This window comes from Cyprinus carpio, chromosome A7, assembly GCF_018340385.1.
Source record: "Cyprinus carpio isolate SPL01 chromosome A7, ASM1834038v1, whole genome shotgun sequence".
In the NCBI taxonomy this organism is placed as follows: domain Eukaryota; kingdom Metazoa; phylum Chordata; class Actinopteri; order Cypriniformes; family Cyprinidae; genus Cyprinus; species Cyprinus carpio.
In genome coordinates this window covers 2,908,153-2,980,241 of record NC_056578.1, presented here as the reverse complement: position 1 = coordinate 2,980,241, position 72,089 = coordinate 2,908,153, and the positions used below count along the sequence as shown (strand labels likewise).

General features: G+C 37.6%; 1 protein-coding gene across 1 annotated transcript; it reads right to left on the bottom strand.

Annotated features, from left to right (window-relative positions):
- Positions 1-43,538: 43,538 nt before the first annotated feature.
- LOC122145510 (pentraxin fusion protein-like) lies at positions 43,539-59,174 on the bottom strand. Its single transcript, XM_042759264.1, has 7 exons — positions 58,979-59,174; positions 58,814-58,896; positions 55,853-55,874; positions 55,270-55,537; positions 55,037-55,176; positions 45,750-45,832; positions 43,539-43,680 (listed from the first exon to the last, which is right to left on the bottom strand). Exons 1-7 carry the CDS (start codon positions 59,172-59,174, stop codon positions 43,558-43,560), a joined length of 915 nt encoding a protein of 304 aa, XP_042615198.1. The 3' UTR covers positions 43,539-43,557.
- Between the last annotated feature and the right edge of the window lie 12,915 nt (positions 59,175-72,089).

Genomic DNA, 72,089 nt, shown 5'->3' with positions numbered 1-72,089 from the left:
CCACCCACTACTTCTACTTACACCTGCTCTTTCTCTCTCTCTCTCTCTCTCTCTCTCTCTCTTTCTCTCTCTCTCTCTCTCTACTCTCTCTCTCTCTCTCTATCTTTCTCTCTCTCCTCTACATCTCTCTCTCTCTCTCTCACTTGCAGATCAAGTAACTAGCTTGTTTACCGACTTGCTTTTGACATATCGACTGAACTACAAACACTGTATGTCTGTGAGAAAGGTTGTTTTGCAGCTTCTTTCAGAAAGAGATACATCTCAAACCTCTACATTCTTGATAAATCACTCACACATGTGATTTAAATGTTACTCTAAGTTTGACTAAATGTCTATGGGTCTTTCCCGGTAGGATGACAATAATTATTAGGTTTTTGCTCACCACGGGTGCTGTGTGTTAGAGGCTAGTGCTCAGTTTTTTCCATAGATAAATTTACCGCTTTCATTTGCATTCAAGCACTCTGACTTTGACTTTAGAGTTTTACTCTCTGTCAGCGATCTGTACCATTTCAGTTCGAAGCTGTGTGGATTGCGTGCACCTGTGTGGAGTGGCGAGCTGAAAACTCTAAGTAAGGCGCACAACCATTGTTGCAAACTCTCCACCAGAGACAAATAAGCAACTGCAGCTTTAAAAACAAGCTAATATATTTTTGATGATTTGTTATAAATATTCAACCTCAATTGTATGACCAATAAATGAGCCTGCAACATATTAAGCTGAAACTGCTGCACGTACTGAAAGCGAAATAGAAGCATTTTACAAAAATCAGCAAAAACTGCAAAAAGTGGAATAAAACTCATCTCCAATCACCTGTGAGCAGAATAGGATTGGAGAGATGGAAAGAGAGAAAAAAAAACACAAAAACTAAAGGGGAGCGCTTTTATAATAACCACATATTTATAGCCTACTAAATAAAGACTTCCAATAAAACAGTACTTCACCCGAAAATTGTGTAACTTGCGTACGAGCTGTGGAAAATGAGTAATACATACAAAAACATTGTAAAAAAATAAAGAATTTAGCTAAAAGTTATTCCACTCCTATGTCTGCTTCTGTCATCACATGGATGGACTGCACTGCCTGCGTATTTCCTCTGAGAATCTCGGTTGTAGCGAGAGTGATGGGAAGTTCGGATCATTTACAGACTCGAGATAACGGTCACTGAACAGCAAAACAGGGCGGTATAACTTTGCGGAATTCGACGTTCATTTGCATCGAGAAATGCAATTAGGCTGACGCGTGGGCGAAAGCACTAATTACTGACACCGCGCTGGCGGGTAGATCACTTACGACAATACAAAACTATAATGCTATAAGAAACAGAAAGATGAAACTATTTGTTTACCTAGGTCTTCAGTCTATGATTAGCTCATCTACCTCTTATCTGACAAATCTTGGTTTGGTGGCTTGCGATAAGTCCTGGGGCAGGAAACTAGAATACGGGACAGGTTCTCTCTTAGGTCTTTTCGGGGTTTTAGTCGTTCCTTAATCCATTGACCGACCCATAAAGAAAGCTTTGAGCATGAACTGGAGGTTACTACAGCAACAAATCGCGTGTATATTATTACTATTATTTTTGTCTTTTCGAACGAGTGTACTGCCCTTAATGTTTTTAATGATTGTATTGTTTAATAATAATAATAATAATAAATAAACAATAATAATAATAATAATAAAAAGACTGTATAAAGTCTTTAAGCTTTGGTACGCTTTCTTTTGTGATAAGAACGACGGGATGAAATTAATTTACATGCTTGCTTTGAGCCCGGTTATAGTCATTATTATTATCATCATCATTGCAGTCGACTATTATAGTATTGCAACTACTTTCTTGCGGTTTGCGCATTTCTGGTCTTAAATTGTAACTTTTTACTTCTTACAGTTTATAAATGTATGAATTTGCCATCATGATGGTTATTTTCTACGCTTTGAATGTTGCGCGTAAAGGGTAACTAAAGAACATTTGTTGACTGTGAACTTACATACTTGCGGTGCGGGTGCGGTTTTCAGCAGGTTTCTTCTTTGCTGAACAACACTTTCAAAAAATTAGTGGATTAGACGTTTTCCGTATTCCAGAAGCTTCCAATCTGGAATTTTATACGACCACACTGCTTTTTAAAATTAGGTAGTCTTAAGCACCACTGGCCCGTCTGCGGTACTGTATTGCTAGAATCCGCCTGATTTATCTAGAATTTCATAAACAGGCATTGCCATGGTCGTTAATTTTCCCTCAGCGGTTCTTTATTTGGAACAATCAAGACATTTTATATAAGAGAATCTTTGTTTTTTAATAACTGGTTTGAAATTTTTTTGGTTTGTTTCCCCGACCCATTTGCGCTTCGGAGAGATCTTATTTTAAGTTACAAAGAATTCTTATGTAAATGTAATTTTCAGTAACTCCCAAAGAATTCTCCATTGTCATCGGGCCTTTATTTCTAAAGAACTGTTATGATTTTAGGGACTCTGTGGATTATCCAGCACTTTATCTTTATCTTTGGAGCCAAACACAGAAACCAGGAGAAAACTTGTGCCTTTTTGTCACATCCTTCTGCAGTAACTATAAGATAAGATAATGTGAGGAATGTAAACAGCTCAGTATGCGGTTGTCTTGACTTGAGGAACTGTGGATGGGATCTATTGGAAGATGGAAAAAAGTATGGACTCTGTTTTGGTGCATAATGACTAACTAAGGATGGAAAATCTCATTCAAGGTATTTGCAGAAGGTTTTAATCAGACATAAATTTGAGCTGTTATTTTTGTGGATCTTTTGCGGGTTATTCTCATACACAGCTATTTTGGACTGAATTCTCTAATGATATCCAACTGCGGTATTGCTCTCCAGAGGTTTCCCTCTGCTTTTTTAAGGGTTGTACTGTTTGGCTTCTTTAATGGTCAAAAGGCAAGAATTAATGAATATTTTTTATTGGCCGGCTTCCTATTATGACTTCTTGCAAAATTTCATATTCACCACAGTAAAATCATAATGAAGCCTTGATATATTGTTTTTTTAAAAAAGGGTTCAACAGTATATCAAACTTGACGCCATCTTGAAATCCTTTAGGAAGCTGGGCTAAAGAGCTTTCGTTTTAAATCTTTTTTTGAGCTGTTTAATCTTTTAATTTATTTTGTTAAAGCTTTAGTTTAGTATTATTTATTTTTAGGTTTACATACATTTGTAAATGGTGCTTTTGCATGTAATGCCACTTCTTTGTATGTTCAGGCATTCTCTGTGCTTTTATCTTTGGTACCTTGGCATTAATAAAATAAAAAATGTGCTTTTATATTTCAACTCAGGAGGCTCGGGCATTGAAGGCAGCAGCGTATGGGTCTGTCCGTGGTCCCCCAGGGAACAACTCAAACCTGAAAGACTTCGTGAGATGAACTATTCAATTCTATTCCGACTCATACTGCGTGCAGGCTGGGGTGGGAGCGACGATTCCGATACAGGGAACCTATAAGATTTTGCCCATGAACAACTGAGCGAATCACTCCCGAGGCGACTCGTTCTTCGAGTCACAGTAAAAGTTAGGTTCAAAATGAATGAATGGTTCAGAACGACCCATCACTACTCGGTTATGCGCTAGCTTCCACTTCAGCGTTCTCGATAGCAAACTGTGGTAATAGCATGGTCTTTCTGTAAAATTTTGCGATTAACTTAGGGCACTGATAATTATATATTTTATTAACTTCTATCAAAAATAACATTTGAGTAGCATTACGACAAATATAACATTTATTAATGGGTTCGAGAAGCTTTAAGTGATTTAAGGCGTGAAGGTTACCCAGAAAATCTATGTATTGCTGTGTCCTATTATGGAGACACATCCTCAAAGGTGTAATTTAACTGGTTGGTTTCCATGGGACAGAAGGAGCATTCAAAAGGCTGGGTTGCACACTTTATGTCCGGCGTTGTCTGACACTAGAGCAAAGGAATGAGAAATGAGAGTTCTTTCTGTAATATGCAGTCTTTAATAATCAAATCACAAAGTTTGTGGGCTGGGAACTGCATGGGAAGACATTCAGAACCAACAAACACAAACTGAAAAGGACTGGGGATTTTAAACACAAGGATGATGGAGAAAGAGGAACTATAGACACACCTGGAATCAGAGTTGACAATCGAAACGGAGCCAGAAACTGGGTCTGAGAACAACAACACAAGAAAATGGCCTAATGGTTAGTAGTTTGGATTCAGACTTTGAGGGTAGTAAAAAGGCCGCACAGGCTCAGCCAAGAGGTGGACCTCAGACAACAGTATAAATAAAAAAAAAGCCGAGCGAACTTCCCGGGGTGCTGAAAGTGTTTTAATAATAAGGCTGGTGCTTTTGCTTCGTGCTTTTAGCCAAGGCTAAATTTTGTGAGAAAATTTGAAGTGCATTTTTGATCACTACGAGGCCTTTATCAATTCTTAAGGCTAATGTAACGGATTAAACTACAGTGCTAAAACATTTTTTTTAGCTCATATTTAGGTGTACATATCTATCAATTAAATGAATAAATACAAAATGAATATATGTGACTGGCGCGAAGTACCATAGAAGTGTTAATTCTAATGTAATAATCTAATAACGACAATTTAAGTCATGCTGGCAGGAACTGGAATTGCATTAAATAAAATTTAACTTCAAAGAAGAACAAACAGAAGATTTGTTTGGGTGCATTCCACTGGAAGACTTTCCGGTTCGAGTGCTACATGTCAGTATGGCGTCCTTATCTCTCAGCGTCTGATTTAGCAGCTTACAGAAACAGCCTTCAGTTACTCAGTGGATAAATCCCACGCAGACAAGTTGAAATTTCAGCTCAAAAATGAACATCTGCCGCTTTTGAATATGTACACAGAAGATCAGAAATTAGTCAAAACTCCAAACACAAAGCATTGTGTTTTGTCTTTATAAAGACTGACTAGGGGTTGGGTTTGTTCGCACTGGTGGAGAATAGATCATTTTCTTAAATCTTATTTTTAGACTGATGTCTAAACTGACCTGATGACTTTACTGTTTGCTCTATGTTTGGCACCAATGGAGTTTTACAGAACAGACTGATGTACTTAAAATCCACCTTGTTTAAGGCAGTCTTGAGTTCAAACTTCATCCACATTCTCGCTTAGCTTTCACCTGCACTTTCAGGATGCTGCTTTATGCAAGCATTGGGAGAAACATATCATATATGTTACTCAGTTTTTACTATATCTTACTTTATGAACATTTAAATCAAGGGATTCATAAACTTTTTGTCAGCCAACCCCTTTGTTGACCAAAATCAAAAACATTTACTTGTATCTCCCCCCTGAGATTTTAATTTGAGGTATGGTGCCAGAACACTGGCTTTTTTGTTGGTTGCCATGTTTAATATTTTTCCAGTTAACCAAGGTTTTAATTAAATTTAATTTAACCAATAAAAATGGAATTCTGAAAAAATGTAAATGGAGGCTGTTTAAGATTTGTTATAAATAACAATTCTGATTACAGAGAGAACATTTTGAGACTGGCTTCAAACTGATTTTATAGGGCCTACAGCTAGTGTTGAGTGCCTAACTTTGACTACTTTTTACCTTCCAAGTTTTCTGAACTGCCCTGAATGGAAAAGACACCTGTGACAAAAACAAAATATTTCCATTGCTTTCTGGGTCCATCTAGTTTATGTTGCATTTGATTCTTTAAAAATGTTCATAAAGATTAGCTAAATTTTACATCTATAATTTTACATCATTTGATTGATGCGTGTCATTTTTACTCACCCAAAAGTAAGAACAGATAAGAAAGTCCCTCCATCTTGTTTTTTAAAGACCATTAACCAGATACCTGTGATGGTCAGATATGACAAGGGCATCCATCCCTCCTTTTATTTGTGTTTCTCTTAGCAGCTCGTTTCTCCACCCTTAGGAAATTCTGACTGACAGCTTGCTGAATATATTTCACACATCATAGGACCTCCAGAACTGCTTTTCTCAGAACTCCTCTCAGATCAAGTCTGATTTACTAAACAAATCTGGCAAAATGCAAATGATTTTTTTTTTTTTTTTTTTTTTTCTGGCACCTAAATAAATAAAAATAAATGACTGGTACTAAAGCTTCAATTTTCATACAGTTTTTCTTAATCTAAATAACTAATATACAAGAAAACATAATAATGCTTGGAAAGTTTCACCTCTCCATGAGTTTCATTATTAGTCTTAGTTCAAAATAAGATCAGCTCCTAAAAGGAATCATCTAAAATAAGTTGAATCAACATAACCATATTGTGTTGTCCTATGTGAGGATTTTTTTCCTCTTGAGCATCTTTTATCATTCAAGTAGTTTATTCTGAATGAGAGAGAGGGAAAAAAAGTAAAGTATCATAAAATCAATATGTGGGACATCTGAATGAAAGCAATGGTATAAATAGACAAGAAAATCATGCGCAATAAAGAAGACATTCAAAATAAGGATGCATGTTTAAAAAAAATATTTGAATTTTATTTATCATTGGCAGCTTCACATTGACAGTAAATTATGCAATGTGGAGGGAAATTATTTTTGAAGAAGTATTCCCACAACGTCAAACATTTCAGGCTTTACAATTCTTGTAGGATTTTTTTTTTTTTTTTTTTTTTAGTAATTCCGTAAAAAGCGAATTTGTTGTAGCTTTAACTTGTAATTTAGTGTGATGATTAAAATACTCTGATAAATCATCAATGAACAGAAATTTTCAGCTGATTACAACATTTCTTAAATTCTGTGATGTTTACAGATTTATTCTGTCTTGAATGTTTGTTTATCAGACACTAGATCATCAACAACAACATATGGACAAATGACAATGTGATCAACATTTGTTTACACTAATCAATTATTCTCCTTTCATGTTTTGTCCATTTTAAATCCCCTTTTTATTGCTTTGTCAGGTTGCGTCCAGGAGATTGTGTTTTGGTCTCTGGTGGAAAATTGCTCAATCACTGAAGATACACTAAAAAAAGAGGGATTTCTGAGGTAAACTCAAGATTTTCACTGATCTCGTATAGAATAGGTAAAACTCAATAGAAATGCATTACAGTATGGAAGGGCCAATGGAAATTCTCATAACTACGCAAATCACCAGGAACATAGTGAGAAAGTACAGCTGTACAAAGTTGCTTTTGTTCTTCATCCATGCAGAAATCTGGACAAATGCTTTAAATCTCTACATGTATGGTAATTATAGCTGCTCCAGATAAACCCACAGTCCTTTGGTTAATCTCTCCTGATTTCCACTCCATCAGTCTGATCGCTGATCATTTCCATGTTGTTTTGTGTGTATTTGAATGATCTCAAGCAGGATGTAAATCTGGAGCTCCACAGGAGTCCATCATCAAAGCTTAAATAAAGAGCCATCACTTCATACAGATCTCAGACTGTATACATTTGTGGCTGTTTTGCCTCAAACACAGACATAAGCACCACTGTAAGCTATTATTGTTCAGAAAAACACTTTTTTTGTGACATGGATTAGCTGAAATGTTTTCGTTCAACAATATTTTCCTTCACATAGCTGACATCTTCTTTTGTGAGGTCAATCACCCAACATTCAAAATATGTTTAGGCTTAAACTTAAAATGTATGTATACAGATTTAACAAACAAACTAATAAACATAAAAATTATTAGTTTGTTCTTGTAGTTTTTTTTTTTTTTTTTAAAGGGGACATCAGATGCCCATTTTCCACAAGTTTGTATGATTCTTTAGAGTCTTCATGAAATGTCTGCAACATACTTTGGTTAAAATGCTTTAATGGCTGTTTAAATACTTTTTACCTTGTCAAAAACAGCTCTGTTCACAGAGTTCAAATGTATGAGACTGAAATAAAATATTTATCAAAGTTAGTACTATTAAAGAAATTTGATTTGTTCAGTGGTGGAGCCAGCATGTTTTCATAGGGGTTGCCAGAGAGGGGCCAGCAACCAGCCCTGAGGTGGCACTGGCACAGAAATCTGCATTATTTCAATATAAAAATGTGTTTGATTATAATGTACTGGACTGTACACAACTGAGTACAATTAATTTCTATTTAACTGTACTTCTATTTTGAAATAAATTTTGTGAAATAGATCAAGTAAAACTGAGTGAATATGACAATTTTTGTATTATTCCTTCCTTCTCAAAACTCCCAAATGCTTGCTTTCCAACATTGCATACTCATGGATGAGACGTGCAGATGTTGATAAAAATGTGAAAAAGGCCAGAAGTCAACAGTAGACATAAATGCCAGAATATAAAATTTGTCATTTTATGCATTTAAATGGTTTCAAGTTTTGCATATTTTCTAGTATAATGGCACTGTATTTGTGCATTAAATTGCAAATAAAAAATACATATCAGCTTGTGTCTTATGTTGTGAGCTTGCATTGCAGAATATATTTTAGTACATGCATTTGAGAGACGTTCTTATGTACTGCGTATACATGCACAATTTACAGCTTTAATCAACTTTTTGGACATCTGCTCCACTCACCGGTCTCGAGTCCCACGGAAGAGATTAGGAGGATACAAAAAAGGAGCGATGACAGTGAAGGACGAGAGAGGACCAGGCCTGGGTTTTATTTTGTGGTTTGGTTTTTGTTTGTGCGTGGCAGTCACCCTTGAGGGGCTGTCGCGCTGTTTTGGGTTTATTTTATTATTAAAGTTTTATTTGAGTGTTTGCCGGTTCCCGCCTCCTTCTTCCCGTGATTGTGAAGTTTTATATTGTTACAATTACCAAGGGGTAACATGTATATTGAAAATGGCAGAGGACCTAGGACAGATCCTTGTGGCACTCCATACTTTACTGGTGATAATTAAGATGACTCTCCGTTTAAATAAACAAAGTGGTAGCAATCAAACAGGTAGGATCTAAACCATCTTAAAGCCTGCCCCTTTATACATGTACAGTTTTGTAATCGATCTATAAGTATGTCATGATCTATAGTGTTGAACGCAGCACTAAGATCAAGTAAAACTAGCAATGAGATGCAGCCTTGGTCTGAGGCAAGAAGCAAGTCATTTGTAATTTCAACAAGTGCAGTTTCTGTGCTATGGTGGGGCCTGAAACCCGAGTGAAATTCTTCATAGAGATAATTTTTTGCAAGAAGCAGCACAGTTGTGCAGAGACAACTTATTCTAAAATTTTTTGACATAACCGGAAGATTTGAAATGGGTCTGTAATTTGCCAGTTCATTATGATCTAGCTGTGGTTTCTTAATAAGAGGCTTAATAACCACCAGCTTGAATGGTTTTAGGACGTGACTTAAAGATAACGATGAGTTAATAATATTGAGAAGCAGTTCTTCTGCTACAGGTAACAACTCCTACAGTAATTTTGTGGGTATAGGATCTAATAGGCATGTTGTTTGTTTAGATGCAGTGATAAGTTTAATTAGATCTTCCTGTCCTATATTTGTAAAGCACTGCCTATAGCCTATAGAAACTATAAAATATATTTCCTGCCTTATTCTGTGATAAAAATGGGGAAAAGGTTTCCCTTTATAAACTGATCATAAAATTGTCTTTAAGAACTAGGGCTGCCCTCGACTAAGGATTTTTTTTTTGGTCGACTAGTAGTCAATCATGTGATGCATTAGTCGACTATCGCACTTTAATTAATAAACCATTTAAATCATTTTATTAAGCCTCTAATTGCACACATAGCCTAATAAATGCTCAAGCACAAGCATAAAGCTTGCCACAGCGCACTGGCAAAACAAATTATTGTTAATGTGTCAGGAAAGGAGGCTGCACTAACATTTTAATAATTTGATAAACTAGTGCTTCCTTTGTTTTTGGTAGTCGGTGACACTGACTCCGCAGTATAGTGGATGTGCCTGTATACATGTTTTATACATAATCTGAGAAATCTGTTTTCCATTTGAATTGTTTCATTTGAAAGTACACATTTCACTCTCTATAGATATATATTTTATTGTCTGTAAGGCAAAGATTTATGCAGAGATTTGCATTGTAGTTCACAGACCGAGGCGGCAGAAAGTGTATCATGTTTGCTTTCATTATTTTACAAAAGCGTGGTATTGTGAGTGCACACAAATAAACCTAGAATCTTTACAGATTTGAAAGATGTATTACTCTTATCTGTATGACCAAAACTGAGAGATTATTTTAAGAGCAAGTCAAATCAAGTCAAGTCTGCTTTATTGTCAATTCTTCCACATGTACAGTACATACATACAGAGAATTTAAATTGTGTTACCCTTGGTGCATACAGATAACACTAAAAGTAGAACATTAAAAACAGATAAAATATAAAGTACAACTATAAAAATATACAAATAGGTCATGTAAAAAGAAATATAAGTAAAGCAGAACAAGGCACATGGAAGATAGATTGCAAACCAGTGAAGTAAACAAACAGTGCAGAAATAATGATTGTAGTGCAAGTATCTGCACCAGCGCCTTCATCTGTCCTGCAGTGAGCTACTGCTCAACTTCCAAACTCCGCACAGACACTTGAATTGCGGACATTTCTCTAGGTTAACATTAGATTGAGAGGCCATGTAAAGTTGCTAATACTTACATATTTTAGATGGTACACCATATTTGAGAGGTCAATGAATAATAGTCAAGTGCTGATATACCAGCCATTATTAAAAAAACAAAAACAAACACATCATGAGAGTTTTTCAGTGCCGGATGAAGTTTATCAGATTACAATATAATTGTCACAGTCTTAAAGGGAAAAAAGATCCAAAAGCAGAGGTTCACAGGCTTTAACAGTCTTTAATGAATAAGGAAAACAAGGCTGTCCGCTGATGAAGCACACAGGGCTGGAGAAAAACAAAAAAACGTCAAAACCTTCTGCCACGAAGGAGACTTAGATCTGATCACCCTTAGAGATTGAAGACCCCGATAGTTGGTATCTCAGCCGGGGAACACAGAGGTACTCATGCAGCAGGGGCAGGGCTCCGAGAACACCTAGGTGCAGGCTGTACTGGACAGACAAGACAGGTAGACAAGACAGTACCGGACAGACAGGACAGGGTGAGTTCTTCCAAATCTCTTATCGACAAAAAGAGAGCGATAGCTGAGGCACATGACATGAAACAAAAATCCAACAAATGACTGCTTGAACCAACACTAGATAAAGAGTGAGCATTAAGGAGAAAGTGGGAACAGGTGTCATCGCAAAGCAGCGCGAGCGCTGATTGCGATGACTAACAGGTGCGGGTGTGTTAGTGTGTGTGTGTGTGTGTGGAAGGATAGTGAGAGAGGGAGAAGATAGCCTGACTCATGACAGTACCCCCCCACTCAAGGAGCACCACCAGGCGCTCCTGAGGGAGGAGCCTGGTGAGACCGGTAGAAGTCATCAATCAACGAGCGATCCAGGATGTCCCGGGCCGGAATCCACTGCCTCTTCTCAGGACCGTACCCCTCCCAGTCCACAAAAACTGGTGGCTGCGCCCCCGAGGATGGACGTCGAGGAGCTTGCGGACTCTGTAAATAGAGGCCTCCTCGTCAATAGGAGGAGGAAGGGAGGGACGGGTGGGCATACGAATAACAGGTTTAATGCAGGATACATGAAAAACCGGATGGACACGGCGCATCTGTCGGGACAGTTTAAGTCTTACGGCGGCTGGACTGATAACCTTTACGATGGAAAAAGGCCCGATAAAACGAGGCACAAGTTTGCGTTACATCTCTTGAATAGGCTAATTGCAGGGGGATTGCCACACCTTCTGTCCGAAGACATATCTGGGAGATCTAATTCGGTGGCGATTGGCGGCTCACCGTGTACGCGCTATGGACTGACATAAAGCAGATCTTACTCTCCTCCAGGTATGCTTACACCTCTGAATGAAAGCTTTGATGGATGGAACAGAGGTCTGCGACTCCTATGCAGAAAATACGGGAGGTTGGTAACTAAGACAAGCCTCAAACGGAGATAACCCAGTAGCAGACGATGGAAGAGAATTGTGGGCATATTCGGCCCAGGGGAGCTGATCGCACCATGACGCGGGGTTCTGTGAGGTAAGACTGCGCAACATGCGGCCAAGAATTTGGTTGGTCCTCTCGGCTTGCCCATTGGTTTCGAACCGGGTCTAAACGAAATAGAGAAATCACAACGATCGAAAAACAAAGTCCAGTGGGCCTGACGGGCGTTGAGATGTTTCACAGAGCGGATATATTCTAAATTGCGATGATCCGTCCAGACAATGAATGGTACACTGGCCCCCTCAAGTCCAAATGCCAGATGGATAGCCAAAAGTTCTCGGTTACCAACGTCATAATTTCGTTCTGCAGGTGAAATGCGATGGGAGTAGAACGCGCATGGATGAACCTTGTCATCCTGGGCAGAGCGTTGTGACAAGATTGCTCCTACCCCGATTTCAGAGGGATCGACCTCAACGATGAACTGACGCGCAGGATCAGGAGTAATAAGTATGGGCGCGGAGGTAAAAAGTCTCTTGAGTCAGTCAAAAGCGCCTTGAGCAGCCTCCGTCCAAACGTATCTAACCTTGGAAGAGGTGTGGGCGGTGAGAGGGGCGGCAACCTGGATAAAGTTTCGAATAAAGCGTCAATAAAAACTTGCAAACCCAAAAACCGTTGAAGAGCGACTCGAGAATCTGGGACCGGCCAATCAAGAACAGCTCGAACCTTGTCAGGGTCCATGCTGATCCCCTCCACAGAAACTACCGAACTGAGAAACGTAACTGACTGAGCATGAAAGACGCACTTCTCAGCCTTAACGAATAGACGATTCTCTAGCAAACGCTGCAGGACACGGCGAACGTGTTGAATGCGTACCTGGAGGGATGGTGAAAAAATTTAAATGTCATCCAAGTATACTACATAGAGGGTATGTGGCTTATTTAAGCATTTAAAATGTCAAGATATGGTTTTACAGGTCAATTTTCAACCCTAGAAATTGGCCCTAGAATGAAATGGTCTGTTTTTACCTTTTTTGGAAGGGTCATGACTAGTAATGAGGAGTTTTGCTCTGATTGGCTGTTTCACTGCGGGCTCATTACAGTAGCTCAGAGTGACAGCAAACAGGTCCCTGATGTCCAGCGTGACAATGGAAATTAGGCGTTCAACCGTACATGTTTGAGCCTGTTTCAGATGAAGATGCCGATTTTGAGGAACAACCAGTTGTTTTAAGATTGGAAATGGATGCTTCTGAGTGGTAAGTTTATTTTTTATTTTCAGTAAGAACTTAACTGTCACGTCAATTCTAGAATTTCAACCTAAATGTTAACTAGCATATAGCATTAACTTTACACGTTAACTCATAACGTCAGCAGTCACAATTTTATTTTTAGCATGGTAAAAATATGTAAATTATTATAATGTCACCGTATAATTTTACAATGATAGGTTTTTCACGTTGAATCAAGAACAAAAAACAGCTAACTGTGTAGTGCATGAATGTGTTGTTTGGAAAGTATTTACAGTAAGTTAGCCTATTGAAGTTAGCCTATTAAAGTCGATTTATTTAGCCAACAAAAGTACAGTATAGAAGCCACTCAATATAGTCAATGTCATGTTTACTACTTCGCTGCTTTATTGTGATTAGGACTTAGCCTAATAATAACAAAAACTTACATCAAGGTCTATCTTTTTTTTTACCGTTGTACTTGTGGAAATTGTGCACGCATGGCCCTCAAGAGAGAAAATATATGTTGCAGGGAAATACCACAGGTATTTCACAAGTACACTGGATAGAAATGTATTCAACCTATGTGTGTACTTTTTGCTACTTCCAAAGTATGAAAGATTACTGTAAATAACAGTGCCGTTATGATTTTTTTCTTTTGCAGGTCACAAGAAGAATGAGACAAGTGTCTTATACAATATCATGCATGACAGACCATCCTGGCCTTGAACCTGTGTGCCTCAATATATATTCTTTGCAAAATGCAATGAATGTATATAGAGCTGACCATGGGCGTGTTAGAGTCAGAGAGATGGAAAGGCCAGTTTCACACACTTGTTACATTTTGTGTAAATATAATTGGGCTCTGTTACATCCATATTACATAATAAGTTTAATGCATTGCACAGCCATACCGTATGATGTATGTAAGAAAAGAAGAAACATGCAATAATGACAGATACTTATTTATGTGACACTTTTATTGTGTCTCAGAAGCATATATACATGACCCATAATGACCTGAGAACAAAATAAATACTAAAACACAATATGTTTTTCTCTCTCCTTCTATCTCTGCAGGCAGTGTAGACACTTGTCCTACAGGTGGTTTGTCAACTGGTGCTGGGGTTTCCTTGGTCATGTCATCCCTTCATGTGTGGTGCTGCGCATAAGAAGGGAGTTTCCTGATGCTGCTGGGCAATATGTTGGATTCAGACCCCCCCTTGACTGAAACGTGACACTGGGTGTTTTGTGTTGCTTCTGGGTATTGTGGTGGATTACGGACAACCTCTTCAAAAACAGTATTCATCAAGTTGATGACATAGCCTGTAAAGTATAATAAGTTATTTTTTTATTTATTTGAATATTCATTTTATTTGCACATTTGTAAGTATTGTTTAAAATAAATATTTTTTGGAAAAGCTTACAAAATGTTGGCTCGGTTTTTACAGGTTTGACAGTGTGTCCTCCCTTTTAGGCATTTGGAAAGAGAAGCTTGTACACAAGTTTCCCTTTAGATGTTGTCAATTGTGGCCGGACAGCATTCTCATTGAAGTGCATCACTGCAAGGTACAACCTAAAGGATAAGACAAACAAACACAAAAATTGTTCATATTGTCATAGTGAATTTTTTTTTTAATTTTTATTTATCATTAAAATTAGGAAAATATTAAAAATAGCACATATATACTAATACAATAAGTCTATACCATTCTGTAAACTGTAACCTAACTGAAAGGCACTACACTGCATTTTGGTTGTGAAAACAGTTTGCCTAGACAGAAAACAATAGTATGCCCCCTTTCAAACCTAACATGCTTTTTACTCTTTACTTGGCAAATAACACACTAAGGTAACACACCTTGATGAAACCACTTGCTATGGTCCTTAGACACCCTTTGTTCATGTTGACACAGAGGGAACGCTGGGTCAGAATGTGTGTGAATGTCTTGAATGTGGTTCATGATAGAGGTCCATTTGGCTACCTTCACAGGTCCTGAATCAGAGCTGCTGGCAGACCAGTACAGGTGGCATTTAAAAAAAATGTCTAACGTTAGATGCCTTGCCAAACAAATATAGCTTCAACTTATGTGGTGGAGAATGTGAATGTTCATTAGCTAGAAGGATCGAGTGAGCTAAGATTATCTGTGAGCAACTAAACTAACGTAGTTAGCCCCTGACGTGTTGTTGATGAAATAGACGAAAGTAAAATTATTTGACAAAAGGGAATTTACATATGTATCTACAGTACTATTTTGAAGATTTATATGACAACACAGGCAAGAAATATTAAACTCAGCGTAAATACTTTGTCATACTATTTAGTCATGTATGCTAGTTACTTGGAGTTTGCTATTTCTTACTGTACTTGGATCTTGCGCTGGATCAAGATAACACAGTGTAAATTATCGTTAATAAAATCACTACTTACCGCTTGCGGGAATATAGTTGGAATTGCCCCCTTCTTCAGTATGAGACGCTGAGAAAAGCCTGCTTGATATTGTCCCAGGTTAGAAAAACAGTCCGTGGTGAAATGGGCAGAGCAAACTAACAACTTCGAATTAAACTATTGCGGTATCCGATTATAGATAAACATCAACCACGCCTGTTGACATTTCTTTTCCATGGGAAGGGTATGAAAAGTCCTTACATCTCCTGCACAGCCTGGAACATAACATTTATTTCCATGATCTGCCATTTTCCCTATGATCCTCGCTTGTTTCTTCACCTGCAGCACTTCCGATGATTCGGCTGCGCAGTTCCGCCTGGCCTTGAACATGGGCTGGCATATGCAAATTTTTGGAGGCGTACATAATAATGATCCCGACTGTCACAGTCGGTGTTATGTGGAGATTCGCCTTTTTTTTCAGGGGTGTTTTTCCAAAACGAGATTTAAATAAGGAGAAAACAATGGTGTTTGAGACCCACTGTATGTCATGTCCATGTACTGAACTCTTGTTATTTAACTATACCAAGATAAATTCAATTTCAAATTCTAGGGCACCTTTAAGCATGTCTCTCAAGACATCATTAACTAAGGCCTGAAAAACAGCAGGAGCGTTGACCAGACCGAAAGGTAAAACCCGGTATTCAAAGTGGCCAACGGGAGTATTGAACGCGGTCTTCCACTCGTCCCCCTCCTTGATACGCACCAAATGGTAGGCATTGCGCAAGTCTAACTTAGTAAATATCTTTGCGCCCTGCAGGATCTCAAAGGCTGACGACATAAGAGGCAAGGGATAACGGTTCTTGACTGTTATGTCATTCAGCCCTGGATAGTCGATACAGGGACGCAAAGAGCCATCTCTCTTCTTTACAAAGAAAAAACCCGTGCCAGCGGGAGACGAGGATGGAACAATAATTCCTGCGTTGAGTGATTCCATAAGATACTTCTCCAGAGCCTCACGCTCGGGCGCCGATAGGGAATACAATCTACAGCAAGAAGGTATAGTGCCAGGGAGAAGTTCAATACTACAGTCGTACGGCCGGTGAGGCGGTAAGAAAACAGCCCGAGACCGGCTGAAAACCACTCGCAGATCATGGTACTCCTCCGGGACTCCAGACAAATCATCAGGTTCCTCCTGAAACACAGAAACAGAAGACACGCCAGGGAGAGCAGATACCAGACAATTAACATGACAAGATAAGTTCCATGTATGAATAGACCCCTTGACCCAGTCAATCTGAGGATTATGTTGAATAAGCCAGGGATGCCCTAAAACAATGGGTGTACCGGGGGACTGAAAAAAAAAGGAAAAAAAATAAATAGTCTCTTGGTGGTTGCCGGAGACAGTGAGACTCACCGGACTGGTGACGTGGCGAACAGAAGAGAGTTCTCTGCCATCCAGGGCAAAGACGGGGATAGTTCTAGTTAAGTTGACCAAGGGAATCTTGTGTTCACAAGCCCAACTCTCATCAATAAAATTGCCCTCTGCACCCGAGTCGATAAGAGCAGGACCAGTAGCTGAGGAGCCCGCCCAATGAAGAACAGCAGAGATCATAGTGCGAGGTCTGGGTGATGAGGAAATGACAGACACACTCACCAGTACTCCTCCATCTACTGGCGAGCTCTGGCTTTTAACATGCAGGAGGAGACAAAGTGACCAGCGGCACTGCAGTAAAGACAAATGCTGTTGTCGTTCCTCTGAGGAGATGTGAATGCTTCCCACCTGCATGGGCTCGGCATCAGGCTGGTTGTGAACGGGAGCTGTGGCGGATGAGAGGGTATCGCACGGCCTGGGATAGGAAGTACGAACACGTCGCCTCTGCTCGAAACACTTATCCAAGCGAATGGCCAGTTCGATGAGTCGGTGACCCCCACGCATAAATCTCCTCCTTAACGTCTAAGTTCAGCCCCTCCAGAAAGCAAGCGATAAGTGCAGGCTCATTCCACTCATTTGAAGTCGCCAATGTCTGGAACTCTATTGCGAAATCGGCCACCGATCTTCTGCCTTGACGTAGAACTGCAAGAAAACGTGAAGCCTCACAGCTGAAGACTAATCTATCAAAGACCTTTATCATCTCGTCCTTAAAGAGCCCGAAAGAGCGACAGCATTCCGAACGAGCCTCCCAAACAGAAGTTCCCCACTCGCGTGCACGTCCCGTGAGAAGTGACAGAACATATGTAATGCGAGCCCGATCCTCCGCATATGTCTGGGGCTGGAGAGAAAAGACAACCTCACATTGAATGAGAAAAGCTCTGCACTCAGCGGGCTAACCGGCATAACAGGGTGGATTGTTGATTCACGGCTCTGGAGGCAGTGGTCGGGTGAGAGACCTGGATGGGTACTGGCAAAGGTGAAGTAGACGGGCAGATAAATCTGAAACCTGATCAGTCAGGCTCCTAACAGCCTGATGAGCGGCGGCCAGCTCCTTTGTGTGTCTGCTGAGCATCGCTCCCTGGATCTCGACTGCCGAACGGACGGGCATTTCCTCTGCTGGATCCATAGTGGTCGGATTATTCTGTCACAGTCTTAAGCGGAAAAAAGATCCAAAAGCAGAGGTTCACAGGCTTTAACAGTCTTTAATGAATAAGGAAAACAAGGCTGTCCGCTGTTGAAGCACACAGGGCTGGAGAAAAACAAAAAAAAAAAGTCAAAACCTTCTGCCACGAAGGAGACTTAGATCTGATCACCCATAGAAATTGAAGACCCCGATAGTTGGTATCTCAGCCGGGGAACGCAGAGGTACTAATGCAGCAGGGGCAGGGCTCCGAGAACACCTAGGTGCAGGCTGTACTGGACAGACAAGACAGGTAGACACCGACAGTACCGGACAGACAGGACAGGGTGAGTTCTTCCAAATCTCTTATCGACAAAAAGAGAGCGATAGCTGAGGCACATGACATGAAACAATAATCTGACAAATGATGGCTTGAACCAACACTAAATAATGATTGAGCATTAAGGAGAAAGTGGGAACAGGTGTCATCGCAAAGCAGCGCGAGTGCTGATTGTGTAACTAACAGGTGCGGGTGTGTTAGTGTGTGTGTAAGTGTGTGTGCGTGCATATGTGTGTGGAAGGATAGAGAGAGAGGGAGAAGATAACCTGACTCATGACAATAATTTAATATATGACAGCAAAAATTACCTGTAAGAAATTTTATTTTAATATCTATGTCATGATAGTTAAGTAATGTCTAACTAAAACAAGAGTGTTGCTTTCCTGAATGTCAGCGCGATCGCAAATGAATTGATTTTATACAGCAGCTCAACAAACAAGATGCTAGTATTAAGTGTGTTATATTTGTCACAATGCTGTGTGTTTATCTCTGTATTGGCAAGAAAAAGTTTTTAACAAAGCCGAAGTAAGACTAATTGTGCGTCTCAGAGCAACACTGTGTATTTTGTTACTGAATGAATCTGTGTTTTTGAACAAACCATTTGAGTCAATGATTCAGTGGCCCATTCATAAAGACAGGAGTCAATGGATCACTCATTAAGACAGAGACTTGCTGCCACCTACTGGTGGCTTTAGTGTCATATTTATTTATCCATGACAGGCTTAAACCAACCAAGGTGCTATCTCAAAAACTCTGCAAAAATATAGTAATTACTCACTCACTCACTCTCTCTCGCTCTCTCTACAGTCGTGGCCAAAAGTTTTGAGAATTACATAAATATTAGTTTTCAAAAAGTTTGGTGCTAAACTGCTTTTAGATCTTTGTTTCAGTTGTTTCTGTGATGTACTGAAATATAATTACAAGCACTTCATACGTTTCAAAGGCTTTTATCGACAATTACAATGACATTTATGCAAAGAGTCAGTATTTGTAGTGTTGGCCCTTCTTTTTCATGACCTCTGCAATTCAACTGGGCATGCTCTCAATCAACTTCTGGGCCAAATCCTGACTGATAGCAACCCATTCTTTCATAATAACTTCTTGGAGTTTGTCAGAATTAGTGGGTTTTTGTTTGTCCACCCGCCTCTTGAGGATTGACCACAAGTTCTCAATGGGATTAAGATCTGGGGAGTTTCCAGGCCATGGACCCAAAATTTCAACATTCTGGTCCCCGAGCCACTTAGTTATCACTTAGATTCCTGAGTTCGAGTCTCGGGCCGGCAGGAATTGTGGGTGGGGGGAGTGCATGTACAGTTCTCTCTCCACCTTCAATACCATGACTTAGGTGCACCTTGAGCAAGGCATCGAACCCCCAACTGCTCCCCGGGCGCCGCAGCATAAAAATGGCTGCCCACTGCTCCGGGTGTGTGTTCACAGTGTGTGTGTGTGTTCACTGCTCTGTGTGTGTGCACTTCGGATGGGTTAAATGCAGAGCACGAATTCTGAGTATGGGTCACCATACTTGGCTGAATGTCACGTCACTTTCACTTTCACTTTCACTTTCACTTTTTGATTATGGGTCGGTGTACTTGGCTGAATGTCACGTCACTTTTATTTTCAATTCTGTTGTTGGATTGTTGGAAGAAGTTGCTGTTGGAGGGTGTTTTGGTACCATTCTTTATTCATGGCTGTGTTTTTGGGCAGAATTGTGAGTGAGCCCACTCCCTTGGATGAGAAACAACCCCACACATGAATGGTGTCAGGATGCTTTACTGTTGGCATGACACAGGACTGATGGTAGCGCTCACCTTTTTCTTCTCCAGACAAGCCTTTTTCCAGATGCCCCAAACAATCGGAAAGGGGCTTCATCGGAGAATATGACTTTGCCCCAGTCCTCAGCAGTCCATTTCACTATACTTTCTGCAGAAGATCAATCTGTCCCTGATGTTTTTTTTTGGAGAGAAGTGGCTTCTTTGCTGCCCTTCTTGACACCAGACCATCTTCCAAAAGTCTTCGCGCCTCACTGTGCGTGCAGATGCGCTCACACCTGCCTGCTGCCATTCCTGAGCAAGCTCTGCACTGGTGGCACTCCGATCCCGCAGCTGAATCCTCTTTAGGAGACGATCCTGGCGCTTGCTGTACTTTCTTGGATGCCCTGAAGCCTTCTTTACAAGAATTGAACCTCTTTCCTTGAAGTTCTTGATGAACCTATAAATTGTTGATTTAGGTGTAATCTTAGTAGCCACAATATCCTTGCCTGTGAAGCCATTTTTATGCAACGCAATGATGGCTGCACGCGTTTCTTTGCAGGTCACCATGGTTAACAATGGAAGAACAATGATTTCAAGCATCACCCTCCTTTTAACATGTCAAGTCTGCCATTCTAACCCAATCAGCCTGACATAATGATCTCCAGCCTTGTGCTCGTCAACATTCTCACCTGAGTTAAGATGATTACTGAAATGATCTCAGCAGGTCCTTTAATGACAGCAATGAAATGCTGTGGAAAGGTCTTTTTGGGATTAAGTTAATTTTCATGGCAAAGAAGGACTATGCAATTTATCTGATCACTCTTCATAACATTCTGGAGTATATGCAAATTGCTATTATAAAAACTTAAGCAGCAACTTTTCCAATTTCCAATATTTATGTAATTCTCAAAACTTTTGGCCACGACTGTATATATATATCATTTGTAAGTCGCTTTGGATAAAAGCGTCTGCTCAATGATTAAATGTAAATGTAAATATATATATATATATATATAAAGACATTTTGTGCCAATATTGCACACCCCTTAAAGAACCTAGCATCATCTTTAAAAGTTTTTCCTAGATTTTTTTTTGTAAATTATATTGTAGTTTGTATTGTTAATATTAATGTAATTGTGAGCAAACTAAGGTTTAACAAAAGGTAATTTGGCCCGCAAAAGTGGGCATTTTCTCCGATCCGGCCCTCAACCTTAAATGAGTTTGACACCCCTTTTGTAGATTATAATTGACGATATGGTTAATACAGAGTGCACACACAAACACATTAGGGCAGCGGTTCTTAATTCCAGTCCTCGCGCCCCCCTGCTCTGCACATTATGTATGTCTCTCTTTGTTAACACACCTGATTCAGATTCAGAGCTAGAAGTGAGCTCTGTGCATGCACTGTGTTTTCCGATTGACATGGTCTCTATGTAGTGTTCATTGCTCCCTACTCCCTGAGCAGGAGAAATCTATTGAAGTTTACTTCACTTTGGAACATTCATTCACAGATTCGCGCTGCGCAACGTCTGCACACACGGACAAGTGTGACATCATATACCTCTGTAAATAAATACAATTTAAATTCACATCTCGCACACTTCAATGCAGTTTAAATGGAACATATACATTCGATTTGAACTGGAATCATGGCGGAATATCCTGTGATGTCCACTTTGCAGGGCACTTATGATTGAACAGAACAAACGTCTGAAGCAATAAGAGAAACATACAAAATGTGCAGAGCAGGGGGGCGTGAGGACTGGAATTGAGAACCGCTGCATTAGGGAAATCCTGAGATGATGGAAGACTGGTGTACAACTTGAGGTACTTGCTACCAATGTTACACCTGATACAGAGGCTTTGAAGTGTTTGTTGAGAACATCAGGTACTTCCAGCCGGAGCTCCATATCCAGGCTTGTATTGTTTTAGTGAAGTGAGAGACTCGTTTAAATGCAGTGCTTGAAGAAGGGGTTCACTTTTGGCAGAATTGATATTGTTTTTGAACTTCCACTGCTCTCTGTCCAGTCCATTTTAATCACTATCACCCATTTTTATCAATTTTCATTACCCTCTGTTCAACAAAAGCACCCCCCAGTTACAAAGTAATCTTAAACATGAATCAATACTGAGCTTGAAAACTTAAAGGACCTGTTTGTTTGTTTGTTTAATGTGGGTTTATGTGTGTCACATAACCTGACAAGACTTGAAAAGAATGAGAAGTGGACAAGGAGTTCCCATCAAAGATGAGAACGGCGAGGTACTGCTGACAACAGAAGACCACGTGAGAAGGTGGGTTGAACACTTCAAGGACATGCTCAACCAACCAATGCCAGCAGAGCTTTTCACCTTCAACCCACCCACTCCTGACAAGGATCTGGCCGTGAATCTGGATGCCATCACAACAACAGAGACAGCAACATCGATCCGCCTGCTAAAGAATAACAAAGTGCCAGGATTAGACATGATATCGGCAGAAATACTAAAACATCGTGGCCACCCCATCGTCGAAAATCGGACTCTCCTAAATACATGCTGTGCAACAGCTCAAGTCCCAGAGGACTGGCGAAGAGAAGTCATCATCAAACTCCCAAAGAAAGGAAATCTCGCTGATTGCAACAACTGGAGAGGGATCACGCTCCTATTCGTTCCTGGAAAGGTATTCTGCATCGTCCTTCTATGGCGCCTAAGAAAAACAGTTGACAAGAAGCTTTGAGAAGAACAAGCTAAATTCCATTGTGGTCGATCCTGCAATGATCAAATCTTTACTCTACGGAAAATCTTCAAACAGAGTTTGGAATTTCAGCCACAACTATCCATCAATTTTATCGACTTTGTCTAGGCGTTTGACAGCATGCACCAAGAATTGCTGTGGTACAATGCTCGTGACTTCTGCTGCGTGCAATCTGAAACAGGAAACACTGATTTCTTTACCATCGAGACTGGTGTATGACAGGGGTGCATTCTGTCCCCCCTCCTGCTCCTCATGGTGGTTGACTTTGTCAAGCAAAAAGCTATGGATTACCCTGCATTTGGAATTCCATGGCGAGGATCCGATTGGCTGATGGATCTTGATTTTGCTGACGACATCACCCTACTTGGAACATCAAGGAAGAACATACAAGAAATGACAAAAAGACTGGAACAAGAGGCGGCCAAGATAGGGCTTCGCATAAGTTCAACTAAAGCCAAGGTTATGCAAGTTGGATATCCCACCAACACCACCAAATATCCCCTTTTGAGTATTAGACAACAACAAACTGTGGAAGTGGACAAGTTCACCTTTTTAGGCAGTTTTTTGACAAGTAATGGAGATGCTGAGCATGACGTCACATGCCGGATTGGCAAAGCTTCAGCAGTTTTCTAAAGACTCAAGCCCATTTAGACAGCCACAACAATTTCAATCAAGACCAAGGTGCATTTATTTAGCAGTATCATCACACCAACAGCAATCTATGCGGCACAAACTTGGAAGATGTCTGCGAGAATTGCCCAGATGCTTAATGTATTCCAGCAGTGATGTCTGGGAAGAATTCTGGGTGTGTCGTACCGAGACCATATCAGCAATGATGAGATTTATCGTCGAATTGACACTCCAAGAAGTTGTCACCGAACGCCGACTAAGATTTACTGGCCACATCCTTCGACGACTACCTTCAAGACATGCAAAAACCGCATTCATAAGGAAACCACCCCACAGCAAAGGAAAACAAGGTCGACCATGAACAACTTGGCGTCGTATCTTTATTAAAGATCTGAAAGCCATCAATGTTTAATGGGATGAAGCTGAAAGCATCAGTTGTATTAGTATATACAAAATCTCAAATAAAATGCATTAATAAAACTATTCTATTGTAAAATATAAATAAAACTAAACTAGTTCATTTTATAATATAAATATAATAAAGCTTGGTCGATATGTGTTAGAAAATACATTGCAGATCCCAGCTTAAATGAATCTTTATCCTGAACGACTGTCAATGAAAACATGACTCTCGATGCAAATAACTCCTTTCTTTGATTTTTCAGTATTGACAGGCATCATTAGCCTAACAAATGCACGAGCATGCAAACGTGTGTGTTTGTGTGTGTTTGCCATAGTTACGACTGCAGTAAAAACTCCACTGGTTAATAAAACATCATCTGCTAAACAGCATTACATAAACCCAGAGCTCATTTGTCACTGTCTGGTTTACATGATATGAATGAACTAAATAAATAAAGAGGAGAGTTCAGTCAGGAAAACTCCTGTCAGCATTTACTCTGGACACCTCTGGACAAAGAAGCATTATTCAATTATCAATACAGAATCATAATATTAAATAATAATAGTAGTAGTCCATATAACTCATGCACTATTTTCTAGATCATCTGAATCCAGTAGTACAGGCAGACATTTCAATGGTCTTATGGCTGAAAAGATTTTAAATTGCATTCATATTCACTTCATATCAGTGTCTCTCCACACACCTACTGACACTGGAACTGAGAGGCTTATAAAATAAATCAATCAATTCTGAATTATGTTGATAATTAATAATAAATTAATACTTTTATAATAATGATAATAATGTTTGTTATTAATCAAACAATTATAATTATATTCCCTTGGCAAATAAACAGTTAGGTAGAGTACAATAATTTACATAGTTAAAATATTATGGTACCACAAAGTTATTTCAAGATGTTGTTTTTTTATTATAATGTTTTTTGTGGATGTTGGAATTTATGATGTCGATATATCATGCTATCTATAGAAACCTTGGGGGGGGGGGATAGTCAAATTATTTTTTACTTTGTTTATTGAGTTTTTCTTTTTCACCCAACGAACATAAGGACTCTATGTATGATGAATAAATATTAATGGTAACACTTTACAATAAGATGCAATTTGTTAACATTAATATATTAACTAACATGGATGAACAATGAACAATACATTTATTACACAATTTATCAATCTTTGTTAATGTTAATAAAAATAGAGTCGTTCATTGTTCATGTTAGTTCACAGTGCATTAATGTTTACAAACACAACTTGTGATTTTAATAATGCATAAGTAAATGCTGAAATTATCATGAACTAAGATTAATAAATGTTGTGAAAATTTTGTTCTTTATTATTTTATTTATTAGGGCTGTGCAATATGGACAAAAAAAACCTATCACGATTTTTTGATCAGTTTTGCGATTTCTATTTTAATCACGATTTTGACACACACAGACATGCTTTACAGTCATAAATGCATTCAGTATAAATTTGAAACATATGCTAAAGAAAACCAAAGAGAGCTTTATCAAAAGGTTGTAACATGCCTCTAGAACAGACATAAGTCAAAATAATCATTATGTAAAGATTTTAAACAAAATGTCGAAACAGGTGCTGAAATATATTTATTGCCAAAGGTTCACACGTACTCCGTCTGCAGTGTGTGTACAGTAACGTTATGTGTATGCGGTTCAGAAGCAGCAGCGAGAGCGCGTTATTGTAACGCGAAAGCACATTAAAATAATGCGCGAGCGTGAATCTCTCCGCTCGCACGCAGATTTCCTTTGTTTTGTCACAAAACCAGACACGCATGCTCAGATACATGCTGCTCTCGTCCGGAGAGAGTGCGCGCACTTAAAACATGTCTCCTCTCACTCACTCACAACTCTCTCTATGCTGATGCGCTAGATATTCATTCTTTTCTCACCTTTCTATTTCTAACCTTTTCTGTTCACATCTTTTACCGCGTGCAGTGTGAACGTTTTGATCCATTAACATGGGCTCGGAAAAAATACGCATCACAGACAGAGTGTGTGAACCTGTGGCGTTAGGCATATGCCCTGTCTGTTCTGTTCTCGCACTCCACTTAGGTGCGTGCGCTGCATTCTGATTGGATCGGATAGCATACCGCGGGAGGTCGGGACCGCGGAAAATCATGCTATAAAGCGATTTAGAAATCGCGCACGCACAAATCGTGAATTTATTACGATTTTGATTAATCGCACAGCCCTAGATATGTTAACTAATGAAACTTACTGAAGAATGACCACAGATGAGGCATTAAGTGCATGGCACTGTGGCCTACTTACTATTTTACAGAGTTTAATGTAGCAATGTGGTCCATCACTTTTTCAAGATCAGTTTTAATCATGTAACTGTTCATAGATTTTAACAAAGAAATAAAGTGTTACTACACAGACCGTATTGATTGCAAATACAAAAATAAGACGAGTAAAGAAAACATGGTACTTAAAATAAATTACCCTTTATTTAAATATATGAACACAGAAAACCGCTGTTAACAGGTTAATATAACGTTTCCCATTCTATTTTTAGTTTCTATGATGCAGCTTACTCTGATGAACACGGATCTCCTCGGAGTAGCTGAGAGCGCTGGGTCTTCTTCTTGTGTGACAGTGTCAGCGTTAAGACACAATACTGCCACCTGGGTGCTCAACCAGGTACTGACGCTGGAGTATTTACATGTGGTGTTATCATAAGAGAACTGTTCATTTTAAATATTGCGGTATATCGTCACACTAAGTTAACACAATATCGATAATTGTTTCTTTGAATATCACGGTTATCGTCAATACTGGTATATCGCGACACCCCTAGTACATACAACACCCTAGATATTACAAGGATATTGTACCTAAGTGTGGCATGGTGGGGATTCGGGCAAAGGTTACACTTAAGGTAAAGCAAAATGAGGAGCAGATTACACCACCCCGTTTCACTACCACAGAGGACAAGAGACGTGGATCTGAATATAAAACACTTGTTTTTACAATAATAATAATAATAATAATAATAATAATAATAATAAAAAATGTATAAAATCTAGTGACTCAATGGGAGCAAGGGTTCTACACCACTTTGGTGTGCATTAGACCAAAAAAAAAAAAAAAAAAAAAAAAAAAAGCCCCTTTCAGGATTAGGGCAGCTAGCTGGGCAGTGAGTATCCTAGGACCACACCACTCACCAAATTCCACTCCACACAAACACTCTCACCCTTACTAAGTGAAGGAAACACAGGTGCCAATGGCAAAACACTCGGTGAAGGAAACACCACCACCCAAAAGGGCAAAAACAGCTAGCTTCCCTACACCGGGGGCCTTCAGCTCCTGAAAGAAACAAAGAGAAAACAATATATTTCACAGTTAGCCACAAACACATGCATCAACAAATTATAGTAGAACAAGTTCAAACTACAACACTTGGCAAATTTCTGGCCACAGAAGTTAAACAGGCTAGTGTGACCCAAGGAGTTTACATCAATGAGCAACCAAATGCTATAAACAAAAATAGAATAGAACACAAAAATATCACATCAGACAATCCAGGTACGAAATGTAGCTCACTTCCCACAATCCTTAGGTAGAGCACTGATAGAAGAGAGCAAAATAATAAACAAACTTCTGGTGGCGATATAACAACAGGTGGGCTAAATTACACCATTAATGGTATGTCTCACATTAAATGACAGCTCTGAGACTAGCCACTCATCACTCCGGCCACCAGCATTGATGTAAAGCACTCTTCAAATACAAAATAAACAAAAGAAAACCAAAAACACGTATCAAAACAATAACGAAACGGTCACATCCAAGTATTACTGGCAGCAGAACAAGCAGTGCAGTCTAACGACATTGTCTATAGAGCATTTGCCCCACAGTCCGCAGAGATGAACCCCTCACAAGCAGATTAACGCACTAAAAAAAACCCGACAATTAATACCCACCTCATAATGTGCAAGTGGTTAGATTTACCTACCCAATGGTAGATCGCCAGACCCACAGAATACTCAGTTACTCACAGACTCGTTCATAATAGGCGAACCGCAAAGGCACAGGTGTTGCATCTGATCAAACACATGAGCTGCACTGTGAGGAGGATAGCCTGCACCAAAGAGCAACGTCGCACAAATCCGGACCCTAGTCTGGCTAAAACATACATCCCCACTTTAATAGTGCATGTGTACAAGCAGCAACATTTGCCCAACAGCTAGGTACATACCTCCCGCAGAGATGCGCTCGTACCCAAACAGAAGTGATCGTGATAATGACGCATACCCAGGTGCTCTGATAGTGGCCTTCAGCTCTTCTGCATTCTTGGGTCTGGCATATCGCATATTCCTCTTCACAATACCCCATAGATTTTCTATGGGGTTAAGTTCAGGCGGGTTTGCTGGCCAATTAAGAACAGGGATACCATGGTCCTTAAACCAGGTACTGGAAGCTTTGGCACTGTGTGCAGGTGCCAAGTCCTGTTGGAAAATGAAATCTGCATCTTCATAAAGTTGGTCAGCAGCAGGAAGCATGAAGTGCTCTAAAACTTCCTAGTATATGGCTGTGTTGACCTTGGACCTCAGAAAACACAGTGGACCAACATCAGCAGATGACATGGCACCCCAAACCATCACTGACTGTGGAAACTTTACACTGGACCTTAAGCAACGTGGATTGTGTGCCTCTCCTCTCTTCCTCCAGACTCTGGGACCCTGATTTCCAAAGGAAATGCAAAATTTACTTTCATGACAGAACATAACTTTGGACAACTCAGCAGCGGTCCAGTCCTTTTTGTCTTTAGACCAGGTGAAACGTTTCTGACACTGTCTGTTGTTCAAGAGTGGCTTGACACAAGGAATGCGACAGCTGAAACCCATGTCTTGCATACGTCTGTGCATAGTGGTTCGTGAAGCACTGACTCCAGCTGCAGTCCACTCTTTGTGCATCTCCCTCTCATTTTTGAATGGGTTTTGTTTCACAATCCTCTCCAGGGTGCGGTTATCCCTATTGCTTTTTTCTACCACATCTTTTCCTTCCCTTCGCCTCTCTATTAATGTGCTTGGACACAGAGCTATGTGAACAGCCAGCCTCTTTTGCAATGACCTTTTGTGTCTTGCCCTCCTTGTGCAAAGTGTCAATGGTCGTCTTTTGGACAAATGTCAAGTCAGCAGTCTTCCCCATGATTGTGTAGCCTACAGAACTAGACTGAAAGACCATTTAAAGGCATTTGCAGGTGTTAATTAGCTGATTAGAGTGTGGCACCAGGTGTCTTCAATATTGAACCTTTTCACAATATTCTAATCTTCTGAGATACTGAATTTGGGATTTTCTTTAGTTGTCAGTTATAATCATCAAAATTAAAAGAAATAACCATTTGAAATATATCAGTCTGTGTGTAATGAATGAATATAATATACAAGTTTCACTTTTTGAATGGAATTAGTGAAATAAATCAACTTTTTGATGATATTCTAATTATTTGACCAGCACCTGTATAGCTGCCCACTGCTCCGGGTGTGTGTTCACTGTGTGTTCACTTCTCACTGCTGTGTGTGTGCACTTGGATGGGTTAAATGCAGAGCACCAATTCCAAGCATGGGTAAGTCGTAAAAATGTCACGACTTTTACTTTCAAACAGAAAATACTCAATTTTTGGTCACACAGTAAAGGCATAATTCAAAGCAGTTTGAAAAATCAAGAATAATAGCAGAGTTAATAAGAATTATTTCTAAATGCTGTATCGTTCTCATTTCGCTCTGCTTACGGAACGATCTGACATGAAAACATTTACCTTTTAATCTGTGTGTATATATATATATATATATATATATATATATATATATATGTTTATATATATATACTATATAGTAGGGGTGTAACTGTACGCAAAAATCACGGTTCGGTACGTACCTCGGTTTTAAAGTCACGGTTCGGTTCATTTTCGGTACAGTAAGGGAAAGAAATGCAAACATTAAACTGCAGGTTATTACTATAAACTTTTTTTAACAATTTGTTTACACTTTTTTTAAACACTTTTTAATAAATATATAATATATATATATATATATATATATATATATATATATATATATATATATATATATATATATATAAAATAAAAAAGAATAAGAAATAAAATACTGCTGCAAATTTCTCCACTAAATAAAATACTCTGTCTCAAACCAATATCACATAATAAAATATAATGAAAAATATAAATAAATAACTATGATTACAGTGCAGCATTACCAACAGGTTGTAGGCCTGCTCATATTTAAAAAATATATGTAACTTTTCCAAAGTGTAAAGTGCAGCATCAACAGTTTCAGTTTTTAGACCTGCTCAGATTTTTAATAACTTTTCCACAGTTTTCTGCTTTCGTCTTATTGACTAGTCTTTGTCCGTTGACGTATTTCACTGGGAAACCGATATGGGTGGCTCTTCAAGCTCCGGCTTGTCCATACCAGAGAATGTCTAATATGGCGAGAAGTTTCACTCTCACTACACTTCCGGCTTCTGAACTGGTTGCAGTTCCACTCTGATTCCATATGAGGGCGCTCACAGGACGATTGTGTGCAGAATGAATGGAGGTCAAGGGCGGTATACCCCTCAAAATCCACTTTTCTCAGGATATAATTTTTTGTCTAGTAATTTGAATGTTGTATTCGAAAGGAGATGCAAAGAAATTACACATTGCTGGGTGTTAGATTTTTTAGAGTCACTTATTTGCTTTAAAAAGTCTTTTAAAACGTCAATGACGTCATACGTTATACGTTCATTAGCAGAATGCTAGCGTGTTATGGGCAAAAACAACTCAACTTGTAAGAAATCGAAAGGACATAAGTACTCGTTCATTCAACTTTCGACCTATAACCCATGTTGAACTTGCAAAACCTATAATCAGATCTGAGATTTCTCAACGGCAATCGGGTGAAAGGGACAAATTTAGCCGTCTAGCCCCATAGACTACCATTCATTTTGCACTCATGGCTATCGCCCCCAGTGGAACTCTGGTGGAACTGCAACCAAAATTCGGTACAATAGGACTTAATAGGGAGTGGGAAGGCTCTCCGTAGACGGGCTCTGTCCGTACTGTCTGTGGGCTTGTCTGCATTGGCCATGACGCTAGCTAGCAAGAGCCTGGGCTAAATCATGCCGTGTATGTTGTTGCACAGCGCGCTGTGTGTGATTTTTATTTTTTTTTTCAAACCACTTCAGCGGAAATCCAGCATTGACATATTGACATGACCAATGAAAACTTTAGAATCAGCTGCAGAGCGGGATTTGCGCTTAACGTGGAGAGTTCTGCCACTTAATATGTTCGTGTGGAAACACCAAAATGTACCTATGTTCCGCACACAAAATATTGCATTCGGTCATTACCGAAAGCCCTGTACCGAAACGGTCCGGTACGAATACACATACCGTTACACCCCTAATATATATGTATATATATATATATACTGTATATAATGACTGTTTAATAATAATAGTATGCAAAAAGAGCCTTTGTGTAAAGGTCTTTTAATTTTTGATGCATAGATTGTAGCTTAGGACTATCCCACATTTTGAAATTAACTCACTGTAAATTTATTTTTTTTTTTTTTTAAGATTTATTTATGGGCTTTTTATGCCTTTATTGGAAAGGACAGTGTAGAGTAGACAGGAAAGTGTTTTTTTGGTGAAGAGAGAGGGGAGCGGGATCGGCAAAGTATATCGCAGTTGCGCTGTATATGTCGGCGCACTAACCGCAAGGCTATTGGCGCCGACCACACTGTAAATTTTCTAATGGTTTTTAAGTATGTTAAAATGGTATATTATAATGTTATTGTTGTTTTACTTTGTTGTTACATCTCCGTTTACAAACCAAAATTTTACAATTACAGTCAGTTTGCAACCTGTGCCTTTGCGCCACCTGGCGGTAGTTTTGCAAATAACTTTAACACGCGGCCCTGCGGCGGCGGTACATGCGGCGGTATTACCCATTTTCGTTGTCCACCTACTGTATAATAAGTGTAATTAAATTAATTTATAAGAGACAAGTAATAGTGTAGTTGCTGCTTGATCAGAAATCAGAAAAGTCAGCTTGTGTTGTTTTTTGATTGTATTCTGTATGGTATATGGTAGGGGTGGCGATATGACCAAAATCATCTATCACAATATGAGTAATTTTATTTCAGGATAACAATATCACAATATCACAAGGTTTTTATAATATATATATAAAAAAATTGAATCCATAGGATTTTCACAATTCTTGTCACCAGTTTCAATATCATAAAAAAACTAATACAAGCCTAAAAAAAAAAAAAAAAAAAAAAAAAAAAAAAAAACAAGCTTAACGTAGACAAGGAAATATTGATGAAATAACAATAAAAAATTAATTACAACCAATAGTTGTAAACTACAATAAATACGAAATGCTACACTGTATAAATTAATCAAAAACAAGGCATAGACTTCACTGTTTATATTAAATATATGTCTTCGTATTAAAGTTACAAAAGTGATTTAGTCAAGAGGAGAATAAATGACAGACAGGAGCAATATTAGACACCTTCCGTAATCTCAGTTAGAGAGTTTGACTACTAACCCTAAGGTTGTGGGTTCGAATCTCTTTGTAAGCTCCTCTCTGTGTGGTGTAAACACAATCCAAAATGTTTTTACCTTTTGTTGGAAAGTTAATGTGTTGGTGTATTTTTGGAAACACAATCTTTAAGTCAGCATGGTTGAAATCCCCAGCTATGATGAGAAAAGCATCAGGGTGTGCTGTCTGCTGCTCACTGATGTGCTGGTGCAGTTCATTTAGTGCATCGTTCCTGTTGCAGTTGTTGTTGTTCGGGGGAATGTAAACCGAGACGAGCAGTATGGTAGTATATTCCCTCGGCAGATAGAATGGAATATAGCTTGGTCTTTCTGTTAAAGTTTCGATTACCTAGCGAATACAAATAATAATTATATATTTTATTAAATCTAATAACATAACATTTTAATATATTATATTAAAATATAACGTTTTATTAATGAGTTCAAGAAGCTTTAAGTGCCTTAGGCGAGAAGGTGCAACGTCTATGTATTGCTGTGTCTCATTATGAGACACATCCTCAAGGTGTAATTCTGTGGTTAGTTTCCATACTTTCCCTTTGGACAAGGAAACGCTCAAAAATGGATTTACTATAGCGGACGTTGTCACAGTACATTCAGAGAGCAAGGAATAAGGAAATAAATAGTTCTTCAATATCACAGTCTTTAATAATCCAATCACAAGGGGACCGTAGGAGACACAGGAACACATGGAAGGACATTCAAGGAAGTGCCTATGGACTTCCAGCATCAGGAGCATGATTACTGTTCATTTCCCGTTCCTGTGGCTGTTGATCTTTCTTTAGATCAGACTGAAGATCTCCGAAAGTAAATGGAGCAACTGAGGAAACATGTGCAAGAACTGTCTGTCCATCAGAGATTTTGCTTGGGCAGATTTGCTGTATAATGCGATGACATACGGTTCTACACTAGGTGACATTTTAAAACTTAAATATATTGTATTGTATCAATATTAAGATGCTGTATTATAAACCAAAAACTAATTTTCTGGTCTTTGCATAATACAATATGTCCATGTAGATATTTTATTTACACATCAGTAAACCCATATAGTATACAAGTAAGCTACAATACAGTCTAAAAGTAAGCAAAAAATGTTTTAGCTTACTTTTACAGCCTTCTTTTTGAATGTGATTTTCTCCAATGAGGGCAAGGAGGGGGCGGAACATTTGGAAAATTACAAACATAAATAAAGAAACGAAGTTGCTTGTCAGATTTCCCTAACAAGCAACCATATATATATATTTTTTATCACGCTGAATCACAGCGCTACATGTTAATGGTTTTCTTTCTTGTATTTTACTGTCAAAATAACGGAGTTCATTTGGAATTATTCAGCTTTTAAGAACAAGCAGAAGATGTGCCAGTTTCTCCGGTAGTGGGCGTGAACGGAAATCTCATTGGTTGGTGTTCATCTATCACCTATCACCGTCCCTGTTTTGATTTCAGCAAATCAGTTCGAGCAAACACTGACAACGTGATCAATATTCATGAACCCAGCAGCTCATTAATCTCTAGTGCATTGTATATTGTAATTTGTAGTAGTATTATCTTTTAATAATAATTACTATTATCTATGACTAACAATATCTTATGCATCACCACCAGTCCTAAGTTCAGTTCAAATGACAAATATGCATTCATACTGTACATGATTAACAAGTAGGGCTGCACGATTAATCGATATTAAATTGCAAAGGCGATAAATCACGATATGGCAGAAGCTGTGATTGTCATGCATATCTTTCCAGTGGTGTATTGTAACAAAGTAATAATACTTTGTAACAGTAGTTAAGAATTTTTTTGGGAGTATCTGTACTTTACTTAAGTTTTTATATTTCAGTCAACTTTTACTTTTACTCCACTAAATTTCCTAATTAAAATGTATACTTTTACTACAAAATAGTCAGAAATCAGAAGAACACGGACTACAGGAAAGCAGGTTTGACGAATCAGATGAATCAAACTCCTAAAAACACCTTTGCTCATGTGCAAACCAGTGCATGCACAACCGTGAATGATTCATTTCTCACTCAAGTCGAGTCAGTTGTGTGCGATACAGCATCGTCTGCGATAATATGGTAAGTGTTGTTGTAATGATGTGCAATCTGACATTATCATGTATATCACCAAATCACACGTTCACGCACATGATTTATTAATCTATTAAAACTCAAAATTCCAGGCATTCTAAATTGTAGACGGCAAAAATGCTTATGTATGCTTTTTTATGTTAATATAATTTAATATAGTTAACTTAATCCATATCACACAAAGAATACAGTTTTTCTGCAAATACCAGCATAAACGCATTTAATAATCATTTTATACAAGTTTAGTAAAGCAATAAGTGACTTACATTTTAGACATAATATTGCTTGTTTTTGCTCAATTTTGCCAACGAAAATAGTACCAAACAAAGATCACAGCACTGCTTTGCATCTCTAAGCAATGGACGGTGTTTACTTATTGAATGAATCAGCTTTTTGAACGAATCGGTTGGATAAATCATTCAGTGATTCACTCATTAACACAGTCAAATGCTTTGTGTTTGAATGAATCAGCCATTTGAATGAATCGGTTGAATCTCAATGACTCACTCATTAACAGTCACTTGTTCCCGCCTACTGGCGGTTTTAATTTTACATTTCAACTATTTTGTTCATGTTTTAAATTATTTCAAATATCAGTTTTCAACATTTTATTTTAAAACAAAACATTATTTATCCATCTGTAACTGCAGGTTAAATGCATCCATGTCCCTTCTACATAAACTGAGATACACAAACTGTAAATACACCTAAATGCTTTTTCAGATGCAGATTCCAGAAATGTTTTCTCATGTTTGAATGAAAGACACTAAGTACAGATGAAGTGCTTCTTATCCTTATCCAAAAATACAAAATGGATAAAAAAAAGTTAAAACTAAACTAAATCTTGAGTACAATAAATATCACATATTTTAAGACTTTTACTCGAGCAATATTCTAAATTGTGACTTCAACTTCTACCAAAGTAATTTTCTGTACTTTTACTTGAGTATGACTTTATACATCGCTGTATCTTTCAGTGAAGCACGGTTCTGTGATCAGCAGTGAATCTCCATCCAAAGGCCAGAGGGCGCTCTCATGCTGAAACTCCAAATACACCCTGCAGAAGAAATCAGGAAATCCCTATAGTGGTTGCTGAATAAACAGAAGATTTAACTGCTTTCACTGATTCAACGTGACTAATAAACACACGATTACGACAATATATCGTTTATCTCAGTTTGTCTTATTACAATTTTTTTATAATAAAGTATATAGTAATCCAATGCTAATCGACATAGCCTTTATCACTGCTTAGAATACTATGGAATATGTTGGATGCCTTATTCTGTGTAAGAAGCCACATCATCTCACAGAATGATTTATTTAAAACACTAGACTGATGTTATGAAGTGGGTTTGGAGTAAAAAGTCCTAGCATCCCCCAGCTCTGTACATTTTGAAATACTTATGTTACACTGTCAGATATGCAAAAGAAATCTATCGTATCTCTTGCTCTGGCTACTGTGTATAGACCACTAGGGCCGTATACAGAATTCCTTAAAGAATTTGGAGATTTCCTCTCAGACCTGTTGGTTACCGCTGATAAAGCTCTAATTTTTGGAGATTTTAACATTCACGTTGATAATACAAATGATGCATTAGGACTTCCGTTCACTGACTTATTAAACTGTTTTGGAGTAAAGCAAAATGTCACCGGGCCCACTCATCGTTTTAATCATAGGCTAGATTTAATTATATCGCATAGAATCAGTCTTACTGATATAGATATCGTACCTCAAAGTGATGATGTTACTGACCATTTCTGGCATTTTTCACTGGCATTCTGCGTATTGATGATATTAACTATACGGCTTCACATTATCGTCCAGTTAGAACTATTGTTCCAGCCACCAAAGACAGATTCGCAAATAACCTGCCTGATTTATCTCAACTGCTCTGTGTACCCATAAATACCAACCTGTCCTCCAACTAATACGCTCGTATAGGTCGTTTGTCTAAATCCCTGAAATACGACCCATCAGAGCATATACTACATTTGCGCCCCTATCGGCAAATGTTCATTTTCATATTAATGTTTTGTACTCTTTTATTTGCACTGTGATTTGCATTTCGTGTAGCTCAGTTGGTAGATTATTGCGTTATACCTTGATATGCAATCATGCTATCATGGGTTCGATCCCAGAGAACGGACGTGCACGTAAAATGTATATGCTCAATAAATTATAATTTAGCATGATTTCTGTGAGGGTTAGGTTTAGGGGGTGGGGTTAGGTGTGGTCATTCGAACGAATAAGCCACCTAGTAAAATATGTACGAATTACTGTGAGATCGGTGTAAAAAGTCCACACATTGCATTTAAATAAACGTGCGTTTTGATTGGTAATGATGTTATACATCATTTCATGACGACAGATGCAACGCGATACTGTCATTATTTTTACACCCGCTAGAGGCCGCTTAACTTTAAAACGTAAATATAGGTCGTAATAAGGTGCTTGCACAAACGACCTATATGGTTGTTTTTTGTTGGAGGACAGGCTCATAAATACACATGAACTAGACGAAATGACTGGCAACATGGGCACTATCTTCTCTAATACATTAGAAGCTGTTGCCCCCATCAAATTAAAAAAAGGTTAGAGAAAAATGTACTGTGCCATGGTACAAGAGTAATACCCACTTTCTCAAAAAAGAAACTCGTAGTCTTGGGCGCAAATGGAGAAAAACTAACTCGGAAGTTTTTAGAATTGCGTGGAAAAACAGTATGTCTAGCTATAGACAGGCTCTAAAAACTGCCAAGGCCGAGCATATCCACAAACTCATAGAAAACAACCAAAACAATCCAAGTTTTTTATTTAGCACAGTGGCTAGATTAACAAATAACCAGACGCCACCCGATCTAAATATTCCCTCACAGTTAAATAGTAATGACTTTATGAATTTCTTCACTGATAAAATAGATAACATCAGAAATACAATAACAAATGTAGATTCTACAGCATCTAATACTTTAGTTTTATCCATCGCACCCAAAGATTAACTGCAGTGCTTTACAACTATAGGACAGGAAGAACTAAATAAACTTATCACTGCATCTAAACCAACAACATGTTTATTAGATCCTGTACCCACTAAATGACTGAAAGAGTTGTTACCTGTAGCAGAAGAACAGCTTCTCAATATTATTAACTCGTCGTTATCTTTAGGTCACGTCCCAAAACCATTCAAGCTGATGGTTATTAAGCCTCTTATTAAGAAACCACAACTAGATCCTTGTGAACTGGCAAATTACAGACCCATTTCAAATCTTCCACTTTTGTCTAAAATTTTAGAAAAAGTTGTGTCTGCTCAATTGTGCTCCTTCCTGCAAAAAAATGATCTCTATGAAGAATTTCGGGTTTCAGGCCCCATCATAGCACAGAAACTGCAATTGTTAAAATTACAAATGGCTTGCTTCTTGCGTCAGAACAAGGCTGCATCTCATTGTTTCAGTTTTACTTGATCTTAGTGCTGTGTTCGACACTATGGATCACAACATACTCATAGATCGATTACAAAACTATACAGGTATCCAAGGGCAGGCTTTAAGATGGTTTAGATCCTACCTGTCATCTCATTTATCGCCAGTAAAACAAGGAGTGCCACAAGGATCTGTCCTAGGTCCTCTGCTATTTTCAATATACATGTTGCCCTTTGGTAATATCATTAGAAAATACGGAATTAGTTTCCACTGTTATGCTGATGATACTCAACTATATATCTCAACGAGACCAGATAAAACTTCTAAATTATCTAAGCTAACAGAGTGTGTTAAAAATGTAAAAGATTGGATGACCAATAACTTTCTCCTATTAAATTCAGATAAGACAGATATATTAGTTATTGGACCAAAAAACATTACACAGAATCTCGTAGATTACAATTTGCTACTAGACGGACGTACTGTTACTTCCTCTACTGTCAAAAATTTGGGTGTTATATTAGACAGTAACTTGTCTTTTGAAAATCATATTTCCCATGTTACAAAAACAGCATTCTTCCATCTTAGAAACATTGCCAAGCTACGAAACGTTACCTGTTTCTGATGCAGAAAAGCTAGTTCATGCATTCATGACCTCTAGGCTGGACTATTGTAATGCACTGCTAGCTGGTTGTCCTGCATCCTCCATAAACAAGCTACAGGTAGTCTAAAATGCAGCAGCTAGAGTCCTTACCAGGTCAAGAAAATATGATCATATTACCCCAATTTTACAGTCTCTGCACTGGCTACCTATAAGTTCCATATCAGTTACAAAATATTATTACTTATAAGGCCCTTAATGGTTAAGCTCCTGCGTACCTAACTAGTCTCCTACCACGCTACAATCCATCATGCTCCCTAAGGTCACAAAACGCTGAACTTTTGGTAGTACCTAGGATAGCAAAGTCCACTAAAGGAGGTAGAGCTTTTTCGCATTTGGCTCCCAAACTCTGGAATAGCCTTCCTGATAATGTTCTGGGTTCAGACACTTTCTCTGTTTAAATCTAGATTAAAAACACACCTCTTTGGCCAAGCATTCAAATAATGTATCTCATAATTTTGGACTTCAGTTATATCTGATCAAATGCACATTATTATTCTTTAGCTTGGGTAAAACGAATGAACTTTACGTGGCTGGAACAGCAGCTACGCTAATTATGTCTGTATTCGTTTCTCTGTTTTGCCACGGGATTTACATCCAGTGTTAACTAGGATTTACACAAGCTCCAGTCTGTTTGTTTACGTCTTTAATTGATTTTTCCGAACATTTCTGCTGTATGCACATAAACTAAAAGTCATCACTGATAAGCTACTACTAAATATTGTAGAAACTTAATTTTCTGTAAAGTTGCTTTGCAATGATTTGTATCGTAAAAAGCGCTATACAAATAATCTTGAATTGAATTGAATTGAATTAAATGGCTGTTTGCTCTACTGCACATACTGAAGCTCGTCTGCATCTCACTATATGATGAACTTCATCTGAGAGTCACTTCACCAGCATTTCACCATTTCATTTGAGAAAACTATCATCAGACATATACAGAAACTCAAAGATCTTCACCACAAACCGTCAAAATAAAATTTAGGTTTAACTGGAAGAAACTGACAGGAATATTATTGTAAATATCATACTACTATTGTACAAAACAATGCTCTTCTTAAACTACTACTAATAATACTTTATTGAAAGAGTATTTTTTAAGGAATATCATAGAATATTATTTTTTTTTTTATCATGTTTTCATTTAAACCATAAGCCTCTGTAAGCTCTTTGATTGGCATAAATTAAAGAAATTCTTAAAATTTTATTTGATTACTGTCAGACTTCTTGTTTTCAGTTCGGCGTCTGGTATTGTTTGTGTCTACCAGTGCTGTGTGTGTTTTCTTGTCGCCTTTGGAGTCATTACGGTCTTTGAACTGGACAGTGCCTTTCCTTGTTCCTCACTCCGTGCTCCTCACAGTAGCACCCCGAGACAGAATACCAGTAAGCGGCACCCCCTCTCCCCATGTTTATTTTCTGTTTTTTGAGAACCTGCCACCATCCGCAGCTCACCCACAATCACCGGCTGGTAATATGGCAAGCCAAACGAACATTAATGTGGCAAGCCCAATGAACATTAAAGAGCAGGTCATATGGTATTTTAAAGTGTCCCAATATTGTGTTGGAGTCCCCTACAACAGGTTTAAATGCATCTAAGGTCAGATTTTCTCAAAATATACGTTTAATATGTTCATTTACCAATGATTTCGAAACAATTTGTTCCAAGCAAGTTCGGAGCAAACCCCTCCCTTCCACAAGCCTATTCTGCTCTGATTGGTCAGCTGGCCAAGCCTGTTGTGATTGGCACAGAGAGAAGTCCTTAAGCCAGTTAGCCAGCTCACAGTTTAGATGCTAAACTGTGAACACTTGGTTGATACGTTAGCTGAGTGCTAACGTGACTAACTGATGAAACAATACAGTTTGTAAACCAAAATATGTCTACTGTAATGTTTGAAGAATGACAGACAAAAGAAGCTCTGTGTTAACTTTTAATCAGAATGCAGAACAGTTGTGTAGGAGCACCACTAACTGACTTGCTCATCTCTCCCGCATTAACCCTATAACTGCCAGTGCTACACAATAAACAGCAATTTCACAATGATTATAAAGTCTGTGTGCTACACTACATTTTTTAATTATTAAACGAAGTAATAAGAACAACATCAGTATTTAAAAATCAACACATTCTTAGGAAATAGTGGGTTCACAGTGAATTATCAGAACTAACAGTTACTTCAGTAAGACAGTAATATTGTGCTTTACCTGGAAACCTAAAGCTGCACTAGGTATGCATCACATATTAGCACAAAAACTTTTTTTGAGCACTCAATTGAAAATGTACACAACGTATAAATCGTACTTAAGTTACAGGTTGTGGTTCAGAGAGCTTGTTAGTCCAAATTAAGAAGATTAGAAGCCAACGAAGATAAAAGCCAAGATTAGAGAATCAGTCCTTGGTAAAATGACATGCACACAACAAAAGGTTCAAATTGTATTTCTGTGGTATCCTTGAACACAGCAGCTTCTCAAAATGATGTAAAAACACTTACTAGCAGAAGTGTTTGTCGGAAGGTCAGACTTTGTTCGTATTTCGCGGGCAGGTGAGGATTATGCAAATGTGTTATTCAGTGAGGTATACCGGTAACAGGCAAAAGATTTAAAAATATGACGACTCGTTAAGGCGATTCAGAACCAACTCTCTCTTTTTAAAGACAATATCTTTATTTATCATGCACTTTTTTGATTAACAACTTTGCAGATTGTTTTCATTTAAGGATAGCTACATTATAAACTGCAAAAGAGATATTTTTTAAAAACCCATATGACCTGCTCTTTAATATGGCAAGCCCAACGAACATTAATGTGGCAAGCCTGACAGCCCTAAAGTGCACTCCAGTGCCTGCCCCTCGTAAGCACATTCCAGATCGCCCTCCAGTGCCCGCTCCTCGTAAGCACCTTCCAGAGCACCCTCCAGTGCCTGCTTCTCGTAAGTGCCTTCTAGAGCGCCCGTCATAGAGTCCTAAAATAGTTCTGTTGTGAAACTAGCCACTGTGAAATTACTTTCTGGAGCTTTCGCCAATTAAATTTTGCAGTTGTGAATCCCAGCTCACGGTTCTTTCCTATGATTGAAGTCTGTTGCCTGAACAGCATGATGGAAGCTGAAGGCAGCAGGAGCTCAGAATGATCAGTCCTGCTCCTGAAGATCTGCTTTCCTGAAAGGTTAAGATCCAACCATATTCAAACACATCTGAACCACTGTTGCCAACTTCTTTCAAAGGAAAGTAGCTAAAGGGTGCTTAAAAAGTTGCAGAATGTTGCTAAATGATGTCATAGGCTAATTGGCATATTCATAACATAATTGCATCATATTTGCATTCTACATAGTGTCAGCCTTTTACATTTGTTTGTTTCTCTCCTACTCTCAGTGCTCACATACTATGTTTTAATACAGTCAAATTCAAAATAAAACTATTTTCATTTATAGTTTTAGTTAATTTTTAGTTCTGTCTGTTGTCAGACGACGAGATGAATTTGAAATAGTGACACAAATGCGGCCCATTAAGATGACATGTTAACCAGCTCTCCCTTCCAAGCTGTCAAACATCATTTGACAAACTCACACAAGATAAAGACAGTAACTGTGCTGTGATTTCGGCTATTTTTACATGTAAACTGATCATTCAGTTGAGAAGCAACAGAATCTATTTTAACTGAAAGGCTGCTCCTCTCAGTCAATCAATGAACAGATCAGATGCAGAGAGAGAAAGTTGTGTGCGCGCTGGGAAAGAGAGATCGGCGAGTCTCCGAAACTAGACAAGGTTTGTGCAAGAAGTCACTAGATTTGTCGCTAGGTGCTTTTTTGGGAAAAATGTCGCTAAAGGGGTCTGAAAAGTTGCTGTAGCAATTAGCTTGATATAAAAGTTTTTTATATTCTTGATATAAAAATGCTACAAATAGCATATTTCTGCAGCATTATTATGATATATAGATCTCAATCATAGGCTATTACAAACACTGACATTGACGAGATTAACGCCTTAGGTATCAAAATTTGGTACAGAATGACAAGATGTGTTTCGATACTCAATAGTATCGAGGCAATTTGGTCGGTGCCTAAAAAGTATAGAACATGCTACCCAGCAATATTAAAAAGCAATGTAGTGCCGTCTATATTGGATCTGACAGGAATGGCACAGCACAAAAAAATATTTGTTCTATGTGTCACCATTGCTTTGTTAGAGATCGCTTGAAATGTCCTGATTATGTGTACGTGTCTAACCAAAGTCACAGAAGGCTCCAACTATGAAGGATGCAGCTTGTCAAACAGACACACAGAAAGGTAGTTTACTATGCAAAACTGTTATCCAATCACAGCTGTGGGTGTTTACTTCCAAGTCTTCGATACGGCACACCCATAAAAACAGAGCGTTTCTCGAGCTGGTCTCAAAAACAGGGTAGAAAATAGCCTATTGCTTATTGATTTGGATGTTTTTGAATGTAAAAACCACAGGAACGTCATAAGAGGACCTCAGACAACAGTATAAAATAAAAAAGCCAGTTCATGACCCTTTATTGGTACAAATGATCAAGGCAAATTTGATTTCTCATGTCATGATCCCTATAAGTGCTGAAAAGTGTTTTATAGGCTAGTGCTTTTTGCTTCATGCTTTTGTAAAGTGCATTTGTGAGAACATTTGATGCATTTTTTATCCTCCCAAGGGCCTTTATCAATTCTTAAAGGCAAATGTAGCAGTTAAACTACAGTGCTAAAACATCCTACCATTTTTAGCTGATATTTAGGTGTACATATCTAACAATTAAATGAATAATTTTTGAGAAATTACTATAAATTGTTAGTCTAATGTAATAAATCTAATAAAATGATTAAGATATCTGTAACTAAGAATGAATTGCATTAAATAAAATTTCACTTTAAAGAAGAACAAACAGGAGATTGTTTCGGTACAGTCTTGTTCTTCTGGAAGACTTTCCCGTTGGGTTGCATCCTCCATGTCAGCATGACGTCCTTATCGCTCAGCGTCTGATTTAACTAAACACAGAAACAGCCTTCAGTTACTCAGTGGATAAATCCCACGCAGACAAGTTTGAGGCATTTCAGCTCAGAATGAACATCTCTTACTTTACAAATCTTATAGAAAAAGCAGAATTAGTTAAAACTCCAAACACAAAGCATTGTGTTTTCTCTTTACATAAAGACTGACTGAGGTGGCTTTTTGTTCACACTGGTGGAGAAATCTGATCATTTTCTTAAATTCTTAAATTTTCTTAAATCATTTTCTTAGACTGATGTATAAACTGACCTGGCTTCTCATTTCTAAACATTGCGTACTCACTAAATGGACATAGAAAATGCGTACGCAATTTTCCACGCACATATTGGGATTTATAAAAAATAAACTTGCGGTAAATATGTACGCAACGTACGGACATTCTAGACCATGTGTACACACTTTTTTTTCCTGGAGTGAGAAAAGTAATGAAGTAAACAACAATTTTAAAATCTGTTTACATTTCGATTTACACATTTACATTAAATATTCCACTCTCATTAATGGAGATAATCACTGAAATTACATAAAGTCATTATGCAGTAGTTAAAAATTATACGAATTTAGGCATGTTTAGTGGATGCACTTGATCACTTTTCCTGTGGCATGCTGTTTTAATGACAGCGAGGAGTGCTATAGGTGCACAATAATTCATCTTCAAACTAAACTGCATATCTCATGTTATGAGAAAATATTTTAGGTAGAACAATGATCAATGATGCGCACTTCGATACTGTGGCGGACACTGCTGGATTCGGTGGAATGGTCTATATCGTCTGGTTTAAATAGGTCCAGTGATAATATCTTACTGTACAACCACAACTGCACAGAGGTGTTGATGTCGTGTGAAGTCATCTCCACAACATTATGAAAAATACCACTGTATTTGAAGGACACAACTTGAAGAAAATGGTAATTTGAATGTTTGTTTTTTTTATAAAATAGGCTACTTTGTCAGTGACACGCTGAGTGAGACAATTCTATTTACACTTCAATAAATATAGACTAAAAATAGCTAAAAGATGTTCACCTTATCAGCAAAAAATGCATAAATTAAATTTAACATAACAAGAACACTGGATGATTTTTAGCAATTAAAATGGCATGTATACTCCGTATCTCATATTTCCTTGATGTCTTGTACCTTTAATAGTGTTAAATATGGTTTCATGTGCATGGGAATATGCATGGAAATTATATGCAAATGAGGTTATGCATAGTAAAACAAGGCATTGTAAGCTCCATATATGGTGATTTCGGGGAGGAGTCGGGGTGGAGATGCACTTACGCACAATCTTCCCCTGACTGAGATTTATAAAGGAATTTTTGCACAGGTTCTGGCTTACACATGGTTTTATAAATCTGAAAACTTTTGTGCGTAAGCAAAATTTAGCTTTTGTGCATACATACACTTTTAGAAATGAGACCCCTGGGGTCTCATTTATAAATGCTGCGTATGCACAAAATGGGCATATAAACATGCGTATGCAATTTTTCACGCACATATCATGATTTATATTAAAATTAACGTGCCGTAAATATGAACGCACTGTACGGACCTTCTAGACCATGCATATGAACTCCTTTTTCCTGGAGTGAGAAAAGTAATGTATGAAAATGGTAATTAAAAATTAATGTGTATGGCACAAAGGCCATATGGCCATCTCAAATTTCCTTAATGTCTCGGTGTTAAACATGGTGTCACGTGGTGGGAATAAGCATGGAAATGATATGCAGATGAGGTTATCCATAGTGAAAACTAGGCGTTGTAAGCTCCATATATGGTTATTTCGGGGAGGAGACGAGGTGGAAACGCACGTATGCATCTTCCCCTGACTGGGATTTATAAAGGGATTTTTGCGCAGGTTCTGGCGTACACATGGTTTTATAAATCTGAAAACTTTTGTGCGTACACAAAATCTAGCTTTTGTGCCTACGTACGCTTTTAGGATGAAATCTACGGAGAGTTTTATAAATGAGACCCCTGATGTTTTCTGTTTTCTGTGTGTTCAACAATCGATTTTAGTCAGATGAGTATTATAAAATCCACCTTGTTTAAGACGAGCGTCTTCAGTTCAGCTTCATCCACATTCTCAGCAGCTTTCACCTGCACTCGGATCACCTGCTTCTTGGCTGTGGGAGAAACATATCATATATGTTACTCAGTTTTACTATATCTTACTTTATGAACATATAAATCAGGGATTCATAAACTTTTTGTCAGCCAAACCCCTTTGACCAAAAACAGTTACTAATATCTGCCCCTGAGATTAATTTGAGGTATGTGATTTTTCCAAAATTTGTAACCTTTTATGTTGAATTGTATCTTTAATCTTTTTTTTTTTAAGTTAATAAGACATTTAATTAAATTTATTTTAACCAATAAATTGAATTTTGAAAAGTTTAAATGGAAACTGTTTAAATTTGTTATAAAATAACAATTTCGGGAATTTTGGAAGACATTTTGGGAATAAATTAAAATGATTTTATAGGGTCCTACAACTAGGGTCGAGTACCGAACTCTGTATTTTTAAGAGCACCGATCGAGTTACATTGGTACTATTGAGTACTGATTCACATGAAATCAATCGGTGCCAAATTTCAGTACCTGAGAACACATCTGGGTGCGAGAGTAAAGGGGGTCAGAGACCGAATGAGAAGCGCAGTGCTGTGCCACATCTTTGTGTTGAGTGGCGCCACTCGACAACTGTCCGTGCCGACGCTGTTAAAAATCCTGCTGTTAAAAATCCTGTTAAAAATTTGATAGTTTTCCATAAAATCACATTACATTTCTGCCAAATTATTGTTAATGTGCATAATGACTTTATCCTAGGCTGTGTATTGTGCATACTTTGGCACAGCGTTCATTTTTCTGTGGGTCTAATACAGTCCGTATGGTTTATATAGAGAGCTATAATAATTCAGATCACACTTTCTCTTCACATTTGCTCAGTTTTTCAAATTCCGTTCAAACTCAGCAACACAACTTTATTCATTCTTGAAGTGAACTTCTGTCTGTTTGGTGATTAGATTAACTGTTCTGGACTGCTGTCTCCTTGAACTGAATGCAGTGTGTCTGTTGTGTGATATGTGAGTTGCTTGCTGACATTTAGAATTATTTTATCTAGTGTGTAGATTTTCTAAATGCATAACAAAATGTTGAAATTGAGAGGTTTGGATGTATGAATGAATGTACAAAATAGTTCAGGACAGACCTACCAGTGTTACAGTAGAAGTACTGATTTGTAGTGCACACTTTATCATCAAGTGTACGATAATAATTATTTGCACCAGCTCAGTCTTCGTTCCACTTAGTTAATGTCTGAGTAGCGAGTTACATTTATATTTAGTCATTTTGCAGACGTTTTCCAAAGTGATTTACAATTGAGGAATACATAAAGTGATTCTTCTTAAAGAGGCAAACAGAAACAGGAAGTGCTCATAATACCAAGTTTCAGGCATTGTTCAAATAAGTACAAGCTAGAAAGGGAAGGAATAAATAAAGAGAAAGACAAAGCTTTTTTAATTAAGGATGAAGTCATTAAAATTTAGGATGAGAAGTGATTAGTCAACAGAAGAGACTGACGGCAGCACGTGAGTGTTTTGCTTAAACGGGTCATATGTTGCAAGTTCAATTTTTCCTTTCTCTTTGGAGTTTTACAAGCTCTTGGTGCATAAAGAATATCTGTAAAGTTGCAAAGACTAAAGTCTCAAATCCAAAGAGATATTCTTTATAAAAGTTAAGAGTCAACCACTCCCTCCTAAAACAGCTCGTTCTAACACGCCCCCACATGTCTACGTCACGATATGGGAAGATTTGCATAACACCGCCCAAATGTTCACGCAAAGAAAGAAGGCTTAACCTTTTATTCTCTCTGTTGCCGCCGGTGCCATGTTGTGGAGATGCTGTTTGTTTCATTGTGAAAGCAAAACTACTTTGTTTGGCCTTCCAAAAGAGGGCACAACTAGAAATCAGTGGTTAAGTTGTATTTACAACACTGTTCTAGAACAGTTCAACCCAAATATTCAGATGTGTGCAGCGCATTTTACGGAGGACTGTTTCCTGGAAGAGTAGCCTACAATGCCGGTGTCTGCTTCTATAAAGTGCGGCAATTCCAGCTTTGCAAGGACAGTCTGGCGCTTCTGACTCACAGTCTGTAAGTATGTTTACATATTTAAACAATTTGCCACTGATGATTCAAACAAGAGTTATAAGCAGTGTAGAGTAGCGCTTGTTGTTTGTTATTTCTCAGATCGCAAATGCAGACATGGGTTTTATGTTTACGCAGCGCGATACGCAATGCAACACATAAAAAAGACAGTATAAGTCATTATAGTCAGTAATTATGTCCCCACTGGATGCAACAAATGCCTCGTTTGTAATGGGTTTTATTGGTTTTGACTCATCGTGCCGCGACACACGGCATCACAGTATGTTAAGGGCGTAACATTTCCGTCACACGATTGAGGTATTTGGCCAATCACAATGCACTGAATAGCTGGCCAATCAGAGCACACCTCGCTTAATACTTGTTTGTAGATTTGTTGTTTAAATTATTAATACAGAAAAGCATACGCAGCATACGGTGATATGGAGAGACACAGAGGAGACTGTTTTGATTTGAGCAATTGCCCTGCCATATGCTATTGGCTGTGCTAATTAGAAGGTGGCCACAGCTGTTTTCACTTTAGTGTCTCAGACTTTGTATTTATTTGATGTCTGTGCACTGATGCCGAAGCATCGGCGAAAGCCTTCAGGCCTCATGTTCAGTCTCCTCGTGTGAAGACCGACCAGTGTAAAGACCTGCCACTTTACCTGCGCTACTTCACAGAGCAACGAAACCGGCAACACACTTAAGTATTATTTTTATGTTCCCTTTGCACACTGCTTTCCTGTCCTCTTTTTTTCCACCTCTATCCTATGTCTCCAAAACATTCTGGTTGTCTCTCGGCAATTCTCTAATTTCACATGCAGACACAACACAATCTTGCTAACCTGCATCCTATTTCTACATCCTCTACTGCACCTCTTTCTTTCTCTGTGGGTCTCTGGAATTGTCAGTCAGCTGTCAACAAAGCAGACTTCATTTCTGCTTTTTCTTTACAACCCACACTCAGCATCTTGGGCTTGACTGGGACTTGGATTCATCCAGAAGACTCAGCAACCCCAGCTGCTCTAGCTAAGAATTTCTCTTTCTCTCACACCCCACGTCAGGTTGGCCGGGGTGGGGACACTGGTCTGCTAATTTCTAACAAGTGGAAATACTCAGCCCACTCTCCCCTATGCAATAATAACTCATTTGAATCTCATACGATTACTGTAATGGCTCCTATAAAACTCCAGGTTGTGGTAATTTACAGTAGGTGGCCAACCAGAGTGTGCTTTCTACCACCACGAGCACCGCCGCCGCGTCTGCAAAGTGCATTTGTAGCTTTTGACCGCTGAGTGGCGATTTAACCACAAGTTATCAATCAAATGCATCAAAGCACATTTTTGCAAATAGCCGTAAGCTTTGCCTCGCTGGTGTGTTACATTTGACTGCTGCAGTCAGAGGAAAATGAAAGAAAAACACTATAGTTAAAATATTTAATATTCACAGATGAAACTTTAGTAGCCTACTTAATAAGTTATGTTAGTTTATTAGAACGAATAAAACAGAATAAAACACCCACATACTTTGTTATTCGTTACCTGTCATTTATTTTGACAGATAACTACAGTACTTGGGGAAAAGATATCTGTTTGAACACTGATTAAAAATTGTTGCCTGTTTTATAAATTATTTCTATTATTTTAGTAAAACGCGAAGCACTGTATAATTTCGCTCCCATTATTTAGGCCAAACTAAAACAAGAAACGAATAAATTAAACCTGGCCATGATTTAGCTAAATCATTGGAACGGAGAAGAATGAACGGATTAATAAAATGTCCTTACGTTTAAACTCAAGTTCTTTCATTATAATCATCAAAGTGCACACTTTGTAAAAAAAGAGCTTCATTAATTGACAACTTCAGTGATTTTAAAGGGAGCTTTCTTTACTTGCTTTCATACAATTTAATTAAAACTAAAAAAAAAGAAAAAATGCAGCTGCATTTAAATGCAGGAGTGTATTCTATTCCTTAAAATATCAGAGTGCAAGATTTGCGCGGTGCGCATGATGCTGAGTGCGATACGCAACATTTATTCTTATTTTTCTACATATTTTTTCTTCATTACAAATCTTTTTTGGTTTTATTTTGTATCATTGCATGTAAAAATAATTAACTTTGTAATGCATATGCAAAATGTGAAACTGCAATCTTATTCGCAGTCTATAGCATTTTATAATTATCTGTGCAATAATATCTAATTTAACCTGCTTTGTATTTTTATTATTTAATGTAAAAGAGATTTATTAAAACAATCAAAATCAATGAATTGGAGTAGCATCAGCTGTTAAATAATTTTAAAACGTCTAATAGCTTTTAATATACAGGTTATAACTGCATCTGTCTAAGTTGTAGACTTGTGAAGATTTATTTTTAATGCGGATCCCATACTGTAACCTAAAAGAAATGTGCTATTTTACTATTCATATTCATCGCGATTTTCCTTTTTTTCTCCTTTTTTCCTGATAATGAAACTTAAAACTGGGGTGCCTTAAATACATGAGAAATATATCTACAGAAATCTTGAAATGTCTACCTTTAAACGCACCAATTCAAAACGAAAGCAAATACTCCCTGATTATGCACATCCTGTGCAGATGAGAGTCAGCACAGTGAATTTCATCTTGCAGCCAACAAGAAAACAATAATTTATTAATAAATAATTAAAATGTCTCCTTTTTCACAATTATTAGGCTGATTCTTTCTTTGCTTTGTGGCAAACTTAATGCGTGTGCTTGAACGCAGAACATATTAAGGCTTATTATTGATCAGTATTTGTTAGTTTGTTTTAATTTTGAGGTTAGTTTAGTTGTGTATTGAATTGATTGTATTATATTGAATAGTATTACGTGGGGTGGGGGGCTGTTATATTCCCTCTAGACATCTCTGTTAACGTTTTTAAACCATTTTATACACGTTTGCATAAATTCTGCTTTCAGAATGGTCCATAACGGAGAGATGCCTTAACATTGATTTTTCCTCTGAAACACAAAAACGAAAATTGAAATAAAATTGATATTTTATGTTGGTCAAGAATGGTCAACCCTTCTCCATTCTGCAGATATTGTTGCTTCTGGTTTGTGCATTGTAAATCACAGAAAGTCTACAAAATGTTGTCTCAATCTTTTTAATGTCGCAAAATATTTTTACATTTGTATTGCCAAAACGACTGCATAGTTGCTGCATACAATTAAAACTGAAAATAGTACAAAGCAGCATAGGCTATGGGCCTACAGTAAGAACAAAACTGTCTCTTCGGCAGATGCGCATCTCTTTCGCCAGTTTCTTTGTCTCTCTCTCAGAAGTGCCTCATCTCTCCTGAGATAAAACAAAAACATATTATATTGTATGTAATACTCTTTAGGCCTGTGCGGTTGCAAAAATTTCAAAAGCCAAACCCAAAGAGGCATGAAAACACTTTGCCTAAACTTGCTCTGCAAGTTTGAAACCCTCATCAGACACTGTCCATATGAAAGAGCAAGAGATTCACACCTTTATTATTCAACCCCCACAAGCTATACAGAACTACCCCCACTTTTCATTCATCTCACTTCGCAATAATAAAAATAACCGTGTCATCAGGCAGATAATTCTTGTGTGTTTATTGTAGTGTTTAAATGCTTATCATACATATATATATATATATATATATATATATATATATATATATATATGTGTGTGTGTGTGTTTATTTGTATATGTGTGTATATATATATATATATATATATATATATATATATATATATATATATATATATATATATATATATATATATATATATATAAATATATATATATATATCAGGCCCAGATTGCCTAATCGAGAGCACTAGGAGGATTTCCGGTGGGCTGGTCTGTTTTCTTGGCCGCAAGGAACGGTGTGTTTTCATGTTACTGGGTTAAATTTTGCTGCCTGCACATACAGCAGCGCTACTCTTTTTATTTATCATTTTCTCGCAGCCCATATTGTTATTTTCACCAGACCATAATAATAACAAATTCTCAATTGATAATTAATCATTCTTTTTTGCAAAAATCATTGTTATTTGTGAACATAGGCATTTGAGGCAAGCTATAAGACCAAGTGGAATCCTCTGCCAGCTGCTCCCGTTTCACAGCAAGCGCGACTCGCGCTAACTGACCCAGGTTCACCGTCGCAAGTTTTGATTTTACAAAATCAGTTTGAGGCAAATGCAACTTATTTATCATAAGCCCAACATTTAGCAAGGCAGGAAAAAATTCTGTCTATCTGATGGAAGACATATTTCATTGTAAGTTAATGCTGTTAAATAGAGAGAAAGAAAAAAATACATTGAAAAAACAAACAAAACAAAAAAAACTAGTTTTGGCTATTCTTAAACTTGGACCTCATTATACTGAAGCATCAATCCAAACTCCAGAAGCAACCTACACTCTCTTTAAGTGTTCTTTCATTGAAAAGTACGCAGTTTTATTCATTCACAGGCTATATGGTTGAAATAATGTTTTAGTTCCGAACTTTAAGTGCCATTGTTTTAAAAAAAATGCTTTATTGACAGACGTTTCATAGACCTTCAGGTTTTTTTTTTATTTATAAATTTTTTTTTCATAGTAGATTTAACTTGAATCTCAGTACTATTAAACTGACTTTAAAATCTCAAGGAGTTTATAAGTAAATGAACTTGTATCTTGTATAGTAACCGAAGACCTTGATTGCATGTTACCATGAAACTAACAATATAATTTGATTGTTTTTAAAATTAACAACTCCTGTATAAAATGGGACAGCAACCTAAAAACCCAAAAATAAATTGTATATAGATGATGTTTAGATTGTGGAAGGTTGTGCGACGGGGTGGGCAGGTTGAGTGTGAGTGCACAATTTTTAGGGCGAGGAGGCTTTTTTGTTTCTTAAAGTAATTTTCAGATGCAATGGGAAAAAAAACGGGATAAACACAAACACGAAACTTGAAAACAGTTAACAACATAGTCTAGATTAACCCACAGTTTAAATAGCAAATTTTAAGCAACGTGGAACGTTGCTCACGCATTATGGCATGGTGAACAGCTGTGCTGTTTCCAATATATATGTGCATGTGAGGCACAAGCATGATCAAACAGCTGAAACAGTAAAGGCATAATTTGAAAAATCAAGAATGATAGCAGAGTTAATAAGAATTTTTCTTTTTGCCAAGAATTAAATTAAAAATGAAAACATTTACCTTTTAATCTGTGTATTTATATATACGTTTAATAAAAAAAGCATGCAGTAAGAGCCTTTGTGTAAAGGTCTTTCTTTTAATATTTGATGTGTAGACTGTATCCTAAGACTATCCCACATTTTGAAATTCACTCACTGTAAATTTTCTAATGGTTTTTAAGTATTTTACAATGTTATATTATTGTTGTTTTACTTCGTTGTTTTATCTCCATTTACAAACCAAAATTTTACAATTACAGTCAGTTTGCAACCCATGCCTTTGCGCCACCTGGCGATAGTTTCGCAAATAACTTTAACACGCGACTGACTTGCAGTTAACGCGGCGGCCCTGCGGCGGTGGAACACGCAGCAGTATTAACCATTTTGGTTGTCCACCTACTGTACCGCCCTCCTGGGCAAATTCTAGCACCTTCCTAGAGGAGCTGGATGGGCTGCTGTCCTCATTCCCGGAGGATGGCAGTCCACTTTTAGTCTTTGGCAACTTCAACATTAATCTGGACAAGCCTTATGCTGCAGACTTACATTCGCTCCTAGCTTCATTGATCTCAAAGGACTTGCAACTACAAGCATGCACAAATCAGACAACCAACTTGAATTAATTTATAAATGCAATTGTATTGCAGACAACATTTTGGTAGAACCTCTACATATCTCTGTCCATTTCTTCATTACATTTAAACTACATTTTGCTACCTGTGTGCCACCTACCCCTATACTGGTTACTTTTAGATGAAACCTATGCTTTCTTTCACCCTCCCATCTTTCCCCTGTTGTATCCTCCTCTCTTCCCTCAACTAACCATTCCTCATCTCTGGATGTGAATGCAGCAACTGACACTTTATTCTCTACTTTAACCTCTCAGACCAGCACAGGCTGCCCCTTCTAAACCCTGGTTATCCGATGTTCTTCGTGAGCATCGGACCAAACTCAGGGCAGCAGAGAGAAAATGGCGCAAATCAAAAGATCCATCAGACCTGAGTATGTATCAGTCTTGAACAGCTAGCCAGCCAAGCAGCACCTCAGCCTGGAGAGAGGTGCCTAGCAGTACACACATACGCCTTTTTATTAGTTTGTACAAATAATTGTTACTCAGTTAGTAAAGGTCTTTAGGAAAAAATGGAAAAGGTAGGCTAACTTTCTGCCAGGACATTGTTTGTGAAGTTTACAGACATTTCCTGTAACCCTACACAAAATGCAAAGCATGATTTTAAATAAATGTAAAATGCTTGTGAAAAATCAATAAAGAAATCTATTTCATATTAACACAGTACATTTTGCCCAAGTTTTATGGACTTTTCTTAGAGTGTGGCATACTAAACTAATGCTTAAAACTATAACTGTTCAGAATGTGTAGTTTTACCACATAAAATGTAATTGTTCAAAAATGTGTCACTGTTCAATAATTTATTGTTGAATATAAATATAAAATATCTAATTATAAAAAAGTTTTGTATTTATATTACATTTACAAATATATTTTAAATGTTTCTATCATTTTTGCAAACATATCTAAAATTAAATATTTCAAATCATATTTTTGAGATTTGAGAAATATCATTGTGTATTCTATGCAATGACGCAATGACGCAATTTTGCAGCATGTAATGACATCATCACCCAATGACATCACAATGTCATTTAGCAACTTTTAGCAACAAATCAACCTGCTTTAGCAACATTCCCTGAAAAATATTTGGCAACACTGCTGCCCGCGAAAACTCAACTGTCCTTCCAATAAGATTCCAGTAAGAATCTGTGCGATCAGGAGTTTCCCACTAGAGTGAAAAAATTCCCCATGCAGATTTCACTGCATGTTCAAGTTAATCATGCAATTTTGACCAACAGATAGATGCTGGGCTTGAAAGTGACATCTTTGTGAGCTGTGCTTCGTACATCTCTACACTATTGACAAAGGACAATAGATCTATTTTTTCCACGTGAAATTTCACTAACATTAACCATCTAGAATGAGGTGTCAGAAATTACCTGTTCCATAAACCTCCACCTCACACAGCGTGAGATACATCTGGATGTTAGGAATGTACATGTTCACATAACGACCTTCCATTCCACCGCAAGAGAAACTGACAGTACTGCCTGCTGGAACAAGTGAAGTGACACCACACCTGCAGAGAGAAAGAGAGAAACCACGACACAATCAGCAGACCTGCTGAAATCCGGTTCTCCTGACACATTCATAACTGTTTTCATAACTTCACCTGGGATTGTTGTTGCCGTTGTTTACCAGAGAGTTTCCGATGCGGATCTCTACTCCAGTCGTTTCATCCAGCCAGCCGTCATCTCTGTTGGTGATGGTCACTTTGTAAATGTTGTAATAATCCAGCAGGTCCAGCCTCCACCACGGGTTGAGCTCGTATCCTGTGTGGGAGCAGCTTGGAGTGTTTTTGATGCCGTCAATGGCCTTTGCAGCTCCCCAGGCGTAATATGTGCTCGACTGCACAGCCTTTCCTTTTAATGCCAAATTCTCTATTAAAAAAAAAAAAAAAAAAAAAAAAAAAACATTTAAAGAGATAGAGGGTCAAGACTGAAATGTGTGAAGTTTCAGTACATTCCATTTGGGTCAAAATATTAAATTCCAATCCAAAACACTCCATTCCATTTACTACTACATTAAAATCTGAAGTTAATATTTTTAATGGATCTGCACTTACATGAACTAACTACGAGCAGTTGTATTTTATTAACCAACATTAACAAAGATTAATAAATACTATAAGTTGTGTATTGGTTAATGTTAGTTAATGCATGTTAACTAATGGGACATTAGTTACTACTTTTTACCTTTCAAGTTTACTGAACTGCCCTGAATGGAAAAGACACCTGTTACAAAAACAAAATATTTCCATTGCTTTCTGGGATGTCCATCAAGTTTATGTTGCATTTGATTCTTTGAAAATGTTCATAAAGAATAGCTAAACAGCATCTATAATTGTAAATAATTTGATTAATGCATGTCATTTATACACACCCAAAAGTAAGAACAGATAAGAGAGTCCCTCCATCTTGTTTTTTAAAGACCATTGACCAAATACGCGTGATTGTCAGATATGACAAAGGCATCTATCCCTCCTTTTATTTGTGTTTCTCTTAGCAGCTCAAGTCTCCACCCTTAGGAAATTCTGACTGACAGCTTGCTGAATATATTTCACACATCATAGGACCTCCAGAACTGCTTTTCTCAGCGCACATCTCAGGTCAAGTCTGATTTACTAAACAAATCTGGCAAAATGCAAATGAAGATGAGGACCTTAAGGATTTTTTTTCCTGGCACTAAAATAAATAAATAAATAAATAAAAAGAAATGACTGGTACTTAAGCTTCATTTTCATACAGTTTTTCTTCATCTAAATAACTAATATACAAGAAAACATCATCATGCTTGAAAAGTTTCACCTCTCCATGAGTTTCAATATTAGTGTTAGTTCAGAATAAGAACAGCTCCTAAAAGGAATCATCTAAAATAAGTTGAATCACCATAACCATGTTGCGTTGTCCAATGTGAGGCTTTTTTCTTCTTGAGCATCTTTTATCATTCAAGGAGTTTATTCTGAATGAGAAGAAACGATTGTTGTAAAGTATCATAAAATCAATATGTGGTACATCTGAATGAAAGCAATGGTTTAAATAGACGAGAAAATCATGTGCAATAAAGAAGACATTCAGAATAAGCATGTTTTAAAAATGCATGTTTAAAAAAAAATAAGGAAAATATTTAATTTTATTTATCATTGGCAGCTTGACATAATAAATCATAAATTATGCAATGTGGAGGGAAATTATTTTTGACAAAGTATTTCCACAAGGTCAAACATTTCAGGTTTTACGATTCTTGTAGGAACATTTTTTTTATATATACATATATATAATTCTGTAAAAAGATCATTTGTTGTAGCTTTAACTTGTCATTTAGTGTGATGATTAAAATACCCTGATAAATCGTTAATGAACAGAAATTTTCAGCTGATTACAACATTTCTTAAATTTTGTGATGTTTACAGATTTATTCTGTCTTGAATGTTTGTTTATTAGACACTAGATTATCAACAACAACATATGGACAAATGACAATGTGATCAACATTTGTTTACACTAATCAATTATTCTCCTTTCATGTTTTGTCCATTTTAAACCCCCTTTTTATTGCTTTGTCAGGTTGCGTCCAGGAGATTGTGTTTTGGTCTCTGGTGGAAAATTGTTCAATCACTGAAGATACACTGAAAAAAGACTCAAGATTTTCACTCATCTGACATCGTATAGAATAGGTAAAACTCAGTAGAAATGCATTACAATATGGAAGGGCCAGTGGAAATTCTCGTAACGACGCAAATCACCAGGAACATAGTGTGAAAGTACAGCTGTAGAAAGTTGCTTTTGTTCTTCCTCCAGTGATGAAATCTGGACAAATGCTTTAAATCTCTACACGTATGGTAATTATAGCAGCTCCAGATGAACCCACAGACCTTTGGTTAATCTCTTCTGATTTCCACTCCATCAGAATGATCTCTGATCATTTCCATGTTGTTTTGTGTGTATTTGAATGATCTCAAGCAGGATGTAAATCAGGAGCTCCACAGGAGTCCATCATCTGCTCAAAGCCCCCCCAAAAAAGAGCTGTCACTTCATACATATCACAGACTGTAAACGTTTGGCCATTTTTCCTCAAACACAGACATAAGCACCACTGTAAGCAATTAGTGTTCAGAAAGACACTTTTTTTGTAAAGTGGATCAACTGGAATGTTTTCCTTCAACAATATTTTACTTCACATGGCTGACATCTTCTTTTGTGAGGTCAATCACCCAACATTCAAAATATGTTTAGGCTTAAACTGAAAATTAATGTTTTAACAATTTAACAAACAAACTAATAAACTTTTATTTTTAAGTTTGTTCTTTTAGTTTTTTTTTTTTACTTTTTTTTTACTTTTTTTTTTTTTAAAGGGGACATCAGATGCCCATTTTCCACAAGTTGGTATGATTCTTTAGGGTCTTCATGAAATATCCTCAACATACGTTTGTTAAAATTCCTCAATGGCCGGGTAAATCCTTTTTACCTTGTCAAAAGCAGCTCCATTCATAGAGTTAAAATGTATGAGACTGAAACAAAATATTTTATTAAAGTTAGTACTATTTAAGAAATCTGATCTGTTCAGTGGTGGAGCCAGGATGTTTTCATAGGGGTGGCCAGAGAGGGGCCAGCAACCAGCCTGGGGTGGCACTGGCACAGAAATTGCCTCTAGGTTACATATGTAACCCTAGTTCCTCGAAGGAACGAGACGCTGCGTCAGAGACTCTTTGGAAATGCCTCTAGCAAGACCAGTTCTGAATCATATGTGCAATCAGTCCAATGGAAGAGAATACTGTCACGGACGGGTGATGTAGTGACCAGGAAGCATAAAAGCACATGCGTTGCGGTCGGCTTCAGCTTCTAGAAATGAAGCAAAGCTCTGGAAGGGATGCAGGAAGTATGGCTTCACGACGCAGCGTCTCGTTCTTTCGAGGAACTAGGGTTACATACGTAACATAGAGATGTTCCTCTTCAGGAACTTGAGCTGAGTCGGAGACACTTTGGGAACGAGATGCCCATGCCGCCAGAATTACAAATCCCTGCCTAGTGTTGAAGAGCACAGCTATGGCAAGAGAACAGAAGAGTGGCTTGAAGGTCTAGGTCGTAGAACCTGACAAAAATGAGGGGCGCGGACCACCCAGCAGTGTTGCAGATGTCCTGAATAGGAACACCTACCATAAAGGCCTTGAAGGCCGCCATACCACGTGTCGAGTGAGCCTTGACCCCCAAAGGTGAGGGGAGATAAGAAGACTCGTAAGCTGTTGAGATGGCATCCACTATCCATTGACTTAAGGTGTGCTTAGTTGCAGGCAAACCTTTCTTAGGGGGACCATAACAAACAAATAGTTGTTCTCCACTGGGCAGCTCTATGGACATATGTGTCCAATGCTCGCACTAGACACATGCAATTTAGCTTCCTCTGGTTGGGCTCCCTGAAGGAAGGAGGGCAAAAGGATCGGAGGACAATAGGCCGTGGTGTAGAGGTGGGGACTTTGGGGACACACCCTGCTCTAGGGTAAAGAAAAGCTCTGGCCATGCCGGGCGCAAAGTCTAGATATGAAGGGGCCACTGAAAGGGCCTGGAGATCTCCAACTCTTTTTAGAGAAGATATCACCAACAAAAAGATAGTCTTAATAGTGAGATGGCAAACAGATATATTCTCAATGGGCTCGAAAGGGGGCCTGCAGAGAGCTTCTAAAACTACAGCCAAGTCCCACAGGGGAACACGAGTTTGTACCCACAGCCTCAGCACACCGCAGAGGAAACGTATAACTACGGGGTCTTTTCCCACTAAATGTCCACCAAGAGGGGTGTGGTAGATATAGCCGATATAGCCGCCACATAGACCTTCAGGATGGAATGGGTTAACCCTGTGGAGAATTGAGCCTGCAGTAACTCCAGCACTGTACCAATCGGGCAGTTAACTGGGTCAAGCTGGTGGTCTCTGCACCAAGAAGTGAAGAACAACCTTGGTTGAGAGACCGGAAGCTATGAGCTGTGCCCCCTCAGGGGCCACACCCACAGCCTCCACAGCTCTGGGCGGGGGTGAAGGATGGTGCCCCCTGCCTGCGAGAGGAGATCTCCCATGGAAATCTCCCATGGAGAGCCGTCCAGAAGAGATATCAGAACTGAGAACCAGACTCGACCCGTCCAGTATGGGGTGAATAACAGCAGACGAACCTCGTCCTGGCGTACTTTTGTCAGAACTCCCGGAAGCAGAGCGATCGGGGGAAACGCGTACAGATGTTGCCTTGGCCACGTCTATACCATAGCGTCCAGCCCCAGGGGAGCTGGATGAACTAGAGAGAACCAAAGGGGACATTGTGCTGTCTCCTGAGACGTGAAGACGTCCACCTCGGCCTGACCAAATACTCTCTATATCTGCTTCACCACCTCAGACACGCACCAGCCTGACCTGCCACCGTGCACCCCTTGCCCACCAACGCAGATGTAGTACGTAGCAATTTGGAGGGCAAGACCGGAGCCTTTAGAGTTGATGCTACGTCGGGGGACAGATAGCTCGCGAGCATCTCTTCCACCCGCGGCATCGCTCTATAACATACGGGATGAAACCAGTCTCGCCCACATTCTCAGTGTGGAAATTGGGAAAAAAGGCAGGCTCCGGGATGGAGGTGGTGGCCGAGATCATAAAAACCACTCATCTAATTTACTTTTCTGTGGTTCGGCTTGTTTCTCGGCGGGCCAATCAATATTTTACTTGGCTAACGCACGAGTAACCACCTCCAAAAGCTCCTCATACTGTGTTGACTGAGGGGGCGAATCGGGGCCATCCCCACTAGGAAAGCTAGCAAAAGCTCCCTCCTCAAAGCGAAGCATACACAGTGGTAGCTTTTACAATGCAGACAGTTGGCTCCCTCGAGAGCCGACTCCGCATGCTTCGTCCCCAAGCAAACCACGCACAGACTGTGTTTATCCCCACTCATGATGTAGCATGGGCGGGGAGGAACACAGCCTATAACGCGATTCAATTTCACCCTTAGTCTGATGCTTTGACTTTCCCTCAGCCTTAGACATATTGTTCTTTTTTTGGTTCTCTTAGTGTCTGAAATGAGTGCTTATGTGACTGGACGAACAACAGTAAATAAGACTCACAACACAGAGCATGAACTGACACACACACAGAGCTTTGCTTCATTCCTAGAACTTGAAGCCAGCCGCAATGCATGTACTTTTATGCTTCTCGGTCGCTACGTCACCCGTCTGTGAAGGTACACTCTTCCATTAGACTGATTACACATATGATTCAGAGATGGTCACGCTGGAGATGTTCTCAAAGTGTCTCAGATGCAGCTTGAGTTCCTGAAGAGGAAATTCATTATTTCAATAAAAAATGTGTTTGATTATGTAAGGAGTGAAATTATTTCCTTATGAAATGAATTCTTTGTGAAGCCAGACTTTCAGGAATTCTCGCAGTGCAAATGCAGATGCACCAAAACAATGGGCTTTGATCTCCTTGTGGAGCCAAACAAACAGATAGGACGATCTGGAAGAAAGACCATTTGCTCTTTGGTACCTTCACCCATCCTTCCCCCCAGGGCACATGGTCCAGGCAACTAAAAGTTGTTACGCTGACATAAAACATTTACTATATCTTCAGGATTCATGATTGTAAACTTTTCATGTTTGGTGTCATTTTAAAGGTCTTTGTGCGATTGGTAAAATGGTCTCAATTTCACAGTAGTCACTTGTATTATAAGAAAGATTGAAAACTTTTGTAGAATTGTGATCTGCTGAGAAGGGGGTATGTCCCCCTTTAGGGGTCTTTGAGAATGTTTATCTCCAGCCAGGTGTGACCCTGATGTGATCACGGGAACCTAAAAAACCAAAAGGTCTTTTATGTTTTTACTACTGATTTGAAGATTTCTTTGTTGTCTGGTCTGAGTATTTAAGGGAATTGACAAAACACTACTGTGCGATTCTGTAGCCAGAAAGCCCGTAGTGTGGAGTGTATTTCATATGCTCCATACTATGTATCTTCCTGAAGTCAGGAATACTATTATTTATTCAAGAATGCAATTGTGTTAAACACATTGTGCCTACAGAGCACACTGTATAGTTGTTTGTGCTACTACATGTACACATTGGCTAGTTAAATTTATTCCCTAAAACACCTGAGTGCTTTGCTATGCATTTTAGACCATGTGTCTTAGATTAGGATAACTGTTACATGTGTGACTATGTTTAATTTGTGTGCCTCCTGCATGGATCACTTGGTCCGTTCCCAATATGGCTACAGTGTCTTTGTGCAGAAGCAAAGTTGCAACACAACTGCAATGTGATTTACAATTACACTATCCTTTCTAAATTGGCTTCTAATTATTTTCATTATGTAATTGGCATGATACAATTTTACCTGACTGATAATAAATTGTTATATTTGATTTATACTGCATTATTCTTAATTCATTATTACTAGCAGATTAAAGCGAAGGTATTACCTCAAATCTGTGTTCAGGATTGTTCATACGAAAGGATTAATAGATGGAGCATGGGGCACATCAACTGAGTCCATTTCGATTTCTGACTATCACTGTCTTAAATAAGTTGCAGTTTTCGTAAATATATAAAAACTATGCTTTTTGTACGAGTAAGCAGGGCGCGACCGACTTAAAGGTAGATATTTACCCTGCATCCAATGTTTAAGATCAGAACTGACGAGTTGTTTGTGTCCGGGAAGAGCATTCAATCGGCCGAAATGTTACTTCTAAAGCGATACCGGGTCTGCAGTGAACGAATAATTGAAAGTATGGGATTTTCAGAATACTCAAATATCTAAATTAATAAACAATTGATATCTGTGATCAGCTTTTGATAGAAATATTGCCCAAATTTAATGATCACGTGAAATTGGAGTCAGATTAAACATGGAGCTAGACTAAAATTCAGACTAAATCCTGATAAATTCAGAAGCGCAAATAAAAGACCGAATACGCATTAAACCTTTGACCAGGCCGCTGGATTCCACTTTTTGGGCTGGCGGGTGGATCCTTACAGTTGGTGACCGTCCCTCTGTGATCTCCCATCTCCTGTTGGCGAGGGTCTTTTCAGCGCATCATTCAAATGTGCTCCAGAAAGAGGTTTGAGCTTCTCCTTCCTTTTCTCCAGCTGCTGCAGTAAGTCAATTCTTATTTGCCTTTTTAAAAAATGTTGAGGGAAAGCTTAGATGCACCCCATATAGGTATACTTTTGTTGAAAGAGTCGAAATGCTCATTTTAGACCGGAGACTGCAGAAATCTGGTGGGGCTTAAGAATTAGACGAAACCACATGAATGAGTAGATGAGGAATGAAGGCTCTTGAACCAAAATTAAAATTGGAATTACATCATCCAAATTTTATTCTGGTGCTCAACAGAGGGCTTTAAATTGCAACCTAAATTCTGATATTGATAATTTCCTGTAACTATTGTCTATTGGCTTTACAGCTATAACTTTGCAACATTTGAAAAGGAAACATTTATGTGCAAAGAAGTTAAGAGAAATTATGATTGCATAAACTGAAAAGATAATTAAATTCTCATTAGAATCTTTTGTATGTCAAAGTGAGGTTGGGCAAAAAAAAATAAGAGAATCTCAAAGGAATCTCTAATCTGGCAAAAAATTGTCTCAATCCCAGATAACTACTGCTGCCATGCAGAAGTCTCAGTGACTGTGAATAAAAGAGACATGAGTAATTCTAAATCTAAAAAACTATAATGCATGTAATGACAATTTTGATGCTACAAAGAGGCGTGTACCCAAGCCTGAGGGTTAAACACATTCAAAGGACATCCACAACCTCTCCTGAGGGAGAATTAGTTAAATTAACTGAATTAAATGTATTGAAAATCTCTCAATAGTAGTAAAATCTCTGATCTCACAATATTTGGCTCAACAACACTGCTTAAAGTTCAGTCTTACAGCTTATAGCTTGGTTTTATTTTAGATTTTACAAAAATTACTACACACTTGTATGATTCTCAGTCTTTGTCTTTAAGAAGACAGACAAACATGAAGAGACCATAAATCTAAAACAACATGTGTACTTTGTATTTGCATTTGCTCTGGGTTTGCCCAACCCCCAAACTTTCTCACACTCAAAAAGATTCTCAAAAGAATGCAACTAGTGGCATCTCAGCTCAGAAGCAAAGAAAATTGTTTCCAATTCCACGTTGTAGTCACAAAAATCTTTTGATTGAGCAATGATCTGACCCATGCTTACAGTACTGTATGTGCTCTCAGTGCATTAAATGTTTACAGCAGCAAAACCTGTAACTGGTTTCCAGTTTGGCCTGCTGCTGTGCACACAATGCATGTCAGGACTGCTGTGGTTACAGGGCCAAATCAAGAGTTTATCTTCAGAAAGGTCAGTGAGATGATAACCACTCATTCTGAACAAGTTGCTCTAGAGGCCCTCCAGAGACCAGTAACAAAAAGTATTTTAATATATACTATTTTTAATGTAATATAATTTATATTATAACAACCTTATAATATATTATATTACAATGGCCAGGAATGGCCTTTAATCTCATGATGATTCAGCATTGATTTAGAAGAAGAAAGAAAGTTGTAGAAGAAAAGTAGAATGATCAGAATGTAGAAAGAGGGAATGCGTAAGTAGAAAGAAGTTGGAAGCACTATTAGTGCTGGGGAAAGAGAAAAACAGAAGGTGGTAAGAAGCAAAAACTCCTAGGAAAGGAAAATGAAAGGAATTATCAAACTAATGAGAAAAGAACTTATTTATCTTCTATTTGTGCAAAAATCTTTGATGAGAGAAATTAACATGTCCAGAATTTACCAACTAAAACGATTAATCTGATTGCAATATCTTGAATGGACCAAATCCATCCAAGGCCATAAGATGTTTTAAATTTGATTTTATTAATCTGCGACCCAGTAACAAGGGAAGGTCTAAGTTTTGTCTTCTATGTTGCAACAAAACCACAAACACAGTGGCTCAAGTGTTAGCAAACGAAACCATCCCTCTCTTGGAAGGACAACGCATATGGAATGTAATCAGAAAGATAATTTTACTGGACATGTGATTAAAGTTGTGTGTAATGTTAAAATCAGGCAGAGATTTATGAATCTTTATAGACTGCAAAGATGGAAATAGTCAAATGTATGAATAGGATAAGAAAATGCCAATTGCTAAGCTAACAATGCAGCAGTAAAATCTGGCAGCTAATGCTCTAAGCACAGATCTGACTAGTGTAAATGGTATCATTTAAAAGTTAAATTTCCCAGCAGATCTGGGTATCATAATGCCTGCAACACAGCAGACTGTGTAAATTATGCTGTAACAGCAGCTTAAGGTGCGACATGCTTAGACTGTGTTAAAACATTAGCTTCTAGATCTGACCATTTACACTCAGTTTGTTTTGGCGTTTTGTTTACAAAACATGATCATGACGATATATGTCTTGGTAAACTAAAACAAATTTGGTCCTGATGGTATGCAATCTTGGATTGCAACCATCTGAAACAACTGTTTGGCTGTGGCCATTACAGGAAATTAAGATCCACCAGTCTTCAAGCAACTTGTGAAAAGGCTCAAGACTAAGCTGTTTTTCTTTCAGGTTTACTGCTGCCATCTCTGAGGGACAAATTCCACAAGGACATCTGGTCCCACCTACACCAACTTGCACACACAACAAGGAGATGGGTGTGGGGATACTACAAGTGGTCATTCACACCTCAGCACTGTACAAGTAATTACATGACCTCCCAGTGTAGCACTGGAACTAAATTATGCAACACAAATTATGGTAGACTAGACATCACCCATCTCCTATACACATACATACACACAAACATACAGAACACACTTTCATTATTACAACTACACAATACACTTACCTGGTATTGAGCATACGGACATCCAGGTCTAAATTACTCACATCATTCAAATTTATCACACATTATTCACCTCATACATATAGGTCAAAATAAATTATTTTTTTTATTTCAATTATGGCAAACATTTTTGCAATTTTAAAATTTTGTGCAATTTTTATGGTCTTATGAACTTACTGTATGTAAACACTCTGGGAATTTTGTCTGGCAACTCGACCTCTTCTGTGTCCGTGCCTCTCACTCACCCTGCTACAATATCTACAATGTGCATGCAAATACACCTTTGTTGAGCCCCACCTTAAACATTTTATTTAACCAATCCTGGCTTGGAAACTGTCATTCACAGTTTTGTCTAAGAGTTGTATAATAAATGTTCTGCATCTTTGGGTGATTTTAAACTGTTTTATACAGAAGAAATTCTGGAAATAATATGGAAATTCTGGAATAAATTATGGAAATAAAAATGTAGCTGGAGCATGTGTAAAAGTGGTAGGCTATACAGAGAGGACTTAAATAGGCTTTTGTCCTGGTTTATATCGTAATGTTAAGACTTGTGTGCTGTGGATTAAATTTTGTTAGCCTTTATTTACAAAAAATTAAATATAACATAAAAATTAAGGAAATAATTAGAAAGTTGAAAATAAATATTGGGTAGGGTAGGTGTAGGGGGGGCTTTATTGTCTCAGTTAGGTGGCATCCATTTAAAAATTTACACTCACTAAGTTATTATTGCGTACTGTTTTATAATGTACTACAATACTGAGGTGCAGATAATTGCCACTATTTGAAATAAATAGTATAAATAGCAGAAAATTTTGCTATTTTAACATAGTGTAAATATAATCTATAGCTATTTGCACTCAGTGTGAATGGCACATCTTTAAAAAAAAATAGTGTAAAGAGAGTCCATTGCTATTTGCACTTAGTGAAAATAGCATCTATCGCTAAGAAAATATGCTATTTGCACTTGTGCAAATAGACGCTGCCTAAAAGAATGCAATGGCGCTCATCACTGAACACAGCAGAATATCATCATCATGGATCTCTTGCTATAATACAATACAATACTCCCACCTTGTGGGTTATTTATGGAAGCTCATTTCCGCCACTAAATAAAGAAATTAATTAATAAATTAATTAATAAAGAAGAGCAACTTTTTATCTCACAGTTTTAAAATTTATATCTCGCATTGTCTATATATCGCAATTCTGAGAAAAAAAGTCAGAATGAATGGTAAGATAAAATCTGCAAATTAGGCCTACCTTTATTTTTTTAAGGTAGGCCTACCTTTCTTTAAATAAATAAATAAAAAATAAATAAATAAACATTGTTTTTCATTGTCTAAATATATAATGAATAAATTCAGATGAGCAGTTTGTGATTTTCTGCCTTTATTGAAAATTACACCGCATTTGGTCTATTTTGCAACATGATTTAATTAAAACACAGCGCTATACATACATGAACGCTGGAGACCTTTTACCACACAAGGCTGCATCCAGATTTATTTAATAATCCATGAAGCATTTATCCAGTAGCTTTTCTCTCCGTGACAACAAAAGCAGACTTTTATTATGTTGTTAGCAGCTAGTAGAGTAGGCGGGGAGGAGCTAAGTAAATTTATTCGCACATCACACAACAGCAATTAGACTAGGAACAATTGCAATTCACATATCTTAAACTATAATTGTGACTAGCCGAAATTGAATTAGGGATATCTCTAATTACATTTGTGGATGTATGACGCGTCTATTGAAGATATCTATAAAGTAATTACAGATATCTTAAATGGAGTTTTGACTAGTCAAATCATATTTAAAGATATCGCTAATCTGATTTCGTACAAGTGCAATTATAATTGCAGATATCTCTTATTGTCATTGTGACTAGTCGAATTATAATTATGACTTGTCAAAATACAATTGTTCCTATCTTAAATTATATTTATGGATAGTCAAAACAAAGTTTTAAATGCTAAAACGGCTTGCGATATGGTTAAGCACATTCTGCTCAAGCCGTCAAACTGACGTCACAAGAAAGGCATGCCATTCTAGAGCGAAAGCAAATTATCAGATTTTGATTAAAGATTCCAAATCAAAACAAAAAAATTCAGAGGATTAACTTGCACAGATAAATATTGTACATTTTGATTGGACTTTAACATCTCAGGTAATGTCCGTGGTATGATGACAATGACAGTGGTTACAGATAAATATATTTTAATTGATCAAAATTATTGTTAGGAACAATTCAGTTGCGCCCCTACTAAATTCTGTGTCCTTGAATTGAAGGCATTTTTTATAAACAAATTTGGAAAAAAACAAATAAAAGTTTCCAAAGTCTAATGTAGTCTGGGATAGTTTGAGTTATCTGCCTCAGGCAACGGCAGCATGGAGCACAAGTTAAATGAACAATTCTTCACTTTAATACAAGTTATAACGTGAATGTACATCAGAGGATATATTGAAGTACAACTTACAATCATGCATCATTTCTGTGCCTACAAGTGGTTTTAACCAGGGAATCATCAGTATAACAGCCTGTGAAGTGTTAGTTAGGTGACATCTACCTCAGGAAGATAAAACCATCTAATCTTATCACCAGAATTCTAAATACATTAGGCCTATACATTTGTGTAGAATATAAAGAAGTTCTTATAACAACTATTGAAATGACTATCCCCTGGTTTCACAGACTAAAATCTAAATCTGAGCTGTTTCAACTGAAAGAAAATTGCTCTGACTGATCTTAAAATAAAAGTTCACAATGTAGCCTAGTAAGCCTACTTTTCTTTAAAGGTGTCATGACATGGTTTTTTTTTATTTTTATTATTATGGTCCCCTAGGTGCAATTATAGTATTACTATAGTTTTTTAAAAAAAAACTTTTAAAATGTAGTGAATTATGACATTTTCCCACCCTGTTTCTCATCCTTTGATTCAAACAGTCTGTTTTTGGGTTGTTTCCCCTTTAAGAGTTCAGTGTTAACGCCCATTGTTATGATTGGCTAAACGACAGTGCCTATAGATCAATTAATAACGCCCCCAGCCAGAACATTTGCGGATTGAGCGTAACTGTTTAGTAGCGGGTGATGCATTCGAAGCGATGGCTCTTGCAATGATAAAACCTTATATGTTTGAGCACATCTGCGTGGCATTGTAATTTTTCTGTACACAGACCCACTCGCTGTCCGTCGAGTGAACACTTGTGAGGCGCGCGGTGCGACAACGATACGAAATGAGCGTAGTTGTCTTGTGCTGGAGGCGGTCATATGCAAATGGTTGGAACGTCACTTCGCACCGTGACGTCACTTCTTACCATGGATCCAGAACGAGCTGTATTTAAATTGGGAAATTTATTTAAATTTGTGGTTTTTTGGAAATGTTTTATCCAAAGCGACTTACAGTGCATTCAGGCTATCAATTTTTACCTATCATGTGTTCCCAGGGAATCGAACCCCCAACCTTGCGCTTTGTAACACAATGCTCTACCACTTGAGCTACAGGAGCACTATATTATACTGTATTTAGAGCTTGATTAAATAAATGGCTCGTTTATAATGGGGAGGACGTCTTAAGCTTTTTAATAATTTAAAAATTATTACTACATTATGAGCTCAAGATTTTAACGTCTTTAGAAAATTATTACATTATGAACATTTTTTACAATAATAATGTAATACTTATTACATTATGTATAGTTATTACATTATGAGTTGCTGCAACCAATTAAGTACAGCCAGACCTTTTGCATTTAATGATGTATATCATAATCAAAATGCTTTTGTCATTTAAAATAAAAATTAAATATTTTTGTGTGAGAGATTAATATTTTAACATAACTTTTTGTACCGAAACCAATATCTTGTGCACTAAAAATGTCTCAATATAGATTTTGGTGAGCTTAATAGGTACATTTACCCTATATCGGTATCTGTATCAGCCAAAATGATTTGAAAAATATCTGCAAAAATCCAATATTGTGCATCCCTATTTCACACCAAAGAAGAACAGTCTAGAGTGGTGTTTGCTTCACTACGTTTCGGTACAGTCCACTCCTTCTGGAAGACTTTCCTGTTGGGTTGCGTCCTCCATGTCAGTGTGACGTCCTCATTGCTCAGCGTCTGCTTTAACTAAACACAGAAACAGCCTTCAGGTACTCAGTATGTTACACAATTGATTTTAGTCAGATGAGTATTATAAAATCCACCTTGTTTAAGACAAGTTCCTTCAGTTTAGCTTCATCGACATTCTCAGCAGCTTTCACCTGCACTCGGATCACCTGCTTCTTCCTCTTGACTGTGGGAAAAGCACATTTTATTGTACCTTACTTTATGAACATATAAATTAGGTATTCCCAAACTTTTTGTCAGCCAAACCATTTTGACCAAAAATCATATATATATATATATATATATATATATATATATATATATATATATATATATATATATACACACACACACACACACACACACACACACACACACACACACACACACACAGTACAGGTCAAAGTTTGGAAACATTACTATTTTTAATGTTTTTGAAAGAAGTTTCTTCTGCTCATCAAGCCTGCATTTATTTGATCAAAAATACAGAAAAAAAATGTAATATTGTGATATATTATTACAATTTAAAATAATTGTTTTTAAATTTATTGTACTTTAAATTATCATTTATTTCTGATGCAAAGCTGAATTTTTAGGATCATTATCACATGATCCTTTAGAAATCATTCTAATATGATGATTCATTATCAAAGTTGGAAACAGTTCTGCTGCTTAATATTTTTTCAGAACATGTGATACTTTTTTAGGAAACTTTGATGAATAAAAAGTAAAAAAAAAAAAAAAAAAAAAAAAAAAGAAGCTATGTTTTTAAAATATAAATATTTTGTTATTTGGGGTCAGTAATTTTTTTTTCTTTCTTTTTTTAAATAAAATCAATACTTTTATTCAGCAAAGATGTGTTAAATTGATAAAAAGTGGTAGTAAAGAAAATATATTATAGAATATATATTATTAGAATTTTTTATTTTTTATTTTGAATAAATGCAGTTCTTTTTAACCTTTTATTCATCAAATATATTAGACAGCAGAACTGTTTCCAACACCTCATAATAAATCAGAATATTAGAATGATTTTTAAATGATCATGTGATAGACTGGATGTTACATGTGACACTGAAGGCTGGAATAATGATGCTGAAAATTCAGCTTTGCATCACAGGAATAAATTATTTTTTTAAAGTATATTCAATTAGAAAACTATTAGTTTAAGTTGTAATAATATTTCACAATATAACTTTTTTCTGTATTTCTGATCAAATAAATGCAGGCTTGATGAGCAGAAGAAACTTCTTTCAAAAACATTAAAAATAGTTATGTTTCCAAACTTTTGACCTGCACTGTATATATATAATGGAGTCTTGGAAAGAATAAAATATGATTTCATAGGGCCCTACAACACTCGGACAATCCCTCTTGAACTGTAGTTTTTGAAACTCTGATGTAGATAATAAACTAAATCCAAGTCACATTTTCCTATTCAGTTTTTGTCAATAAATAACAAACAAATGATGTACACAAGAGTTCAGGCCAGACCTACCAGTGTTGCAGTAGAAGTAATGCATATTTGTACAATATGTGTCATCAAATACACGATAATAATTATTTGCACCAGCACAGTTTTTGTTCCACCCAGTAAATCTCCGAATAGCGAGTTGGGTTGAGGAAGTGACATTGGCCTGATCTGACCACTTCCAAGTGTTTCTGTACAATCCGATCCAGACCGGAGACGCTAAAGCATTTAGCAAGCTGGTTATCTGGGCTTGGTCCTCTTGATTCCTAATGCTAGCCAGGTCTGTATAACGACGTCTGCAGTACTCCTGAGCCTCAGTCCATGTATTTTGGGTCTTGCTCAAAACCATTTTCTCTGTTGTGTTTGTATTTTCTGTGAAAATTAAAGAATAGAGTCATGGCATGAAAGCCAAATGCATTTTCTCTAATTCTGTTTCCTCTGCAGTGCAAAGATGGAGTTTATTGATACTGATTTAATTTGAATGGTAACAACTCTACAGTTTCTTATTCTAACTGAATTAATTGATACAGTTTAAGATTTTGACATGAAAGATAATACATACATTTAGTAAGGTTAAGAAAAATGTGCCCATTTATAAACATAGTGGGAAATGTTCTATACAGGAACTCATTTCTAACTCTTTCCAGTGACAGCACTTTATTTTGAGAGTTGTTTAAGTGAGAGAACATTTATAACAGTTTGGGGGAAATTTTAATGTTGAATAATTTATTTTATTATGAAAATAAAATTTTGCATTGAAAAAGGTAGATATTTGTTTGTATGCTGTCAATTATAGTTCTTAAAGAAAATCAGAATCAGCAAAAATGTAGGTGTATAGCTATCAACTAAATGAATACATTTTGGTAAAATAACTACAAATTGTTAGTCTAATGTAATAATCTAATGTAATAATTCAGATATCTGTAACTAAGAATGATTTCCATTCATTTTAGATACATTTCACACTAGGGATGCACAATATTATCAGACTGATATCAGACAATATCAGAGCC

What these genes read in the sequence shown, in the direction of transcription:
- LOC122145510 (XM_042759264.1), bottom strand. Translation starts at nt 59,174, where the DNA reads ATGGCCAGAGCTTTTCTTTACCCTAGAGCAGGGTGTGTCCCCAAAGTC. An exon ending in CCAGTGGAGAACAACTATTT is followed by an intron (nt 58,897 to 58,978) that starts GTTTGTTATGGT and finishes CCATCTCAACAG; the next exon opens with CTTACGAGTCTTCTTATCTC. An exon ending in AACGGCAACAACAATCCCAG is followed by an intron (nt 55,177 to 55,269) that starts GTGAAGTTATGA and finishes TTCTCTCTGCAG; the next exon opens with GTGTGGTGTCACTTCACTTG.